At 36.1% G+C, this 72089-nt stretch overlaps 2 protein-coding genes, 1 long non-coding RNA gene and 1 other non-coding gene across 4 annotated transcripts; 2 read left to right on the top strand and 2 right to left on the bottom strand.

Moving 5' to 3' along the window:
* Positions 1 to 26688: 26688 nt before the first annotated feature.
* LOC132604729 (small nucleolar RNA R71) lies at positions 26689 to 26795 on the top strand. The gene has a single exon (XR_009568831.1). It is a non-coding gene; the product is annotated as a small nucleolar RNA R71 (small nucleolar RNA).
* A 6766-nt stretch (positions 26796 to 33561) lies between these two features.
* Positions 33562 to 34115, bottom strand: LOC132601216 (uncharacterized). The gene is made up of 2 exons (XM_060314321.1): positions 34085 to 34115; positions 33562 to 34001 (listed from the first exon to the last, which is right to left on the bottom strand). The coding sequence occupies exons 1-2, from the start codon at positions 34113 to 34115 to the stop codon at positions 33562 to 33564; spliced, it is 471 nt and encodes a 156-aa protein (XP_060170304.1).
* Positions 34116 to 35613: 1498 nt separating this feature from the next.
* Positions 35614 to 38831, bottom strand: LOC132602095 (uncharacterized). Its single transcript, XR_009567591.1, has 3 exons — positions 38617 to 38831; positions 37919 to 37970; positions 35614 to 36569 (listed from the first exon to the last, which is right to left on the bottom strand). It is a non-coding gene; the product is annotated as an uncharacterized LOC132602095 (long non-coding RNA).
* A 4756-nt stretch (positions 38832 to 43587) lies between these two features.
* LOC132603036 (class V chitinase-like) lies at positions 43588 to 49604 on the top strand. The gene is made up of 3 exons (XM_060315897.1): positions 43588 to 44106; positions 45509 to 46147; positions 49452 to 49604. The coding sequence occupies exons 1-3, from the start codon at positions 43650 to 43652 to the stop codon at positions 49478 to 49480; spliced, it is 1125 nt and encodes a 374-aa protein (XP_060171880.1). The 5' UTR covers positions 43588 to 43649; the 3' UTR covers positions 49481 to 49604.
* Positions 49605 to 72089: the final 22485 nt, after the last annotated feature.

Genomic DNA, 72089 nt, shown 5'->3' with positions numbered 1-72089 from the left:
CTTTCGCATCGGGATTTTAAACATTGTATTTGTTTTGGGGCCTTCAATTAATAGCACACTGGGATGACACATAATTACATATTTTATCCTTCAAATCCACGCTAGGCCTACCTTTGGCACAAAAAGGTCCTTTGCATAATAGGACGCATTGATTTCCTTCCCTTATGTTTTGTTTGCTATATGTGTTTCGTTTGCTACGCAATATGTGTTTATTTACCATGCAATATGTGCTTCTTTCAAACGTTGTTTGCTAAATTTCCATATTATTTTAAGCAGCAATCATTCGCACCATACTAACGCAGTTTTCTTCATTCTTTAAAGGTTTATTTTTATTCCCCCAAAGGTTGATTCGCGTTGACTGTGAACTGGAAGACCACCCGTACTTCACGAGATCAAAGGCACGAGCATCCGACGATATGAATGATTTAGGGGCATCCGAACAAACTGGCTTGGGACTCGTCACTCTTCCGAGAGAGGAACCTGAGGCTTCAGGAGGGGGAAATGATGAACTCATTGCCCAACTGTTGCAGCCAATGGCCAATATGCAAACCGAAATTGAGCGACTGCGAAATCTCACCAATCTGTCCATCACCCTGAACGCCGCTCACCCTGAACAAAGAACCAACACGACAATTCCACCATCCTTTTCGCCAGTCGATTCGCCCGCTCCACAGCCTTCTCCCTCAAACCCTCCGCTTTACACAGTCCATCCAAATACCTCCAATCCTCAACAAACTAACCAACAACAATCCGCCTCACAACAATCGAATCCACAACAAGACATTCCACATCAGATCCACCCACAACCAACCATCCCGCAACAAACTGTCCAACAACAAACCATCCCGCAACAAGCCAACATACAACAAACTACCTCGCAACCAAAATGACCAGCAACAATCCAACTTCCAGCAAATTATCTTCCAACAAACCAATTCGCAACCTTTCACTACCCCTTACATTCCTCAACCTGCAGTTACCCAAATTAACCCACATACCCAAAACTACCAAGCAACTCAACATACACCACTGGCGCGTATTGCTAGCCATAATGCACAATATGTGGCAGAAGCTCAGCCTTTCACTACCCCGATACAGGCCTTGCAGCATCCAGAGGTTGACCCTTATGAAGAATTGGAAAGGAAGCTAGAGCAAGAGCGGACGAAGATGTGGCAAAAGAGCTTCGTAGTCTGAGGGAAGTAGTCAGAAGTATCCAAACCAATAGAGGATGTGAGGGACTTGAGTATGAAGATATGTGCATTCACCCTGACATCGAGTTACCTGCTGGATATAAAGTGCCGAAGTTTGACATGTTCGACGGGAATGGAAACCCTCGGGCTCATTTGAGATCATATTGCGATAAGCTTGTCGGAGTAGGTAAAGATCAGGGTATCAAGATGAAACTATTTATAAGAAGTTTAACGGGAGTGGCACTCGATTGGTACACATACCAGGACCCGCAAAGATGGCATAGTTGGGGAGAGATGGCACAGGAGTTCATGGACAGGTTCAGGTTCAACACCGAGACTATCCCGGATCGGTTTTATTTGATGAAGCTGGAGAGAAAATCAACGGAAACTTTCCGCGAATACGCTGTACACTGGAGAGCAGAAGCTGTAAAGGTTCAGCCCCCGATGGCAGAAAGTGAAATGACAATGCTTTTTGTACAATCTCTAAAAGATCCCATGTACTATGAGCGGATGTTAAGCGTCATTGGACAGACGTTTTCTGAAGTCATCAGGATGGGGGACTTCATTGAAGAAGGGATTAAAACAGGGAGAGTTACAAATCTTGCGGCCTTACACGCCACAAGTAAGGCTATTCAGGCGGATCCTTCCAAGAAGAAGAAAGACGGAGTATCCCCAGTCATGGCCATCCAAGAACAGAGACCAACCCAAAAATCAAACCGCCCATATCCTTCACCCCAGCCTTCACACTACAACCAGTACACCCAAACACCTCAGCCTTATTACCAACCCCCACCTACCCCCCTTCCTGTCTACCATACTCAACCAGCATACTATTCACCTCGAACCCCTTCCTACCAAAACCCGTCACACCACCAGCCAACCTACTCACCACAACCCCAGTATCATTCACCAAACCACCCCCAAAACACGCCCATACCACGTCCAAATGTTGAGAGAAAACCAACCAGGACTTACACACCATTAGCCGAACCCTTATCCCAACTGTACGAGAGGCTGAAAATGGCGGGGATACTCCAACCAATTCAAGGAAGAACTCCTGATCCCATCCCGGGATGGTATGACGGGACTAAACATTGTGCATATCATTCGGGAGTTGCAAGGCATGATACCGAAAACTGCTTTGCTCTCAAGGATAGAGTTGAGGCATTAATCAAGGAAGGGGTCATACAACTTAAGGAATCTCCCCCGAACATAAACAACAATCCGCTGCCAAATCACGGCGATGCAAATGTGTACATGATCACTATTGACGAAGACTACAATCTGGAGGGGACTATCGTCCCGGTTAAGGAAAGGGAGAAGGTCGAATCGTCAGCTTGTGTTGCTCCCATAATCACAGTTCAAATGAGGGCCCCATTCGAAGTACTCACTCCAAGGCCCAGGATCACAACTTTCATTGCCCCATCACCTTTTCGCAACACCAAAGCGGTCCCCTGGGATTATCGATCCGGTGAAAAGGACAAAGAGAAAGGAAGAGTAGTCGTGGAAACCGTTGCCACCGGAATGACTAGGTCCGGACGATGCTATGCTCCCGAAGAAATAGCACGAGGGGCACCAAGCAAGGAGAATGGTCCGAAGAAGACTGTTACAGAAGCTGAAGTCGAGGAATTCTGGAGAAAGATGCCGACGAAGAAATATTTTGTGGTAGAACAATTGAAGAAAACGCCAGCTTAGATTTCCTTATTTGCATTATTGATGAGTTCTGAAGCTCATAGAAGTGCTCTAGTGAAGATACTAAACAAAGCCTATGTTCCAGCCGAGACTTCCAGTGAGAAACTGTCAGCTATGGTAGGGGAAATCCTTGAGGCCCACCGGGTCTCTTTTCATAACGACGAGTTGCCACCTGAAGGTTTGGGGCATAACAGAGCATTGAACATTACCATCAGATGCAGGGATAAGTTCATCTCCAAAGTATTGATCGCCGGAGGTTCAGCTGTGAATATATGTCCTGTCGCTACTCTACGAGCCTTAGGGATCGATGTCGGGAAACTCCGCGGCATTCAGGTCAGTGTCAAAGGTTTTGACGGAGCCCAAAGAGATGTTGTTGGAGATATTGATTTGTTTCTGGAGATTGGGCCTGTGGAGTTCATGGTGAAGTTCCAAGTAATGGACATATCTACTAGTTACAACTTGCTGATCGGGAGACCATGGATCCACATGGCTGGCGTAGTCCCTTCCACTTTGCACCAGAGTCTGAAGTTTGTGTGGAATCATTAAGAAGTAGTGATCCATGGAGAGGGTAACGATTCCCTCTACCCGGAAATTGCAATTCCTCCTATTGAAAGTGTGGAAAGACTAGACGGATCTGTTTTTCATATCAAGGAGAATGTGTGCGCTGTTCAAGCGGGGAAAATGAAATTGCCACAGGCACTTATGATGGTGGCGTGGGAGATGCTGAAGAACGGTTTCCGACCCGGTCAAGGCATCGGTTTGAACTCAAATGGGATTGTGGAACCAATTCAACTGCCCGGACACAAATATACTTTCGGTCTCGGATATGAGCCCACCCCTGAAGAGTTTGCTTTAGCCAGTCTCAAAAGAAGAAGTGACGTTTCCTTGCCAAAGCCTGTTCCTTTCCTGAATCAGTCATTTCTCAAGGCTTCCGCTGCCCAAGCATCAGAGGAAATACTTGAAGACAACCTCCTGGAAAGTTTTAAAGACTTATTCATCACCGAAGAAGAAACTGAATGCGGCATGGTTTCGGATGGGTGTTCTGAAGACCCGACTATTCGGGATGCAGAGCCGGGATGCCGTTTGAACAATTGGACTTGTACCCCGCCCCCGTTTCTCCGGGAGTCTTGGTAGACGAATTGTATTCAGTATTTAATGAAACAGACAAGATTCGAAATTGAGGCCTGAATCGTGCCTATGCTTTTGTTATTTTTGCCTCCAAACTTATGAAGCTCAAATGCAATTTTCAAGCCATGCTTTTATTTATATTTTCCGTCTTTGTTTAATTAATTTTCTTTTATTTTTCAGAAATCAAATTAATAAATCTGCCGATACTGTGAATGTGACACATAATGAAACAAGCAAGCCCGTAGGAAATGCCGAGCAAGATTCTGAAGAATATGAAGGAGATATGCAACCTGAGGGATTAACTAAGGATTTTGAGTATTTTGAAAATAAGCCAAAACCAAATTTGGATGAAACGAAAATTATAAATTTGGGTAATTCAAAAATCATGATGGAAGTGAGAATCAGTGTCCACTTGACCCCGTCGCAGAGAGAAGAATTGATCAAACTTTTGAAAGAATATATAGACGTGTTTGCTTGGTCTTATGATGATATGCCCAGATTGAGCACTGACATTGTTTCGCATAAGTTGTCGCTTGATCCATCCTGTCCTCCGATAAAGCAAAAGAAGAGAAACATTAAATCGAATTTGAGTTTAAAAATCAAGGAAGAGATCTCCAAACATTTGATGCGAAGGTCATTCGAACTACGATGTACCCCACTTGGGTAGACAATATCGTTCCCGTGCCAAAGAAGGATGGCAAAGTTAGGGTATGCGTGGATTATCGGGATCTTAAAAAAGCCAGTCCAAAAGATGACTTTCCCCTCCCGAATATCCATATGCTCATTGATAATTGTGCGAAGCATGAGTTGCAGTCCTTCGTTGACTGCTACACGGGATATCACCAAATCCTAATGGACGAGAAAGATGCAGAGAAAACAGCATTCATCACACCTTGGGGGGTGTACTACTATCGGGTGATGCCTTTCGGGCTCAAAAACGCAGAGGCTACCTACATGAGAGCCATGACCACCATTTTTCATGATATTATCCATAAAGATATTGAAGTCTATGTGGATTATATCATCATTAAATCACGAAAGAGTTTCGATCATCTGACGGATTTGAGAAAATTCTTCGACCGGTTGAGACGATATATTCTGAAGTTGAACCCCGCAAAGTGTGCATTCGGTGTCTCTGCAGGGAAGCTATTGGGTTTTATTGTAAGCAGGAGGGGCATAAAATTGGACCCCTCAAAGATAAAAGCCATTCAGGAATTGCCTGCCCCAAAGAGTCGGAAAGACGTGATGAGTTTCCTCGGGCGTCTCAACTACATCAGTCGGTTCATAGCACAATTGACGGTGATATGCGAACCAATAATCAAGTTATTGAGGAAGGATACTCCTACTAAATGGACTGAAGATTGCCAAAGAGCTTTTGACAAAATCAAAGAGTATTTGTCTAGCCCGCCTGTTTTGGTGCCTCCAGAAGCTGGAAGACCTTTGCTATTGTATTTGTCCGTATCGGAGAACGCATTTGGATGTGTATTAGGACAACATGACGAAACAAGAAAGAAAGAGCGAGCAATATATTACTTGAGCAAGAAGTTCACGCCTTACGAGGCACGATATACACTATTGGAACGCACCTGTTGTGCTTTGACTTGGGTTGCACAGAAGTTGAGACATTACTTGTCTGCATATACTACGTACCTCATCTCAAGGATGGACCCACTCAAATATATTTTTCAGAAACCTATGCCTACTGGGAAGCTAGCCAAGTGGCAAATGTTGCTGAGCGAGTTTGACATTGTGTACGTTACCCAAAAGGCTGTCAAGGGGCAGGCGATAGCTGATCATCTTGCAGAAAATCCTGTGGGCGAGGAATACATACCCCTTAAAACCTATTTCCCATATGAAGAAGTGTTGTTTATCGGGAAAGATATCGCAGAAGAGTATCCGGGGTGGAGGCTGTTCTTCGACGGGGCGGCAAACTCTAAAGGAGTCGGCATTGGAGCAGTTTTGATTTCAGAGTCAGGCCAGCTCTATCTCGTTTCAGCCAAAATCAAGTTCCCGTGTACCAATAATATGGCAGAATATGAAGCTTGTATTCTTGGCCTCAGAATGGCCGCTGATATGCATATACAGGAACTTTTGGTTATAGGCGATTCAGACTTACTGGTTCATCAAGTTCGAGGCGAATGGACCACTAAGAATGGGAAGATACTTCCATGCTTGCATTGCGTGAAAGTTTTATGTAAGAGATTCATGAGGGTGGAATTCAAACACATTCCAATGGCACAGAACGAGTTCGCTGATACTTTGGCCACTCTGTCTTCTATGATTCAGCACCCGGACAAGAATCACATAGATCCTATCAAGGTGAATGTGCACGATCGACATGCTTATTGTTTCCATGTGGATAAGGAGCCTGATGGAGAACCTTGGTACTACGACATTAAGAAATATCTTAAGACAGGAGACTATCCGGAAGGCATAACCAGTGTTCAGAAGAAAACACTTCGGAGATTAGCAAACCATTTCTTCCTAAATGGAGAAATCCTGTATAGGAGGACTCCAGATTTAGGGCTATTAAGATATGTTGATGCTAAAGAAGCGGCCCGGTTGATTGAAGAAGTGCATGGCGGTACGTGTGGGCCTCATATGAATGGCTTTACTCTGGCCAAGAAGATCCTTCGCGCAGGCTATTTCTGGATGACTATGGAATCAGATTGTATCCGCTTTGTGCAGAAATATCGCCGATGTCAGATTCATGGTGATTTGATTCAAGTTCCGCCAAATGAATTAAATGTGACGAGTTCTCTGTGGCCTTTCACAGCTTGGGGCATGGATGTCATTGGCCCTATCGAGCCAGCCGCATCGAATGGACACAAGTTCATTCTGGTAGCTATTGATTATTTCACAAAATGGGTGGAAGCATCTTCGCACAAGTCGGTAACAAAGAAAGTGGTAGCAGATTTTGTTCGGAGCAACATTATTTGCCGATTCGGAGTCCCAGAATCAATTATAACAGATAATGGAGCTAATCTTAACAGTGATCTAATGCGGGAGATTTGCGAGACATTCAAGATCACTCATCGCAATTCCACTCCTTATTGTCCTCAGATGAATGGAGCAGTTGAAGCAGCCAACAAAAACATCAAGAGAATACTGAGGAAGATGATCGATACTTACAGGCATTGGCACGAAAACATCAAGAGCAGTTGCCGCTAGCTCTCCTCGATTATCGCACTACTGTGAGAACTTCGACGGGGGAAACACCTTATCTTTTGGTCTATGGGACAGAGGGGGTGTTACCTGCCAAGGTAGAGATACCGTCTTTGAGAATTATTCAAGAAGCTGAGCTAAGTGACGCTACGTGGATGCAGAATCGATACGAGCAGTTGATGCTCATCGATGGGAAGAGAATGAATGCCATTTGTCATGGGCAGCTTTATCATAACAGGATGGCCAAATCTTTCAACAAGAAAGTAAGACCGAGGAAATTCAAAATAGGGAAATTGGTACTGAAACGCATATTCCCATGTCAAGATGAAGCTAAAGGAAAATTCGCACCTAACTGGCAAGGACCTTATATGGTTCATCGAGTACTGACTGGAGGAGCGTTAATCCTAGCAGAAATGGATGGCGAAATTTGGCCGAAAGCTATCAACGCAGATGCCGTCAAGAGATATTATATTTAGAAGCCTTCTCTTATTTGTAACATTCTGCAATACTTTTCCATGTAATGGCACTACTCTCCCGCGGCGGGATGCGTAACAAACCTATATCGGGTTGGGTCTCTAAGATAAGATTTCCACATTTCTGCTTGTAATTATGAACTACGCTTGACCTGATTCCCATGGGGGATACGTAGGCGGACCGCATAGGACTCAGTCACATCATTTTTTAACCCTCAATATCCTTTTGCTTGTAATTTATGAACTACGCCTGACCTGATTCCCATGGGGGATACGTAGGCGGCCCGCATAGGCCTCGACCACATCACTTCAAAATTCCAATGTCGTTTCTGCTTGTAATATGAACTACGCCTGACCTGATTCCCATGGGGGATACGTATGCGGCCCACATAGGCCTTGGTCACATCATTTTATTCCCTCAATTTTATTTCTACTTGTAATTATGAACTACGCTTGACCTGATTCCCATAGGGGATACGTAGGCAGCCTATATAGGCTCGGTCTCGCCATTTTAAAAGCTCAACATCCTTTGCGCCAGAAACTGGAACAATTTTTTTTTTTTAAGAAAAGGGCATCACCGAAAAGTGACAACAAGAGACCTAAAAGGATATTGTTTCAACAGAACCGTCGAGCAGAAGAAAACTTCGGAAAAGGGGCATTCGCTTTGTTTCACAATGTGTCACAGTTCCGAGTTCAGCATAAATTATTTATCACCATACATATATTTTACTATGTCTATTTTTCAAAACAATATGATTATAATCAGACTGTTTACTAGTCGGCCAAGACTCAAAATGAGCGGAAATTACAAGTTCAGACGAAGTTGAAGGCATGAAGCGCCAAGAGCCGGATCCCCGAGCCAACGCGAATCAACCCCCTCCCAAAACTTACAAAATTTTCTTTGGATGAAGGTTTCCAAGTTGCAGAAGCCAAAACATGTACGGCTTTGTAAGGATGGCGCGTCAAACGGTTTGAGCATTCTTCTATTAATTATGCCTTCAAATACCAATAACTTTCGGCAATCACAATAAGCTAATCTTGCAAATCATTTTTCAAATATATATCAACGCACAAATATTTTCTATTGCCTTCGAATACATTGCCTTATTTATTTTTAAAATGCTCCTGCGTATGCTTGCGGCCGCATTGCACTGCATCTGCACTGTGCACCGCCTTTCATACGATGCATGGGTTGCGCACCGCCCTTTGCATCGCTTTCAAACATTTCCTGGGCCATGCACCGCCCTTTTAAATTTTTGCATAAGGCTGTGCACCGCCTTTCATACGATGCATGGGCTGCGCACCGCCCTTTGCATCGCTTTCATACATTGCCTGGGCCATGCACCGCCATTTTAAATTTCTGCATAAGGCTGTGCACCGCCTTTCACATGATGCATGGGCTGCGCACCGCCCTTTGCATCACTTTCATATGTTACATGGGCCATGCACCGCCCTTTGTAATTTCTACATTAAGGCTGAGCACCGCCTTTCATATATTACATGGGCCATGCACCGCCCTTTTAAATTTCTGCATAAGGCTGTGCACCGCCTTTCATATGATGCATGGGCTGCGCACCGCCCTTTGCATCTCTTTCATATATTGCCTGGGCCATGCACCGCCCTTTTAAATTTCTGCATAAGGCTGTGCACCGCCTTTCATATGATGCATGGGCTGCGCACCGCCCTTTGCATCGCTTTCATATATTGCCTGGGACATGCACCGCCCTTTTAAATTTCTGCATAAGGCTGTGCACCGCCTTTCATATGATGCATGGGCAGCGCACCGCCCTTTGCATTGCTTTCATATATTGCCTAGGCCATGCATCGCCCTTTCAAATTTCTGCATAAGGCTGTGCACCGCCTTTCATATGATGCATGGGCTGCGCACCGCCCTTTGCATCGCTTTTATATATTTCCTGGGCCATGCACCGCCCTTTTAAATTTCTGCATAAGGCTGTACACCGCCTTTCATACGATGCATGGGCTGCGCACTGCCCTTTGCATCGCTTTCATACATTGCCTGGGCCATGCACCGCCCTTTTAAATTTCTTCATAAGGCTGTGCACCGCCTTTCATACGATGCATGGGCTGGGCACTGCCCTTTGCATCGCTTTCATACATTGCCTGGGCCATGCACCGCCCTTTTAAATTTCTGCATAAGGCTGTGCACCGCCTTTCATATGATGCATGGGCTGCGCACCGCCCTTTGCATCGCTTTCATATATTGCCTGGGCCATGCACCGCCCTTTGCATCGCTTTCATATATTACCTGGGCCATGCACCGCCCTTTTAAATTTCTGCATAAGGCTGTGCACCGCCTTTCATACGATGCATGGGCTGCGCACTGCCCTTTGCATCGCTTTCATACATTGCCTGGGCCATGCACCGCCCTTTTAAATTTTTGCATAAGGCTGTGCACCGCCTTTCATACGATGCATGGGCTGCGCACCGCCCTTTGCATCGCTTTCATACATTGCCTGGGCCATACACCGCCCTTTTAAATTTCTACATAAGGCTGTGCACCGCCATTCACATGATGCATGGGCTGCGCACCGCCCTTTGCATCGCTTTCATATGTTACATGGGCCATGCACCGCCCTTTGTAATTTCTACATTAAGGCTGAGCACCGCCCTTTGTAATTTCTGCATTAAGGCTGAGCACCGCCTTTCATATATTACATGGGCCATGCACCTCCCTTTTATATTTTTGCTAAGGCTGAGCACCGTTTTTCATATGATGCATGGGCTGCGCACCGCCCTTTGCATCGCTTTCATATACCGTCCTTTAAATTTTCTGCATAAGGCTGTGCACCACTTTTCATGTTGCATGGGCTGCGCACCGCCCTTGGTAGTTTTTGCATAAGGCTGCGCACCGCCCTTTGAAAATTTCTGCATAAGACATCGCATCGCACCTGCCTTGTTTCATTATTATTTTTCAAATGCCCCGGCGTGCGCTCGCGACCGCATTGCACCGCACTTGCATCGCTTTACTTCAATATTTATTTTTTACTGACTATTTTTTATCTAGTTTAAAATTTCGCAGGGGCTTTATCGCAACGTGGAACTATTTTTTCGGCAGCGAACTGGGGCAATACGTCGAGAAGGATGAGCAAAATTCCCGACAAGGGTCAAAGATCTACCTCGAACACTCGACTCCAAATTCAAGTTTCCCGTTCACATTCCAGCACAATCAATTATCAGGGTGCTATCACAATACCCAGTGCCATCATAATTCGACACTGGGACAATATTTTTGTGAAGATTCGCACCAAATCGTGAGTTGCCAGTCGTAGGTATCGTAGCCGTCCCAGAACTACACACGGCCTGATTCTCGTGCCACCCGGGATATGTAGGCGATTCAGAGACCAGAATTCGGCCGTAATTTTCTTTACCCTTGGTCCTCCACAATCCTCTAGTCGGGACAAAATAGGCTACTAAGTCAACGTCTTTGCCCGAAAATTCTTTCATCATTACCAGGCAAAGAGGGACAAGTTGTTGACACCCAATTTTGTCCCGTCTCTCTTCCGAAATACCTATTTACACTTCTAATATTTGTGGAAAAAATAAAAAATATATATATGTTTATGTTTTACTATAATTATTAGCCTTTATTTATACCGACATTTCATTTATCCCGTCATTATCTTTACTGCCGTCACCACTACTATTATTATCATTATTATTATTATTATTATTATTGATTTATTATTATTATTATTATTATTATTATTATTAATTTATTATTATTATTATCATTATTACTAGTATTATTATTACCATTATTATTACTTCTAATCATTATTATTAGCATTACTATCACCGGTATTCGTTACTTTCATTTTATTATCAGTATTATTATAATATTTTACGTGTTAGCATCTTTTACCAACGTCTGCATATGCATCGCATTTCATTTTGCACAATTAGAGACAACATTTGTTTATTGTTAAAATATTATTGCACGACTATTGCAACATCATATAATTTTATTACCCGAGTTCTAATAATTACACATTTTTGGTATTAGGTGATATTCTGTCACTCTCAGTACATCGTTAATCAAAATGGGTCTCTTATTTAAATATTGGAAGACAAACTGTTCCTTACGCTCAGTCCGTATTTCGACTTACCGGATCCCAAATCAAAGTCTGATTAACTCTTAATATTTTTTGGACTAGCCCATATCTTTTATCTCAATTTTTTTAAACCAGTGTATGTTTTTAATTCTAGCCCATTCTTTCAATACTCAGTTCCAAAATTTGAACCAGTCCACAAATGGACTGGGTCTAGCCCATTTCCGCCCAAAATAAGGGAAACAAGGGTTTCCCTCTTTTCATTTTCTCCCCCCCCCCCTTCTCATTCCTCCCTTTTCCTCCGCCGCTTTCTCCCCTCGCCCCTTTCCCGCTCCCTCTCCGCCGCTCCTCTCTCTCCTTCCCTTTCTTCCTTCTTCTCTGCTCCCCACCATGCCCTGTTCCCCACTTAGCTTTGTCTCCCCTTCTCCTCCTTCACTCTGTCTTCAGCGCAAAAACAAAAACAAAAAAAACCTATAAAAAGAAGAGGGGAGAGGGAGCTGAAATCCCGGGGGAAAATCAAGGAGGAAAGCAGATTTCTTTAGCTATTGGTAGTCGATTATTTGTTAAGTAAATATGTCTTATGGTTAGGATCATGCTAAGTGTTTGTTCGATTCAGTGATTATATGAAACGGGTCAGGTGTTTTTATTAAGTATGTGTTTTTTTTTTTAAAATCATTGGAATCTGATCGCATGTTTAGTTAAGTTAATGTGTTAAAATCGACTTGTGGATGGCTTCGTTGAGATTGTGTGATCTTATATGAAGTGTGGAAGAGTCTGCTTTTTCTACTCCTGTGTTTAGCACACTGAACATTAGGGATTGGTTGATTTGTGTACATGAATAGTTTGGGTCACACTGCACCGCTTAGATGTCTTGTTCAGTCTAATTGCAGAGATTGCTTATATAGCATGTGTGATGGTTTGTCTAATCCCTGTATGATTTATAAATGGTTGCTTGGTATCTGGTAGTTTAGAATCATGTTGATTGTCTAGACGTTGAATAAAGGCTGGTTGTTTGTTGAGCCAAACCCCTTTTGTGTTCAAACTTAGCTGCTGAATGAAGAAGTAATTCCAAGTTCTGGTCTTTTATTTGCTTAGTGTGTAATTTAATTGTCGTCCTGTTAAATATGTGTCCATGATAGGAGTTTAGGTCGATTGGTTTGATGTCTCCAAGTCGTAGAGTGTGAGTAGAAAGATTGTTAAATGCAGCACCTGTGAATCTATCTAATATTCTGGGAAACTTATGATGTATGCTTGAGATCCTATTTGGTCAAATTTTATGGATACATGTTGTGTACACCTACTTTAAAATCTTTGAATTATTCTGCTAGCTTAGTTATCATTTGGTTGAAGCAGTCGAATCCAATATGATATAAAGCATGCCCAGTTATGCCATAAAATCTAAGATTCCTTAAACCACCTATCATATTGATCAACTGCAGTAGGTGCCTCTTGATGATTCTGAAAACCTTGTGATCTTGCATCTGTTTTATTTGTTTTGACTTGAGTATATGTAATGATCTTGAGAAAATAGGTAACTGCGACAACTATTTTGTTTAAACTAGATAATGCATTCTTTTTTTTTCATTTCCTATAACTACTGGTGTTTTTGCTGGATTGCTTGCTCGTAGCTGGATTGTAGACACATGTGTATTCAATCACATAGTGCATGATGGGTAATTGCTGAACAAAACTAGAATTAACTTTGCCAAAACCAAGGTTAATCTACATACAAGTAAGAAAGTTCCCTATAAGTCATATTGGTGAATCTTCTATCTCTAAGGATAAAACTATACAAAATTTTCCTATATATCCCAGAATTCAGATACAATCTCCTATCATTGTCAAATATTACAAAGAGTTGTTTAGTGTAGTATTTTTTATCCTGACTTTAGTCTGTTTCAGGAACTCACAAATGGGAAGGTGATGGGGATTGATAAATAGGACCAGGGACCCTATATCTTGTAGAATGGAAGATCTAAAGATATAGTAAATACTAATAAACATGTTATGGTATTAGTGGATGTGTTTCCTAGTAGTTTTAATGCTAATAACAAGACTATGAGTAGCTCACTCGTGAATACTTCTGATAATACTTCCTTACAACATAGGAGATTAATTCATGCTTATTTATAGTGCTTAGAGGAATAAATGAATTGAAATGTATGCAACTGAATGAATATGATTGTTCAGTATGCTCTATTGCTAAACAATTAAGGTTGCCCTTTACTCAAAATACTTCTGTTTCTCCTGTTGTTTTTGATCTTTTGCATGCATATGTTTGGGGTCCATATAGGATACAAACACATGATGGTAAAGGGTACTTTATGATCTTAGTTGGTGATTACTCAAGGTATACTTGGATATATTTCGTTACTGCAGATCTCGTTACTGCTAGTGTTGGGCAGGTATTGCCTTAGTATGTGTAAATGTTCTAATGTTGTTGGCCTCAACATACTGGGCAGTTTCCTCGCAATACTTACTGTTATTGCTGTGTTGATGTTGTTTGCCTTAGTATATTATATAATTTTCCTTGTAAGGTCCACTGCCATTGTTGGGCAGATTAGGTTCCTCAATATATTGTAAATGCTTTTAATGTTATTAAGGTAGCAAGATCGTATACCTATGTATACACGAGGTATACTTCAAATATACATAGAATATACACGATCTATTGATTTGTTTGAGTTTGTGTTCTACATGTTTGACCTTATTCGTTGATTATATACTAATCCTCTTATCCTTTTCTTTGTTTTATGCATGATCCTCGTATACGAGTCCGAGGGACTCGTTTTCCTCCATATTTGGTTGGGCTAAAAGCCCAACACAACTCAGCTCTCGAGTCAACTTTCTGTCCAGCCCTCTGTCCACAGCAAAAAAAAAGAATCACTATTCTGGGCCAGGCCCAATTCCAACAGCAGCAGCAGCAGCCCAGTAATAAAAGATTTGCTGGGCCGAAGCCCAGTAGTGGCCCAGATCTTAAGAGACTGCTGGGCTGAAGCCCAACAGCAAACAGCAGTCTCAAAATAGGCCGAGCCCATTTAAATTATATATCCCTCTACTTATTTTATGCACTTAATTTGTATTGTATGATTAACTCTTTTTTTTGTGTTATCTTCTTAATTTAGATGAACTTTAGATGAATTAGTGGATTAATCTTATTTATGGGTAGTTAACTTAAGAGAGAACTAACAATTAATTTCCCGAATTGTTCTCTTCTCTTCATGCTTTTATTTGAAATAATCAATTCGCAAAAATGATATGACTATATGAATATTTTTTAAAGGAGTTACATTTCATCATAAAACGTTTCAAAACGCCACTAATATGCAATTATAAGTCTAATCTATAGATAATCCTCCAAGTTCGAATCAATCATGCATTTAATTAAACATAGTCAATAAAAAATAATTAAAAGAAAACTCACTCTCCCTTTTACTTTCCATTTAAAGAATAGCCTAGATTTTCCGCATAGTCACGTTCATATCACACTCAAAGTCCAAATTTTTGAAATCCTCTATTAAAACTATTAATCATATGCAAATTGTCTTTTATAAGTTGTTTGTTTTAAAATAGTGTCAGCATTTAAAATCATATCAACATACCTTTAAGTGTTACGTAACACCTCAAACCCTCTTTTCTAAATGGCATTTGAAATCTCCTTTCTATATAAATTGTCATATTTTATATTCGTCTTATCCTAGCTAACATTTCTCTTTTAAAACCTTGGTGATATTTATAAGCATTATTTTAAATAAGCATTATTATATTTTTTTTAAATATTAGTAATAACTTACAAAAAATTATTTTCTCCTAAATATTATATCCGCATTTTAATTTTATTGATTAACCTAAGTTTAGTCGGATAACCGTAAGTTAACGGATTCTAAAGGATGCCTAACCCCTTCCCTTTAGGATAATATAGAACTCTTACCTAGAATCACACTAGTTAAGCAGACTATTAACGGAGGTTTAGTTTAGCTTTACCTTAGTTAATAATTAGGTGTCCTAATTCACCGTAAAAATCAATTAGGTGGCGACTCCTTAAAACAAAGCAAATTTAGGAATCACCAATATGTTGTACTCCGCTCTAACCCGGTTAAAATGGGGTATAACAGTCACAATATCCAACTTTGTCCATTCACATACAATGTCCATTTCATGATCTTAACGCCATTCATAACACATTCATATCACAATACAACAATAATCATGATTCAATTCGAACTACTTCTCAAAAAATGCCACTATTCATCATTCATAACCCATTTTGCTATTCTCTTCTAATGACCAAGCATTTCAACTATCAAATACCTTCAACAACATACAAATATAATGAATCTTACCTTAGAAGTCGTAGAAACAAGCCTTAGTCAATAATGATCCACTTTGCTCAAAACCCTAGTTTTCCTCCATTTGGATTTCTTGACTTTGGAAGATCTTTAATGGGTTCTTACCCTTGATTCACTTGTTTAATGATGTTAATCACTACAAACCCTTGAAAACTTGTATCATAAATGTGGAGAGATGTTTTTAGAGAGAAAGAGATGAAAGGGAAATGAAATGAAATTAACTTGGTCCCTTCCATTTATTGAACCAAAATCAGTCCCGACCAAATGTACGGACCAACATACAGTCCGTATAAATTGTACGGGCCGTATTTCTAGACGTACTTTTAGTCTAGAGACTTGTCCATTCTGGGTTGATTATACGGTCCAGACATACGGACCGTATAAATTATACGGCCAACATGTTTGGCCGTATGATCCCTAGTGCTTCCGAACTTCGATTCGTCAATTCGTTTGGTCTCCAATCCTTATGGAACCTTCTTAACACTTGTTCAACACTTCAATGCCAATCTAAGGGACGTTATCACACTTCTCCAAAACATCGTTAATTGCTCATTAAGTCATTACTCGTATTCCTTGCGGGATCATTCACTTGCGTACCAACGGAGGATTTTCCGAGGTGTAACATTCTCCCCCCCCCCCCCTTAGGAACATTCGTCTCCGAATGTTGATTACTCGGGATTCTACAGAAATTTCGCCAGAGTTTCCCCAATAATATGACACTACCAACCTATCACAACATCCCATAATATCGATGCCACACAGGGCCACAACATAATAGCATAAAAATTTGGGCATACACTACCCAAAGCATAAAAAGGAAAGCACATATACCTTATGATCTTGGCACCTCCTCTTGGGTTTCTTTCAAGGGCTGAAATAAATGGGGGTATTTGGATCTCATACTTTCTTCTGCTTCCCACGTCATTTCCTCTTGTTCACCGCTTCTCCACAGAACCTTAACTGAGGCTACTTCTTTATTTGTAAGCCTCCGTACTTGCCTGTCCAATATGGCAATGGGTATCTTTCCATAAGTCAACTTCTCTGTTACTTGCACATCATTTACTGGGACGATCCAAGTAGGATCTCCAATACATTTCCGGAGCATCGAGACATGAAATACAGGATGGACTGATCCCAATTCGGGAGGTAGATCTAACTCATAGGCCACCTTGCCTATTTTGCGCACAATCTCGTATGGCCCAATATACCGGGGACTAAGCTTCCCCTTTTTGCCAAATCTCATAACGCCCTTCATTGGCGACACTTTTAAGAATACCCAATCTTTCACTTCAAACTCTAAGTCCCTTCGACGATTATCCGCATAGGACTTTTGACAATTTTGAGCCACTAACAACCGATCTTGTATGAGCTTGACTTTTTCTATGGCCTGCTGTACCAAATCTGGCCCTATCAACTGAGCCTCTCCTCCTTCGAACCACCCAATCGGGGATCTACATTTTCGCCCATACAAGGCTTCATACGGTGCCATCTGAATGCTAGAATGATAACTATTATTGTAGGCAAATTCAATGAGTGGTAAATGATCATCCCAATTTCCTCCAAAGTCTATCATACATGCCCGTAACATATCCTCTAGAGTCTGAATAGTACGTTCAGCTTGCCTATTGGTCTGTGGATGAAATGTCGTGCTAAGGCTAACTCGGGTACCTAAACTCTCTTGGAATGACTCCCAAAATCTAGTTGTAAACTGAGTCCCTCTATCGGAGATAATAGATACCGGAACGCCATGGAGTCTCACTATCTCTTTAAGGTACAACCTTGCATAATCTTCTGCTACATAGGTCATTCTGACCGGTAAGAAATGAGCTAACTTGATGAGTCTATCTACAATCATCCATATGGAATCATATTTTCGTCGAGAACGGGGTAAGCCTAAAATGAAGTCCATGTTAATCACTTCCCATTCCACGTTGGGATTTCTATAACCTGCAACAATCCACCTGGCTTTTGGTGCTCGATTTTCACTTTTTGGCAATTAGGACATCGAGCCACAAACTCCACTACATCTTTCTTCATCCTGCTCCACCAATACATAGACTTAAGGTCATGATACATCTTCGTCGCTTCGGGGTGAATAGAATAACGAGAGCAATGAGCCTCTCTAAAAATCTGGTGGCGTAGATCTGCCACATCAGGGACATATAGTCTACCTTGACATCGGAGAACCCCATCTCCTAAAATATCAAATGATGACTCCTCTTTCTGAGGGAGTGTATCTCTGTAATGCATTATCATGGGATCATAATATTGTCATTCCTTCACTTCTGCCACTAGTGACGAGACTGCTGAATTATGAATAGTAGCTCCGCTGCTACCTGAGTCCATTACTCGGACTCCTAGGCTAGCTAACTGTTGAAGCTCACGGGCCATCTCTTTCTTTTCTGGTCGCACATCACTTAGACTTCCCATCGACCTACGACTAAGAGCATCAGCCACAGCATTCGCCTTTCCGGGGTGATACAAAATATCAACATCGTAGTCTTTCAGCAACTCTAACCATCGTCGTTGCCGCAAATTCAACTCTTTCTGCTTGAAAATATACTGAAGACCCTTATGATCCGTATAAATATCCACATGGACGCCGTATAAATAATGTCTCCATATCTTTAATGCATGGATCACTGCGGCCAATTCTAGATCATGGGTAGGATAATTCTGCTCATGTTTCCGCAATTTCCTAGAAGCATACGCAATCACCTTGCCATGTTGCATCAATACACAACCTAGCCCAACACCTGAAGCATCGCAATAAACAATGTATCCTTCCAATCCCTCTCGAAGTGTCAAGACTGGGGCGGTGGTCAATCTATCTTTCAATTCTTGGAAACTACGTTCGCAAGCATCTGTCCATTGAAACTTGGCTGATTTCTGTGTCAACTTTGTGAGTGGTGCTGAAATAGAAGAGAAACCTTCAACGAATCTTCGGTAATAACCTGCTAATCCCAAAAATCTACGAACCTCTGTAGGAGTTGTGGGCCTTGGCCAAGTTTTCACGGCCTCAATCTTTTGACTATCCACTCGAATACCGTCTGCTGCAACAACATGCCCTAAAAACGCCACTGAGTTCAACCAGAACTCACATTTAGAGAACTTTGCGAATAGCTCTCGAGTTCGAAGTACTCCAAGCACCATACGTAGATGATCCGCATGTTCTGCCTCGGATCTAGAATACACCAAGATGTCATCGATAAATACTATCACAAATAAATCCAGGAAGGGCCTGAACACATCATTCATCAAATCCATAAATAATGCTGGCGCATTAGTTATCCCAAATGACATCACCCGAAACTCATAGTGACCGTACCTCATTCTAAAGGCTGTCTTAGGGATATCCTTCTCCCTAACCCTTACTTGATGATACCCGGACCTCAAATCGATCTTTGAAAACCATTTGGCGCCTTGCAATTGATCAAATAAATCATCAATCCTCGGGAGAGGATATTTATTCTTAATCGTCACTTTATTCAACTGCTGATAGTCAATACACATTCTCAAAGAGCCATCTTTCTTTCGGACAAATAACACGGGCGTTCCCCACGGGGATGAACTAGGCCTAATAAAGCCTTTATCAAGCAAGTCTCTCAATTGCTCTTTCAATTCTTTCAATTCTGCGGGTGCCATTCTATATGGAGGAATAGATATAGGTTTTGTGTCTGGCAACACATCAACGACAAAATCAATCTCCCTCTCGGGAGGAAGGCCTAGAAGCTCTTCCGGGAACACATCCGGAAATTCACTCACTACGGGAACAGACTGGAGAGTCGGCGATTCAGCTTCTACATCTTGAACTCGCACTAGGTGATAAATACAACCTTTCGTGATCATCTTCCTTGCCTTTAGATAGGAAATAAACCTACCTTTTAGTGACGCCGTATTCCCTTTCCATTCTAAGACTGGTTCTCCCAGAAATTAGAAGCGAACCATCTTCATTCTACAATCAACATTGGCATAACAAGAATCCAACCAATCCATGCCCATAATGACGTCAAAATCTACCATTTCTATCTCATGAAAATCAATCATAGTACGACGGTCACAAAACATAACTATACAATCCTATACACTCGGCTAGCTATTACCGATTCACCCACGGGTGTGGACACCTCAAAAGGTTTGATCAACTCCGGTTCAACTATAAATCGACCCGCAGTGTAAGGAGTAACATATGATAATGTGGAACCCGGATCAATCAAGTCATAGACATCATGAGATAATACCGATAATGTACCTGTGACCACATCAGGAGAAGACTCAAGATCTTGGCGTCCAGCCAAAGCATAAATACGGTGCTGAGGACCGCTGGAACTGGGAGCTCTGCCTCTACCTCTACCATGGACAACCGGTGCATGTGAACCTGGCCCTGTAGGGTGTACAGATGCCGAAGATCCGGCTATCAACCCTGAAGGCTGGGCCCTACCTCTGCCATGCACTGAGGGGCAATCACGCATAATATGGCCTAGCCGGCCACATGAATAGCAATCATCTGAACCAAATCGGCATCGACCCCAATGCATCTTCCCACACTGGGAACACTGTGGTACGGGTGGCCTTGACTGACCCAAATCACCTCTGAACTGAGGTCCTGAATAACTCGAACTCGGCCCTGAACGAGCAGATCTATCAAGGCTCTGTCCTGAAAACCGTGAAGGTGGACTGGTCATAGAATAGCCTGAATGACTGGGAAATTGCTGTCTGTGTCCGCCTCTGGACTCGTTCCTCGAACCCGAAGGTCTAGCCCTCTTTCTATATCCTCTATCTTGCTCAAGTTCATTACTCCGCTGCTGTAGGTGTTCTTCTAATTCCTGAGCATGTGCTTGAATGCGTGCAATATCCATGCCATCCTGAAGAGACGCAGTCAATCATTTATCCATCAAATAGGGCCCTAGGCCTTTCACAAACCGGTGTACCCGATCGCCCATATCCGCTACCATGGCCGAAGCATACCTAGCCAAGGAATTAAAACGGAGGCTATACTCTAGGGCACTCATACTACCTTTCTTCAAGTTCAAGAATTTATCGGCCCTAGCTCGCCGAACTTCTGGAGGCATATAGTGACGGAGAAAAGCATCAACAAACTCTTGCCATACCAGGGGAGGTGCATTGGCTCCCCGTGAAGCCATCCATACCGTATACCACTGGATCGAGACATCTCTCAATCTATATGACGCTAGCTCCACCGACTCGGTGTCTGAAGCATATATCAATCAGAGCGTCCTTAGCATACCATCAATGAAGTCCTGAGGATCCTCCTCCAGTTCGACCCAAAGAATTCCGGGGGTTTCAAAGCAATGAAGTCGCGAGTCCCTTGCACTAATAGTCCTATCACCTTGCCATGCGCTTGGCCTCTGAGTCTGGGCCGCAATCAACTGGGTCAACAAATTAATGGCCTCTCTCACGTCTTGGCCCGAAGCATTCGGTGGAGGAGCTGGAGCTGGGGCTGAGGCTCCCACGTGCTCCTCAGTAATAGGCACTGCCTGGGAGGATTGAGATTGAGTCGCACTCTGGGACTCATCTTCCTCTACTACCGGTGGCGGTGCTCTTTCAGCCCGCTTTTCTGCCACCGTCTTGCCCTTTTTGGGCTGCTGTAGCCTTTTTCTTTTTAGGCATCTCTGAAATACACAACACACGATTTAGGAACAAGAATTTCTTACATTATATCTCTATCGCAGGATTCTTATGAAGAAAGAAGGTCATATATTCCTAAAATGTCCGCAGCTTCTCGTTTATAAGTGTGGCGCGCAACACACCCATAATCAAGACTCTACTAGACACGGCTCGTAGACACATCCTAGGACTGAACTGCTCTGATACCACTTATTTCACGACCCGACTAGGGGGCCGCGACGAGCACCTGGTGCTATCCCACCCGGGCACCCCTTTAGCTTACACTTATGCTTACATCTAGGTGAGCCATATAATTAAACATGCATTTCCATTCATTCGTCAAGCTAGTCCCATTGGACGACAATTCCATTATATCATAATTGGCATTTATGCCACCTCAACGCACATGGGCCAACATGGCCGACAAAATGATATACACACATAAGCCGACAAGGCTAGACATATCTTAACACATGTACACGTGACTACGAGCCTGTAAGAGTAGTATGACACATCACATGAGCGTGACAGGACCCCGCTATGCCCATTATATACACAAAAGAGTAAGTACCCAAGAGATATGGCTCCGAAGGAATTGGAGCTCTCTATGCAATCTCAGAATAGGCAGCTACTGATCAAGTCTATCTCCCTGTGCACCTACGGGCATGACGCAGTGTCCACAAACAAAAGGACATCAGTACGAAGAATGTACTGAGTATGTAAAGCATGATCAACATCAATATAAAAGCATAATGAACAACATATGAATTGGCACAGGAGGGGAGACAATAATATCATCGTCGTAACGCTTACTTGCTCTTTATAGGAACTTACCATTTCTCGTAATAGTACTCGTACCATACTTGTGCTTGTATTCGTATACATAGTCTTATCACATTCATATTCATATTATATACTTAGTCATTTTATATTCATAACATTTACATAGCATACCCTACCTCATAGGATTGGTGTTTCATATACATACTAGGCCAACCAAGGCTCAAGATCATACATACCTGGCCCTACCAAGGCATCAGGATATCCGTACCATCTGCAGAGGTGTGCGCGCATTTCGTAATCTTATACATACTTTATACATATTCATATACATATATTCTACCCGACATTATAAGCTCGGGGTTTTAATTATAGCCCTCCATAGGCACATATAAGCATACTAGTCCGTAGGAACCTTTAACATCATTATCATTATCATCATCATTACTATCATCATCGTTATCGCTACATCTATGTCTTAGGCTTACTCGTCATATGAGGTGCGTAGTACAATCGTAGTACATCTCAAGGATAGTGAGCTTATGAGCTCGGAGTATCAATCATTTGGAGTCAACATACTCATATAGAGGATTTAGAAAGATTAGCCAAAGAACCATGCCTTATGAAAGAAGGGTTAGCCTTACATACCTTTTCGTCGAGCTATTCACATACAATGTCCATTTCATGGTCTTAACGTCATTCATAACACATTCATATCACAATACAACAATAATCATGATTCAATTTGAACTACTTCTCAAAAATTTCACTATTCATCATTCATAACCCATTTTGCTATTCTCTTCTAATGACCAAGAATTTCAACTATCAAATACCTTCAACAGCATACAAATATAATGAATCTTACCTTAGAAGTCGTAGAAACAAGCCTTAGTCAATAATGATCCACTTTGCTCAAAACCCTAGTTTTTCTCCATTTGGATTTCTTGACTTTGGAAGATCTTTAATGGGTTCTTACCCTTGATTCACTTGTTTAATGATGTTAATCACTACAAACCCTTGAAAACTTGTATCATAAATGTGGAGAGATGTTTTTAGAGAGAAAGAGATGAAAGGGAAATGAAATGAAATTAACTTGGTCCCTTCCATTTATTGAACCAAAATCAGTCCCGACCAAATGTACGGACCAACATACAGTCCATATAAATTGTACGGGCCGTATGTCTAGATGTACTTTTAGTATAGAGACTTGTCCATTCTGGGGTGATTATACGGTCCAGACATACGGACCGTATAAATTATACGGCCAACATGTTTGGCCGTATGATCCCCAGTGCTTTCGAACTTCGATTCGTCAATTCGTTTGGTCTCCAATCCTTATGGAACCTTCTTAACACTTGTTCAACACTTCAATGCCAATCTAAGGGACGTTATCACACTTCTCCAAAACATCATTAAGTGCTCATTAAGTCATTACTCGTATTCCTTGCGGGTTCATTCACTTGCGTACCAACGGAGGATTTTCCGAGGTGTAACACTGGGGCATTACATAAGCCGAAAGGCATGCGGCTAAACGCAAAAGTACCATAAGGATAGGTGAAAGTGGTCTTTTCCTGGTCCTCTAATGCAATATTGATTTGATTGTACCCCGAGTACCCATCAAAAAAGCAGTAATACGCTCTTCCAGCTAGACGATCAAGCATTTAATCAATAAAAGGCATAGGGAAGTGGTCTTTACACGTTGCGGTGTTCAGCTTTCGGTAGTCCATACACACTTTCCATCCGGTAATTGTCCGTGTAGGAATCAGACCATTCTTGGAGTTAGGAACAACGGTAATGCCTCCCTTATTTGGAACACATTGTACCAGACTAACCCATGGATTGTTTGCAATTGGGTAAACAACACCCGCATCCAACCATTTTATTATCTCTCTCTTGACCATTTCTTGCATAGGAGGGTTTATCCTCCTTTGATGCTCAACAATGGATGAACTATCCTCTTCAAGCTCAATTCTATGTTCGCAAATACCCGAGGGAATTCCCCTAATATCTGCAATAGTCCACCCGATGGATCTACGATACACCCGCAATACTTCAAGCACCTTTTGAGTTTGATCCTCATTCAGCAAAGATGAAAGAATAATCGGTAAAGTATTATCTGGACAAAGAAAAGCATACTTCAAATGAGAAGGAAGTAGCTTGAGTTCAAGTTTTGAAGGCTCAATAATTGAAGGCTTAGCTGGAGAAGTGGTTCTTTTATCAAGATCGAGAGATAATTTCTTCGGCTCATAAGAATACGAACCCCGGCCAATGAGAGAATTAAATGTTTCGATATACCCTATCATGTCATCCGCCTCAAAGTTCATCAAAATAGCTGAAAGTGCCTCATCGAAGTGCTCCTCTTCTAGCTGATGCTCCACCGCTTCGTCTATCTCATCGAATGAATCGATGAGATAAATGCTTTCATAAACACTAGGCAATTTAACCCTTTGCTAGCTTGGAAGGTTACTTCTTCATCATTGACCCGAAAGTTTATTCCATTCCTTTCCGAGTCCATTAAGGATCTTCCGATAGCAAGAAATGGCCTCCCCAAAATAATTGGGACTTCTTTGTCAACTGCACAATCAAGGATGACAAAATCTGCCGGTAATAAGAATTTTCCTACTCTAACAAGGATATCATCAAGAACCCCCACCGGTCTTTTGATTGTTCTGTCGGCCATTTAGAGACGCATGCTTGTTGGTTTAGGTGTTCCCAACCCGGATTACTTATATATGCCTAGTGGCATCAAATTAATAATGGCTCCATTGTCACATAAAGCACGAGCAAAATTATGATGACCGATGGTGCAAGGGATCGTGAAAGCCCCAGGATCTCCCTTCTTCTCAACATTTGATGACGAAATAATAGAACTCACGCGATGAGTGATTCCCACCGTATCATGCTTGACTGGTCTTTTCTTTGTCAACAAATCTTTCAAGTATTTGGAAAATCCCAGCATCTCCTGGAATACGTCTAGGAATGGAACATTCATTGACAACCCCTTCAATTGGTCGTAGAATCATTGGCACTTGTCATACTTCGTTATTTTCATCAATCTTTGTGGGAACGGGGGAGGAGACTTATAAGTTTGAGTCAAGGGTTTGATTTCCCCCGTGGCCTTACTCTTTTGAAAGTCTCTCCGGTGGCTTTTTCAACACTTGGATCCTCGTCACCCTTTTGATCACTAGGGTGTGCTTCCTTCTTTTTTTTCCACAACAATAGGTATTTCAACTGGTGCCCCTATTTCTTCCTCGACCTCTTCTTCAATAATCTCATCAATAGTTGGCTCGACACTGATAGGTTCAACCAGTTTCTGTTTTACCGCGTCAAGGACCTTTCCGCTTCTAGTGGATATAGCTTTGCATGAGGCAATGTGATCTCCTCCACTACTTCTTGGGTTCGGAACTGTGTCGCTAGGAAGGCCTCCTCTTTGCGGTGGGTGTTGCTCACGAGAGAGAGAGGTCTCATTTGTGACTCAAGTTTATGAATCGAAGCGGTGTAAGAGCCTACCACTTCGGTCAAATTTTCCATCTTCTTATCACTCTTTTGCTGGTTGTCCAATATATTTTCAAGCATAGATTCCATCCGAGAGGTTCCTTGATCATTGGATGGACTTTCTCGCCAATTCTGAGAGTTTGACGTACGACCTTTTGGTGGAACATAGGCATTTGAATTCCGATTACCATAATTGTTATTGTTGTAATCCCTTCTATACGAACCTCCATATTCATTTCTACCATATTGATTGCTTTGCTGTTAGGGTCTCCATGGATTTTGATAACCCCCTTGAGGGTGATCGATATAATTTGCATCCTCACGTTGTGGCTGCCCCTCCAGATAAGCTTCCTCCGAGACTTGGTACATTCCTGGAGTATGAGGTGGCATTTCTTCGACAACATTCACTCTCTTAGCCTCTTTCTCCGTAAGCCTCTTTGATAATAAATCCATGGTAGTTTGCAATTGTGCGAAAGCAAGATCTCGCTCATGATTTTCTTTGGCCACCGCGGAAATAGAGGGACTACCATAAGATAGGATTTCACTATCACTAGAATGCCAAGCTTGGTTGTGGGTATTAAGCTTGTCGAGCAAGCTGGTGATGTTGACAAATGATTTGTCCATGAAGCATCCCCCATCTGCAGTGTTGACAGCAATTTGATTCATGGTATCTTACCTCTTGTAGAATTTCTCAGCGAGGATAGCATCCGGAAATCCATGAGTCGGAGATTGAGTTAGATAATATTTAAAACGCTCCCATGCTTCATATAATTATTACCCCGGAAGTTGTTTGAACTCAAAGATTTTGTCCCTACGCTCAGCCTTTTTGCTTGGTGGAAACCACTTTTTCAAGAATATATTGGCTAACTTGTTCCAGGTATGAAGAGTATTGCTGGGGAGCTTTTCATACCATTCTCTTGCTTGACCAGCCAAGGAATATTTGAAAATCCGTAACCGTAGTGCATCAATAGGAGCAACACCTTGAGATTGTTGAGAACATACATGCACAAAATTCTTCAGGTGTCGAAGTGGACAGTCCTCCGAAGAATTTCGGAAATAGCCTTCAAGTTTCAATAGCTGATAGATAGAACTATCAATTTTGAAATTAGCATTTCCCGTTCTAGGAGGAACTATAGCAGAAGCATAGTCAGCTTCGTCGATGAATTCCGCAAATACATTCTCATCCTCCTCTTCTTCTGGTGCAGTATGGTTCACTGAGATCCCCCCTTGGTTTCCTTGATTGCGATTAATGTCTTCCTGCCATGTTCACCTGGTTCACTAAAACAACAAACAAGGCGTGATGGAATAAAAAAAGTTTTAAAGAAGAGTACACAACAATAAGTAATTTCTAAACCGAATTCCCCGGCAACGGCGCCAAAATTTGATACGCTCAAATTACACCTAGTAATGGCGTAAAGCGGATGCTGTCAAATATAGTAACCCAACAAGGTTGGGGTCGAATCCCACAGGGAATATGGAGAGAAAAAAGTACTAATCGTATGCGATACCAGTCTTTAAATGCTTTAGTCCTATTCCGGATAGTTAGAATTGATTGTTGAATAATGTAATTGAATACCTTGACTTAAAATGTAATTAATGTGAGAGAAAGACTAAGGTTGTGTTCCCCAATTTGATTAGATATTATGTTTCAGGGTTCAATATGATATACTTCTAATGGTTGTTCTATGAATATGCACTTGGTCTCTTAAGGACTTCTTAATATTTCCCAACAGTTAAGCAATATTTCCTCTTTATGATTCTTCCGAATATAAAAGAGTTACAATCGAAGAGAGACCAATAATGCCAATTTAGACTTATTCTTATTCCTAAGTTAGTCTATTAAATGAGGGTTAACGCCTCGAGTCATTGTTATTCGATCTTACCAATATTGACTCTTTTTCCCAAGAAAAGTCAATATAATGGCTTCGGCTAATGCTTGCAATCATTACCCTACGTTACAACTCGAAGATAGAATAAATAACAACAACCATTATGCATATATCAATAATAGAAACCCATTCACATAATACCCATCATGGGTTCCACAACCTTAGCTTTAAAATTAGCTACTCATAATTCTGAAAAACAAAGAAAGCTTACAAGTAAACATAATGAACTTACAATACACAATACAAGATGGAATGAGAGTGAAGTTGTTGCCTCAAATGCTTCAACAACCAAGAGAAAATGACTCCACAAGAATTTATGCCTAAAACTGCAGGATAAAAATAAACCAAAACCCTAGAAAATCTATTTATAGCATGTACAAAACGGGAACAATTTCCAGACAAAAATGCCCCTGTGCATAGAGTGCGAATCGCACATGACGTCGCATGATCAACCTGCAATTCGCAGGTTGCACCATGTCATCGCAGGTTACGCGCCTTCAGTTGTGTGTTGAGCGGTATCCGCGACACCATACGCGATTCACATGTTACGCATGCGACTCACAGGTGTTGTCGCATGTGGTGTCACATATAATGTCTTGTTTGATCCTCTCTGTCAACAGGTGCTGCATCACCTGCGACTCGCAGGTGGCACCTGCGATTCGTAGGTGGTGCCATTGTTTAGTTCTGCTGGGTTTTTGCTTCATTTTACTTCGTTTTGCTTCAAGTTGCTTCCGGCACCTGTTATTCTACAAATTGACACAAAAACACGAGAAACGACATTAAAAGAACTTGGGGATTTACAAAAGACTAAGTAATTGATGTCGAATGAGTCGTAATTTCACGACTCATCACATGGCTATACTAGTGCTACACTAATGTTTACTCAAATTTAGTAGTAAAAAATAGAGATCGTATTCCCAAAATGTTCAACTGAAAAACCACAGAAGAATAACCACATTTTAAAGATCTCATGACTTGCATATTCAACGATGACGACTTAGAGGTAATTTTTACTCATTAGTTAAATGCATAAATACAAGGATTATACAGTTATTTGTATATACTATCTGACAAATATATAAGTATATTTCAATTATATGTATTTAAACATGGATGTTCAAGTTCTGTTAAATACATGGAGTTTGAATAATTGATTAATTACGTATTTGAACAAATGTTTAAATCTTTTTTGACTGTATTTGTGTACTTTGAACCAACCAGTGAAGTGTCATTCAAATTCACTGTCATTCAATTCAGTTATCCATATGTAATTGAACATATATATGTATTTGCGCGCGCGCACACACACACACACACACACACACACACACACACACACACACATATATATATATATATATATATATGTATGCATGTATGTATGTATATATATGTATGTATATATATGTATGTATGTATTTTTTCATTAAATCAAATACATGTATTGATTGATTCATATCTATTTGGTATTTTGTGTATGACATATTTAAATTTGATCCTTTTCCAGGACCGTCTTACTTATAAGAATATTGTTCCAACCATCACTGAGATTAAGTAACTTGGATTGCGTTCATATCTCTCCAGTAAATCTGCATCAACACTTCAACAACAGGTTGAGGATGACTATGATGAATTTAGTTCCACACCACCTCATTTGGCTGTGGCTAAATAGCCTCAAAATAAAGATGTATCATAATCCCCACCTCACAAGAAGTCGAGACATATTCCAATGGTACCATAGCCAGTGAAGAAGACAACATCTCCAGTTATACGTCCATCGCAAGTGAAGAAGACAACATCTCCAATTACACGTTCTGTTAATTATCAGAGTGGTGGATGATTGACCAAACATCCTGGTTTGGCATCAAATAGGTATGCTTCAATGAGGCAAAAAGAACAATCAGCTCGAATACCCATTCCCCCTTCTCGTGTTCCTGTTGACGTCCCATCTACCAGCAAATCTGATGATATCTCTAGTCTGAGGGAGGAACATAATGAGTTTAAGAAGAATGTAAGTCTTATTTCTTTTCTTTATCTTATTTATTTATGTATTATATTACTGTTTAATAAGTAATGCAATTTTATAATTTTCTTTTTTGAAATTTTAGGTTTTCGCCGAATTCATGGATCTTCACAAAGTCATTCACAAAAACTTTGCAAAGGTTTTTGAATATATGAAAGTGAATCAAACTTCAGAAAATGTATTAAAAAGTTATACATATGCAATTGTTTGAAATTTTGAATACAACGCATACATGAAAGTTCGCAAAAATATTGTTTCTCTTGGATGCTGATAGCGTGGCTCCAGTTCGTGTGCATTTTATTGACATACATCAGCTAGCCGATGACTACATTCACCGGGATGTTGGATTACAAATGGAAACAGATGCAGGTCATGCAGCATCAACAAAGGTATTGCTTGTGAATTCACTGTACTGAACTATATTTGTATTTTCTGATTTCTATATTTACTTGTGTTTTTAGACTTTTTTTTTGTGTGTGTGTTTTTAATGTATTTTTTGCTCTCAAATATTTTGGTTGTAGATCAGAGTTAATATTTGATGTATTTGACAATATTTCAGTTTATTGGTTCAAATATTTATTGAAGTTTTGAATTCAGGATCTATGTATTTGATTGTATTTTTTCAAAATACATTTGTTTGCTAGGTCATGTGTTTATTCATATCTTGAATATTTTTTTTCATGTATTTGGATATACTTTGAAAATACTTATATCTATTGGTTCATGTATTTCATTCATATTTTGGTTTGTGGATTAATGCATTTATGTGTAAATTTATTTTAACATTCTTTATATTTGTATTGTAATATTTTTATGTAACTAATTTAATGTATTTGACTTTTTTATTTGTTTAATTTCTCTATATTTTCAAAGGAGTTGGTATGCAACAGTTTGATGTGCCTAATATTGAAGTGGATCATGACAACGGGAGTGGCGAAACATTAAAGGCATCTACTGAAGAGATGCAAGAAGGTGGTGATAATTCTGGAGAACACAAGGAATCAATGGTACAATAAATCAAATACATCTGATTTTTTCAAAATATTTATTTGTATTTAATGTATTTTCATTTCATGAATAGGAATACATAGTTAAATTTCCTAAAGACGCCATATCTAACAAATCGCCAGTCGTATCAGCGAACTTCGCCGACATAATAGAGGTCCTAGCTGATATTTCTCACACAGGCTTCTCTTTGGGCCCCTCTCATGAAAAGAGTGTCGTACAACATGAAGATCATTCTGTTTTTGAGACACCGCACAAATTTGGTGAAAACGTGCTACCTCTCTCTCAATTTCTCTTGCTCGACGAGCTGCTTTCAAGCCAAATTCTCGAAAGGCAAATATTTTTACATCCATCAGTGGCCCACAATAGGCGTCCTAGTAAATATCAAGTTTCCCCTTTCATGGCGGATTACGACTATGCTTCAGGAAATTATTTACAACCAAGACTTAATATATTTAATTTTGTGTATTCAAAGGTATATTTTTTTTATCATATATATTTGTATATTTTAGGTGGTTCATAAGTCATGAGTGTCCGCATTTTTTTAAACAAAGCATCTATTCGTGGAAGATACCATCACCGGCCCAGTCGACGTAGAGATTTTTGATAAATACTTGGCGTGCATTCGTAAGGGACTGCTTGTCATGCATGAAAACAAGTATGCTCTTTACCTGTTAAATATTTGTAGTCATAGTTGTATATTTTAATGAACTAACTGTACATATTTTGCATAATCTTTTTGTGGAAAGAACAACGAAGATCATTATAGAAAGAAGATGGCAACTTTTAAAAATAATGCAGATTATACATATAATTTTGGCATCACATTAATTGAAAACAAAAACTGCTTCTACCAGTTATCAATGAAGGGCCAACTATGGAATGACGAGGTTCAATAAAGATATAGATACATAAAATCCACTGTTCCAATATTTTAGATTATGTTTTGATGTTCTTACTTTTTGTGTGTTTCAATTTTTAGCACATTGACGTGATTTTCTACTACTTGCGAAAGAAAGGCAAGTATGACACAAGGAGCGCTTTCAAATACACCATAGTTGAATGTATCTTCATGCAAAAGGTTGATCAAACATATCTTGCATATAACAATTCGGAAACTGGACCCAAAGTAGCCAACGAAGAAGACGAAATATGTCAATATGTTAAGGGTCACAGGTTGCATGCAAATGTCCCGTGGTATTCAGTTGACAATATTCTTATGCATGTCAGCATCAAAGAGGATAATCATTGGATTTTGGTTGTACTCTTATTCAATGACAGGTATTTTATGTATTAGTATTCTCTAATTTAAGTTTTTATAGATTCAACTGACTAATGTATTATGTATTTATGTATTTTCTTGTCATTGTGACAGACGACTTTATGTGTACAACTCATACTGAAACGACGCAAACCATAATGCAGTTGTTAAAAGGGAAATACAAAACTTTGCTACCCTCCTGCCACATTATCTACACATCAGTGGATTCTACACTAAACAAATTGGCATCAACTGGATGAATCACCTAGCATATATGGACATGACACATAATGAGAACATTCAAGTGGAGTACGTAGAAAATCTGCCACAACAAGACCCTACCAGCATGTATGTATTTTTATTGTATTGCAATTTTTCATATATGTTATTCATTCTAATAATTCTATCATTTATTTTGCAGAGATTGTGGTGTACATGTGGCAGCATTTTCTGAATATCTAAGCTCTGGTGAAGGTATTCCAGCACAAATCGATGCAAAGATGCTCCGCACTAGATACTCTTTTGGGACTATGTTGCATGGGAGATCGATGAGAATGCTATGAGCGATATCGAGGTGCCACCAAAACTAGTTAAGCTTATGACAAAGTTGACAAAATTGATGTTACTTAGGAGTGATGTAGTAATTTTTAATCTTAATTCAGACTATAGCTTTTTTTATAGCAAATATTTTAGATGTATTTAATTTAAGAAAATAGGTTATGACTGTGTCTTATCAATCTCCTCAAGTTTTAATTGGAACATTTAGCTTAGTCTAATTATCAATGTTGTGTGTTTTGTTTTTGAAAATTAGATGTATGTGTATCTTTGGCTATATTTTGGACGTGACACAGTCAACTACATTCAAATATATCAATATATATATTTGGATGTACGTGTTGTTATCTCCTTAACAAGTGGTTTTGTATGTATTTAAATGTGTCATATTAAAAAACATTCAAATATATCAAATACTTTTGCAATTTAATTAGATGACACAGTCATATACATTCAAATTCATGTATTTGATGTATGTTGGATTAAGTACGAAACAAATTTATGTATTGGGCCATAGTGAAATATACTCAAAGTACATTCAGATGGATTTTTTAGTTATCTATTAAACATTGTTTTTGAAGTTTTGAAATACAATGAAGATTATCTATTAAACATTGTTTTTCAAGTTTTGAAATACACCGAAGATTGAAAGAATAAGATTGACTATTATTTTGAAAGAACTGATCATCCTTTTTATATTCATCTGTGAACAAATTAAGACATAACTTCACAATATAATTTCAAATGAAGATATCACACAAGTAGTATTTAAAGAGATTTCCCTTTATTCAAATATTGCAAACCAACAACGTATTTAATCTAACAAAAGTAAACGACTACAAATAAAAACAATTACTTCCTTCTGGAAGCATTGCTACAAGAACGTCTATTGTGTCCAGTCTGTCCACATGTACTGCAAGCATGTCTTTTTTTCCCAAGAAGCAATTCAACTAACAGCTTATCATGCTTATTCTTCGGCCTACCAAGAGGTCTCTTGTATATTGGTGGCAAAGCTACATCTTCTGATATGTATGTGAGAAGCTTCCATTCACGCTCGTCAGGGAGAGGATCCATGGCTACATCATATGTCTTCATCACGGTGTATGGTTTGAACAATTCTAAACAGTAATCATCAGTCGTTAGATTTTTCTTCTTAATGATGACCCATGCATGTGGGCATGTAATTTCGTCTATTTGAATCATCCGACAACTGCAAGTTTTGTTGTCCAAGTTAACTATGAAACGCCTTCCTGTAGCATGGACTATGTACAAGTATTCAGTTGATGGTTCGACTTACAAAAGATCATTAAATACTTTTGTTAAGCATTGAGCAGTCAAATACAAATAAATACATATATTACTTATAGTCAAATACCTACAAGTTCATCTTTAGAAGATAAATCCATTATAGTCATAAACATACCGCTAATTCTATAAATAATTGACTAACTGTATTTGGTAAATTCAATCATATGTATCAAATACATGTAAGTATTTGACACATACATACAGATTGCATATGCTAAATACAGTCACACACATACAAATTGTAAATGATAAATACAGTCAAATATATCAAATGCATGTAATTATTTGACACAAACCTACAGACTGCATATGCTAAATACAGTCAGATACATCAAATACAGCTAATATAATTGCATCTCAATCGAAAATATTTAAACAAATTGAACTAAAACATACTGTCATATGTAAACATAGATACACATTTATTCACAACATCTCCTGGAACTTTTTACTGAGTGTTGTGAATGTGTATGTACCGTTTCTCCGGTTATTATAATTCCATCTTCCAAACATCTTCCTCACTTCTTCTAGAAAAATCAAATATAGGCAGCTCTCTTGCCGCTACAAGGTGACGATTAATAAACTCTGCTATGTTTAAAGTCATTGTACATCCTCGGTTAAGAGTTGCATACACTCTAGCCCACTTTTCTCTTCCAGCTAATTCCAAATACTCTGCCACCCAAAAATATGCCTTCTCAACCTTCCCCATAAGCTCATCAAATTCTTCCGGCGTGTATGATTTTGTCATTGCATAAAACTTGGGACTCAACACATCATGACTCTTCTTATATCTCTTACATACGTTACCTCAAAGATGCCATATGGATGCATAATGTGGCACAGTTGGATAAATTCTAAAAACAACTTTGTTTATGCTTTCATGCCTATCAGATACAATACACATGTTCCCTATTACTTCATAAGCTTTCCTTAATTGCTCAAAGAACCATGTCCAAGACCTATTATTTTCTGAATCTATCACACCATATGCTAAAGGAAGTATATTAGTTGCATATGTCGTGGCATTAAGAAAATGGTTTTTATATATTCATTTTTAGTATAATCAAAGTTGTGCGTGGGCCTATTCATGTCATTGCATACCAACTATATATGTGTATTTGACTTGCCCGCATCATCTAACGTGTTGCCTGAAATGAATGTTCCATTGAATGTTGTTTTGAGGTGACTCCCTTCTACTACCACAATTGGTCTACAACACTCAAAGCCTTTGATGAATGCATACAATGCTATAAACAGATACAGAAACTCTTTATCGTCGGATTTTTGCATTCTTATTTGTGAACCCAGATATGTTTTATCCATGATGTATAGGTATCCGGGTAATTTTTTTTAAGAATCCGATGGTTCACCTATTAAATCCTTGATGGATTTTTCTTTAGCCCGCCAAGCGACCATGTATGACACATCCATTCCAAGATCAGTTTTGACATCTTCTGCTATATCATTAGGTGTGTATTTCCTCTTATGGTTGACTATTTTTGGCCTTAAAATTCCACCTATCAACCAACTTGTCGCATGGCATTGTGAATACAACTTATTTTTTAGCAGACATGTATCACGAAACTCCCTAAATCTGAACATTTCCGATTTACCAACACTTGACACCCTGAATTTTCAATCGTATTCTTCAGATACGTATACTAGTGTATAACTTCAAATACAAACATGAATACAAATAAATTGAGTTAAAATACATCAGATCAACACATTAAATTAAAATATATTCGTTCAGACCTTTTAAACTTACCTTATAGCATTAGACCTCTCGGTACAGAAATTGAATCTGTTGGAAATTGCATAGTTCGCCATAACAGCCTTTAATGTATCTTTGTCCTTGTAGACTTGATCAACAACAACCTCTTTTTGGTTTTTATCTGATATAACCATATTGGTGTCATTTTCGAATACAACAACGGCATTGCCACAACTTGATGAAGTCAAGTCTACAGTCCCGACTTGTTTCCATAGCATTCGTTTGATTTGTGTAACCAAGTTGCAAAACCTCTCCTTGAATACAACTTTCACCAGATACACAATTATCATTGCTTTTATCAGTTGTATTTATGCACAATGGATACATCGCTAACCGTTGTTCTCTTTCTTCAATTCCACATACACCCTCACTGTCACGACCCAACTAGGGGCCGTGACGAGTACCTGGTACTTGTACCGAGCACCCCTTATCTATCCTTTTACCTTTACCTCTCAGCGGGCCGTAGGAACTATTCCATATATATTTTTTTTTCGTTACTGGACATTAACATTAGTAGCATCGTCATAAACATAGACTGGTAAACTTTTCTATCACGTTATACAACGACGCGAACAATCCAAAATACAAAACATCTAACTGTACCTATCTGTCTAAGAGCCTCTAAACATAGTACACATATACATAGAAAGGGTCGAGTACTGCCGTGCCCGAATATATACACAAAATAGTACCAAGAAACTGAGGCTCCGGGACAACTGGAGCGCTGACAAGTATTGCTGGTAGGGCTCCTAGGAACCAAATCCGCCTGTCTGCTGACCTGCGCGGCATGAAACGCAGCGTCCACAAGAAGGGACGTCAGTACGAATAGTGTACCGAGTATGTAAGGCATGAATAATAACATACGTAAAATATAAAACAGGGATAATGACATAAAAGAGTTATAGTACATGTCCTGAGGTAGAAACATAACCTGTACATATAAGTGCCCTTTGGCAGATACCATGCATGCTTAACTTTTCTTTGAAAAGCATTTCTTGTTCATATATATAAAAATAGAGCATGTCATATTGCCGAGGCGTCGACAGCCGATCCATTTAACCATAAATATACACATCCCGCGTCCGGGATGATATCATGTCATATAATACCAACCGATCAGGTGGATATGCGTATATAACTCTCTGCCCTCATTTCCATCTTCCCCGTATACATATGCATACATCATGTACATATATCAGCGTCTATAACGCTCTGGCTCTTTTATCATATACATATACGTGTATCATGTACATATATCAGCGTCTATAGCGCTCTGGCTCTTTTATCATATACATATACGTGTCTCATGTACATATACTTATAACATGCATACAACACGCTCGGGAGTCCAAGAAAACCATGTCCACGTCGGAGTGAAGTAAGGTCGGTAGCCTCCGATTACATTATGAAACAATCATGATCGTTATGTCTCACCTTGAAGGAACTAATATTATGAGGCGAGACTATCAATGAAGAATAGCATTAAGAGAAAACATGGGACAAGATCGTAAAACTCATAAAACATTACTTCATGTATTTTAGAGTCTTTAGAAAATAGAGTCATGACAAAAGAATAGGGTTGGACTCAAGAACTAGTCCATTATTCTTGTATTCCTATTGAATCCTTCACTTAAGAATTTTTGACATACAATCATTCTCGTCATACTTGTCATAGACATATTCTCTTCCTTACTTCATCATTATCATTATCATCATAGAAATGTTCTCATTAGAATATCTACATTACTTATCGTTAGATAAGCGGTATAAGGATCAAAAGTTTCCTTTGGATTCTACTTCAAAATAGGTCAAGCGGAACAATAAGGAAAATTCGGGAACCATGGGCCCACTTCGGGTCAAATGAGGCGGCGTACCAAATTTACGTTCATTACATTTTATGACGTCACTTGGGAGGGTTTTAGGGTAGTCGGGTCCTCTTTATACAAGTTGTAGATGCTTAGGAAGTTTTTTTTTCTAACATTTCGCACAACTTTTAGTTCAATTCTACTGAACGAAAAAGGGGAAACTTTGGGTGCGGATTCCGGAGAATTGAGTTGTCCCCGAGGCTCGTATCCAACTTATTACGTCTAAGAAAAGCCATAGAAGGAAGGGTGATGCCTTACATACCTCTTTCCGCTTCTTTTGCTATTCCAAATTCAAGTTGCAAATCCGCCGAAATCTACAAATTGGTCACATTTACCAAACCTTGATTAGAGCATTTAGAATTGGATTCTTAAAGTAACACTTGGCTACCGAAATTTCGGCAGCATTTCCCCTATAAATACACCATCTCCAAAACTTCGACTTAGCCAATTTTTTTAATCAACAACAATCCGAGAATTCAAACCCGGCCAAACTATCAACATAATTTCAACAACCACACTAACAATTTCCATATTCAATCCAAGATACATTATAACAACTTAATCAATTTACTACTTCTTTCAAAACCTTCCAACTCCAATGAAAACAATAACAACCTTATAATATATATTCCAACAACACCATACTAATATCATTATCTTCCATACATGTAAGAACATAATATTCAATTTACATAATCTTCCAAGACAAGCCTCCAACTACTAATACTTCACTAAGCTCATTAGGCTTTTGTTTGCAATATAAAATCCACAACACAACAACCAACATACTAAATAAAACTTGCTTACCATGCATTCATGATTCACCAAATATACACGGCTATACATGTGATATACAACTCACGGCCACACAACTATATTCTTGCTATTCATGAATTTCACTCACTTTTGCACACTACAACATGCAAAAATATCCATAGCATGTAAAGAATAAGTTCTTACCTTCTTCCTTGATCTTTCACTTAGCTAAGACTTGCAACTTGCTAGAATATGGATTTTTCTTGCTCCAAAGACCACTCCACCTTGCTAGGAATCCTTTAATTGGTAGAAAATAATTTTTGAAGAAATTTTTGTCAATTTTCTTGGCAATTTTTGCACTTGGCCGAAATGGCCTTGGAGATTTCTCCTTCTTTCCTTTTTCTCAAGTGTTCTTGAAGTTTCTAAATGTTTCAAGGCAACTTAAATGATCTCTTATAATAATTTTCCACATGGAAAATTCCCATGGGCTTGGGCCATTACACCATGGCCGGCCAACATCACTTTTGGGCCTAAATGTTTTCTTTTTTTTTGGGCCAACCCGGTTGATCCCCGAGTTGGGCCTAGCCCAATGATCTTTCGACCTTAAAACGTCCATATCTCCTTGTACCGATGTCACCTGGGAACCCACGACCTATGGTTGGAAAGCTAATTCAATTATCTACAACTTCTATTTCTTGTTAGTTTTCCAAATTCCAAACTTATAATACTGTTTTTTCCCCTTGAAGTCAGGTCACCCGAAAACGTTTTCTTAAAAATATTCGTTTGGAGGGCTTCCACTTTGATTTGGCCCAAGGGTCCTTCATGAGTTGTGTTTAACTTTACATATGTGATTCATATAACTTGTCACATGTTCCAAAAAAAAATCTTGACGTGTGGGCCCCACCTCAGCTTACAAATAATACGACGTTAAAAAATACGGGATATAACACTCACACCCATATCATTGTGTATTTCCATCGGCATATCATTACCTTCAACTGTATATTTGATGTATATGTTTTTTATTTGTGTGTCTACATTCAACTGAGTTGCAACTGCTTGTAACAAATCTATATACGTCGAATACTCTTTGAAAACCACAGCATCGATTTTAAAATTTACATAACAGTTTTCGTCTTAGCAATGATGATACAATGGATATTATTATACTCAAACTGAATGAATTCGTTGAGATTGATTACAACTTGAAATACAGTATCAAATAATAGACAAAATTAATTCAATGGTAAACAATTAGCAATGGGGAAAGTGAACTAATAAAACTATAAGCAAATTCAGAGAATCAAATATATACATACTTTCAAATACATTAATACTTATAATAAACAGCATATGAAACATTTTCTTAAATACATAAATACATACAGAGATATATATCCCGGAATCAAACACATATACATATAAAAACAATGACTGTTTCAAATACACTAGTACAAACAGAGAGTATATATATGAAATTGAATATATCTGTATTCAATACATAGTTCATCACTTGTTCAAATACACAAACACATGCACCACTGGTTCAAATACACGAATAACATACAACACAAAATACTACATTCAAACATATTTTCAAACATACTTGAAATTGAATCGCAGCTTATCACTGAAGAGGAATTCGGAAAAATAATAATTAATTGCTATAGTTCTAGAATTAAGGGGAAAAAACTACGCAAATAATACAACAGTGAAATACAATGGGATTTTAAGTGTTTTTATTTAAAAAAAACATGAATTTTTGAATTACCTTTGGAATGATCGTATTCTCTGTGTTTTGTGTTTCCTCTGTTGTTAATTCGTTTGAAATTTGAATTTACTTTGCATTTGAAAAAGAAGTGGGGAGAGAAGGAGAATCGTGGTTGAAGAAGGAACTGAAAGCTAAAATTATGAAAGATATTATTAGGAATTATATCTCCCTAATTTAAGATCACAGTTAATGCCTATTATTAAGGGATTTGTTTTAAAGATACAGATTATGCATCTATTTGAGTACATGCAAATACACAAAATACATACAGGTATTACTTAAAAGGAGGCTACGAAATGTATTTTAAAAAAAATGATAGCTATTAATGGTAAGAACCAACAATAAGGTAGTTATTCCTCCAATTCTTTTATCCCTCCCTCTATATAATGATTATACCCTTTTTATTTCAAGTAATATAATATTATAGTGAAAAAAAAAACTTAAAGATCTTTGAGGAAAAGAAAAAAGAATCAAAACTAATAAAAATTACTCAGATGTTTGGTAAAACTTTTTAAAAAATATTATTAGCAGTTTGTGTTTGGTCAATTAATTTTAAAAAAACACTTTTGATTGGCAATTAGTATTTGGTCAAGCTTTTAGAAAGTGCTTTTAAAAGCCTCATTTATTTGCACTTAATGGAGGTCTGAATCTTAATCATTCATATTCAGCCCATTAAGTGCATTTGTTTTTAAGGTCTAAATCTTAGTCATTCAGATTCAGCTCATTAAGTTTATTTATTTTGTTTCCTTATGAAGCCTCTTAATAGGTCTGAATGAATCAGATCTATAACAGAGTCTTAACACAATTCAGACTCATTTAAATAATACTCTTATTTCATAAAATCTTCCACCACTTATTTCAGATACCAATTTTAACCTCTTGAACTGGTAATTTTTCATAATTTAGTCTTGTATTTTTTATATTCGTAAAATCTTGGGTGCATTGATGTTTACCAAGAACTCTTGAAAGCGCAAAAAATAACTAATTAACTATAATAGCAAAACAGTTTTCTAGGTTTTTGGAGTCTCTTAAAAACTTTGCTTGAAATCTCATGTATATCTACCTAATTCATGCTCTAATCTGCACCAGAAAAATTAAACATGAGTGAATCCACCTTCCCCATAAAATCCCTCCCTCCACTTCTCAATCTTTGAAAGATTGCAGTGACTCTATAAGACAATAACAATGAACTAAAAAAAATTGAATACTACATAACCCTCTAATGAAATTTGAAACTTCATACATAATACAAGCTTCAAGAAACAACGGAGAACATTCAGAAATTGTGTCAAGCATCTAAAAGTTTACTCCTTTTGTCTTATTTTAATAAAGTTTCTTACTAAAAAATATCTTGTGGGATTCAACTATAATAGCTCTCTATCACTTTCAGTTGATAGAGAAAGGTTTTTAGATAGTTCAAATTATTTATCAAATATAAATATTTAAAATACTTTTTTATCAAAAAATAAATTTATTTTGCTGAAATAAATTTTTTATAAAATTTCATTGATATATTGGTTAATTCCATATGCACATTCAGATATTGAAAACAAATAAACTTAATCATTCAGTATTCAGATCTAGAGAGAATATCTTAATATTCTAATGTGCATTCAGATTCAGACATTTAGATCTTAATGCACATCTTAATATTCAGACGTTTTAATCTTAATGTAAACAAATGAGGCCTAAGTGTATTTTTCTCAAAAACACTTTTAAAAAAAGTGCTTTTGGGAAGAAGCTATTTTTTTAGCTTCTAAAAAACAATTTCTATTACTTCCAAAAGAACTTATTTTCTTCTAAAAGCTTGGTTAAACATCTTGCTTTTTAAAATAACCACTTTTGGAGAAAAATAAGCTTGGCCAAACAAGCTAAGCATAGGTTTGCGTTCTGATATCCGTAATTTACTGATTCGACTAATTTAAATTCGCAATCTAATGATCTAAATTTGTACACTCAATTAATTTATATTTGTATTCTGATATCCGAAATTTAATGATTCTGACTATCATTTTAATATCCTAAATTCACTAATCTGGTGCGTAATCCAAATTTAAATTCCGATATCTAAAGTTTACTGATCCATCCATTCTATCGCGTCCTTCCGTAGTATCATCGTCACATGGGGCTGCTGTGAAATTTAGTCAAATAATGAAATTGGAATTGGCAACGTCTGTCATCGTAAGCTATTACTCCACGTTAGTTTAGACTCCAAATACATCTTTTCTTCTATCCTATACAGCACCACCTCATAGAGCCGTGGTCGAAAAATATACTGATATTTAGTAGGCGTTTGCCATTAAAACCAAATATTTTTTGCCTTTTTAGAATTTTGAAGTAGGAATTCAAGATCGAGTTGTGTTTGGTTATAGATTTTTATAAAAAAATATTTGGCCGCTTGAATATAGTGAAAGTAACAAATGTGAAAAAAAGTGTAAATAAGATTTAGATGTTTTTTAAATTCTAAATACAATTTTAAGTTGTATTTAAAAATTTTATGATCAAACGTTAATTTTTAAATAAAGTGTAAAAAAAATAAAAAATAAAAAGTGATTTTTTTTTATGGCCAAACGGATCCTTATATTCTCTAGTCTATAACAGCAATTGTCAAGTCTCTCACCAAGATCCATTGCTTTCACAAGAAACCATGCAAGACCGGCAACAAAATTTTCAAATTTACATCATCACGTGATAAAATAGTCAAACATAAGGCTAAGTCACCACAAATGATCCATTTTCCAAGAACCCATGAAAGAAAAATCAAACGAAAGGTAAAAAGAAAGAAGAATAAACTAAATAGTTGTTTAACTAAAAATTACTGGCGGATATATAATATATTTATAATATGTATATAACATGTATCATCCGTATATAAGCTATATATACTGCCTAGAAAAAGTAGATATTAAATCTAACCGGCAATTTGTGCAAAGAGCATAATATCATTTTAATGAGGAAAGGTTAAATTTAAATTTGTTTATGAACTTGTCGAAATAGAATAACTCTTATCATTCGTTAAATTTTAATCTAATATTACTCTCAAAAAGTTTTTTTTGCCCTTGACCCCCTAACAAGCACTCGGTCGTAGGATAATTACCATATTCAAAAGTTGAGGGATAAATTTAAACTTTTTTTCGAAAAATTTAAATATATAGAGTCCATCATTCCTTACCGTAGCCCGTTAATGATAAAAGTAAATACAAAATAATTTACTAATAACATTTTTTGAATCTACCAGAAATATATCGGATCACAAAATTAAATAATTTGGATAATATATCAGCTATTTGACTAATTCCCATTTTAGAAATAACAAGATTCACTTACTTTTTACTAGATGTTAATGAAATAAAAGTCGTCGGCAGACAGTAATAATAATCTTATAACTCAAATCTTCAAACTTATATAATATCTAAACTCAAAGCCACATATTAAATTAGCTATCGTCCAATTAACCTTCAATTCAATGGCTAATTCCATCAAACTTTTCTCAATTATCTTCTCATTTTTCTTCCTCCAGCAACTAGTTTTCTCTAATGGCCAAAATGTTATCAAGGGAGGATACTGGTTCAGGGACAGTGGATTAGCTTTAAACAACATTGATTCAACTCTTTTCACTCATTTATTTTGTGCATTTGCTGATCTTAATCCTCAATCAAATCAGTTAATCATTAAGCCGGAAGATGAAGAATCATTCAGGCAATTTACAAGTACAGTTCAAAGGAAAAATCCTTCAGTAAAGACTTTATTGTCTATAGCTGGAGGAAGTGCCAATAAAACAGCATATGGAGTTATGGCTAGAACACCAAATTCAAGAAAAAGTTTTATTGATTCATCAATAAGATTAGCTAGGCAATTGGGATTTCATGGCCTTGATCTTGATTGGGAATACCCAGAATCAGCTACAGACATGGCAAACTTTGGTAATACTCTCTCGATTTCTATTTATTTATCTTATTTTCCTTTTTAGTCGATTTTTAAAAAATCTCTTTTTTCTTTTTGGCAATTCTTTCATTTCAACTTTTCACATTATACGTATATTTAAGATCACAAGATTAAAGAATATTTTGATACATTATACACATCTTTAATTTAAGACGACAATCACAAGATGAAAAAATTGAGAGTTGCTAAATTGTCACACCAATTTAACTCAAATTTGGCCACACTTATGTAAAAACCACCATAATCTCTATTATACAATTTTAAATTAAGATAAACTTTGAACAAAAAAAGAAATGACATTAAGTAAGCATAAATTATTAAATTTGACCTAAATAGTTCTATAAATTTACCCCATTTGAGTCATTGTGGCCAAAAGACCTTATTGTAAAAAAGTTATTTTCTTAAATTTCGCGTCAAGTCAAAACCGGACAAATAAATTAAGACGGACAAAGTATTGAATTGTGTGATCATTTAGAGCCTGTTTGGATGGGCTTAAAAAAAGCGGCTTATAAGCTGGAAACAGCTTATAAGCCAACAACAAAAAATATTATAATAGCCCAACTTATTTTTTTTTGTCTTATAAGCTGTTTTAGACAAATAAAGTCAAACGACCCAATTAATTTTTTGGGCTTATTTTAAACACAAAATGGTTTTAATCTGGTTAGTCAAACACTCAAAAAAGCTGAAAGCAGCTTATAAACAACTTATAAGTCAATCCAAACGGGCTCTTAAGTACTTGTGCTCTTTTTTTTCTTTAATTTGATTTATAACTTAGTATCACATATTCACTAGCTCGATTAATCTAGATTCGCGTTGTATAAAGTCCATTTAAAAAAAATTTGAAGTTCTCAATTCTAATGACTACAACTTGAGACCTCTGATTCAGATGTTGGATCCCATCTATATATCCCACATCACTTAACCTTTTTTCAAAATATAAGAGAATAAATTTTTATTTTCTTAATTATGCAATTATGCTCCTTCTGTGTGAGTTTGATTCCTTTTCATTGCTAAATAATTTGAACTTATCATTTATAATGGTTAAAATCAGATTTATTAGGAGTTAATTTGATGGCTTCATGAATTCTAGCTCCTTACTTTCGCAATTATAGGACAAAATTTAATACTACTATTAAATTTTAAAATTTTAATTTTTCTCTCTCCCCACACACATTATTTTTCTTTGATTTGTAACAAAAATATTGGGTTCAGTTAAACATGTTGAGTATAAGCTCCCTCTGCCACTAATAATTAGACTTGACTTGAATCCAATATGTATGTCCCTTATGGTTTCATATAATGAATTGTATGACCAACCAATTCAAACTTTAAAGTGTTATTTAGCGTAGACTTTTATTTACTTAATTACATTTTCAACAGGTATCCTTTTGAATGAGTGGCGCACTACCATCAATACAGAGGCGAAAAATTCAGGTAGGCCGATGCTGCTTCTCACCGCGGCGGTTTCCTACTTGCCACGAGTCGACGATCTGGACTACCCAGTTCAATCAGTGGCAAGAAACTTTGACTGGATCAACCTAATGGCATATGACTTCTATGCACCAAATCGGTCACCATCACAAACCAATTCACATGCACAATTATTTGACCCCGTAAACCATGTTAGTGGAAGTGATGGAATTACTGCATGGATTCAAGCTGGCGTTCCAACCCGAAAATTGGTTCTTGGAATTCCATTTTATGGCTATGCGTGGCAATTGGTTAACGCGAATATTCATGACCTTAAGGCGCCTACTTCAGGAAAATCAAGTGTTAGTCCGAACAATGATGGGACGATGACTTATAGCCAAATTCGAAATTATATAAGGCAAAGTAGCGCCACGACTGTGTATAATGCAACCATTGTTGGAGATTATTGTTACTCTGAAAATACTTGGATTAGTTATGATGATACTCGAACGGTTAGACAGAAGGTTACTTATGTTAAAGGTAGAGGATTGCTTGGTTACTTTGCATGGCACATTGCACAAGATCAAAATTGGATACTTTCTCGTACAGGTAAGTAACTTTTCTTTTTTCTATCATCATTTTTATAGCTGAAGAAATATTTAAGCATTTTTGAGTAGTAAAAGAGGTTGAGCGAACTTTTTCCCCCTTCTTTTCTTTAGTCTTTTTGGGAGTTGGCTCTCCTCCAGAGGAAGATCCCTCCAGTTCCTCCAATGTAGTCTTCTATAACTAGGACGTGGCCCATTATTTATTTAATGGACCAAATTTAATTTACTAACCAAAGGACATTAATTATGGTTACCAATAATTCTCTCTCCTCTCTTCTCTTTCCACTCCAAACAAACACCGTCTTTATCCTCTCCGAAAGGCAGAACCTTTCCCTTTTTCTACCACTATTTTCACACCCAGATTGAAAAAAACATATTTCAAAAATTCAAGGATTGACAGTGAATTTAGCTACTTTGAAGCTTGATTTTGATTGAAATGGTGATTGACGAAGTAGTGTTGTCTTCTTCGGATAAATAACTTTTTGATTTGGGGTTTCTTCAAAACCACAAGGGCCCATGAAAATTGTGAAGAAGGAAAAATGCAGAATTTTTGGTTTATGATGGAATCCATTTTTCTTGGGTTTTCCTTTTCTTGGATTCATTTCAGCATTTCTCTATTGAGATTCTCCCTAACACATGGTAAACTTTAGAGAAAGAATATTACTTGATGAAATTTGGTTTACAAAAATTAAATGTTAATGTTTGCATCGTTGTATTATTTGCTCTATTTTCTGTTGAGATTTGAGAGAATTATTGGTAACCATAGTTAACGCCCTTTGGTTAGTAAATTAGACCTGATCCATTGAATAAATAATGGGGCACGTGTTAGTTATACAAGAACTACATTGGATGAACCGGAGGGATCCTCCACTAGAGAGGAGCCAAGTCCATTTTTTTGGGGTACTTTCTGGAGCACGTTATTAGTAGTTTTTCTTCTTTTTTATCGTTCATAAAAACTTAAGTACTTTTGAATTTAACTTATATAAAAGCATGAGTTTGGAGGTGGTATGTCATTCACCTCCCACTTTATGTGAAAAAAAATAAAAAAAAAGTGAATCTCATATTAAAAAATTAAATAATATTCATGTAATTTTTAAAATATTTTCATTAAATCAATAATGATGGATTAATTATCACATGCGTATCAATCCATTAGTGGGAGCAAATGAAATTATTGTACAGTAAAAAACGTGGACTCATATTATTGCGCTTCTTCAAAAGTTTAAGTAGCCAAATTATACAATTTTCTTTCTTTTCTTATATTAGCCTGAGATTTAATCTAGATATTTAACTGTTGTATTTACTATTCTACCATATCATTTATTTGTTATGTTTACTAAAATAAATATACTTAAAATATTTATATTTTAAAATAAGATAGAATTTAATTACTTTTTCATTTTTATTCTTACTCTTTAATAAATGTGAAAAGAGATTAATGTCGTAAAAGAAAAAATAAAATTAAATGAAGATCAAATAATAAATAAGGTAAATTAGTCAAATTATAATTCTAATTGACGTTTCCTTAAAAAAACATGCAAAAGATAACACGACAAGTAAAATGAGCTAAACCAAGAATATTCACCAAAACTGAAAAAATAGCAGTTCTTCATTTAAATAGAAAATCAATTTTCTACGTTGTTTCATATTAAACACGTAAAATTAATTTATCAATTTGAACTAATGTAAATTTGATTTAAATCCAAATCAATTTTTTTTAAAAAAAATAAGTATTGTTTAGATCCAATCTACATACATTAACAATAGAATATTTTACACTTGTAAATTAATCGAATTAAAATTCAAGTTATCAACTGATACTTAAATATTGCTATTGTTTTGTCTCAAAGAGGGGAAAATAGTTTCCTTTAAAAAAGTCTTCTCTTTTTAAAAGTATTAATAAATTTTTTCAAACTTTTTATTCGTAGCAAACATTAATATAATAAAGTTTTGAATACGGAATACAAACTACAGTGTTATATTAATCGTGTTTTGAACATACAACTTATTAGTAATATAAGTAAAAAGATTCAAGCGAATTTTTATTGAAAAAGATGACAAAATAATGAATAAAATAATTGCAATTTGAGAAATTATATAACCAATTAACATTAACAAGAACAAATTTTGAAATAAAAGAAAAATATATGGGTCAAAAAATTAATTTGATGTGTAACTATATAACGTAAACTTTAGTAGAATTTAAATTAAATTCTAAAGAAAATACATTTATGATGTGAGACTACACGATAATATTTTCACTAAATTGATATAAATGGTAAAAGTACTTATTAACAATATATCATTGTAATTATGAAAGAAGAACAAAAGCAAATATTGTATCATGCTAACAACTTTTCTGCTATCCGTCGAGATAAATTACGCATTTGAATTATGCGCTGAACTTTCTAATTTTTATTTGTGAATGGTAAATAAGAAATGATTGATCTTCATGAGAATAATGTATAATGACTCACGGTTGTTGTATAAAATACAATTCAATCTAAGAAGCAAATATATATCTTTGCCAACCTAATAAATTTATAGCATTAAGCGATAGTAAAAAGTAGATAGAATGTTAGATTCTTTGTGCTTTACAACTTAACAAATGAATGTTCTCATAATTACAAAATAATAAGTTATGTTACATTATTAAATTATACTACTAAAGTTTTAGTTAGGACCAGTAGAATGTAAAAATTTCAACGGAACAAAAATTTTGAGATGAAATAAAACCAAATAATTTCCTGTACATACTTCTTCGAACGAAAATATAATCATACTAATATTATGTTTGTCGTTAGCCCATATTAGGCCTATTAGGCCCGTGCTTCAACATCTAGTAATAGAAAGATTGTGCAGACTTTTCCTCCTCCTTTTATTTTTTCATAAATAGAGTTGTTTCAGTGTTATTGACAGAACAATACGTTTACTCGAATTAATCGATTGGACTCCATATGATAAAATTTTCGTATGTAATAAATTATCGAGAGCGATAATCTAATTAGTCTTCAGAAACGTTCACTAGGGTTTATAATGATTCATTTTAAAACTTAATTAATACTTTATGATATTCACCAGAGAGTACATGAAAAGTATTAAGGAGAGTTACTATTTAGTTTCCTCATTTTAAATGCTGAAGCAACCTACTAGAAAAAATTAATAAAAATTCGTTTGTTTTATTCGGATAAACCAAATAGAGTAACAATATAATTATTTTGGAGTTATTAGATAGTTGACTTTCACAATTAATTCATTTGCTTTATGTTCTTAATTTATTTTTAATTTTCTACCACTTTCTCTTGCAGCTTCACAAACATGGGGAGCCTCATCTTAAGCTATGAAATGATGGAATACGTAATTTTCTTTATCGAGTATACTACTAATAAATAATATGGTGACATATGTGGACCACGATATAAAATAAATAAATTCGTATTCTCAATTTCATTTACGTACCACTAATATTGTTTATCTCTTCTAAAATACTTGCCACTTTTTATTTTTCGATATTATTTTCTTGTTTTCATATGAAATTCTTTTTGCAGCATGCCACAATAGTTTTTCTAGTTTCCGACTATTTAAAATCTAATAAATGAATTAGTCTAGGTTGATTTTAACTTCAATAATTGGTCAAATTAATCCTTGCCAGGTAAAAGGTATCAAACAAATTGGGATAGATGGCATGCTTTATTTGTGAGTAAATACTCAAAATACCCCTCAATGTTTGACTAAAATCCCAACTACACACCTAACCTTTGCGTTGAATTTTTTTTTTTTAATTTTATGAGATCTTAGATGATCTTTTCTTTTAGTGGTATTAATTTGCTATATAGTACTTTTTCGTGGGAGGTATTATTTTTTATGTTTTATGAATTTATAATGGGTATTATTTTGACAAAAAAAAATGGAGATGGGTATTAAATAGGGTGAAGAAGGAGATGAAGTAGCCTAAAAATGGAGGGAATTTAAATTTATCTATGTGGCAGTCCAGTTGGCATTTTAAAACACGTCAGATGCTTTTTTAAAGGCTATAACACGCCACTGAGCTGTGTAGTCACGCTCTTTCCACATCAGCAAAAAAGGGGCATTTTAATACTGAAAAAAATTATCCAGGGGAGTAATAAGACCAACGCAAAGGTTAGGTGTGTAATTGGGATTTTGGTCAAACGTTGGGGGTATTTTGAGCATTTACTCCTTTATTTGTCATTTAATTTTGTGATGCATGGAGGGATTGGAACTACAAGCCTGCAAAAGGAGTTTAATTTGGTTCGGATTACTTGAGCTGATTTGACTAATATATTTTAAAATTTTCGGCTCAGTATTGACAACGATAAAATACTTTAGAATCACCTTAATATATGATCCAAACGAAAAAAGGCTAGCTATTACTAAGACTGTGACCCCATTAAAACTCACTTATGGAAATTGATGAGATTTGATACTATTTTGTATTCACTTATATATTTTGAATAGATTTAATTTGTTCATTCATATTTGCATGGATATCAAAATCATTAACACATCACTATTAGTCTATTACCATTACTTTGTCCACGATCAATGAACAATCACTCCGGTAAATATGTACCACATCCGTTGTTTCAACTCATAGTTAAGTGATTTACGTAATACGAAGAAAATATATATTAATTAGGCAAACTTGCATGAATAACTACGTTAAATGTGGAACGTACCAACCATAGCTACCTTTTCTAATTTAGAGGGTGTAGTAAACATACACGCATAAGCTGTGTATTTTCACGTGTATTTTGAGCATTTGCATGTATTTGGGTGAGGTTCTCCCTTGCCCGCCCAGGTTCGAAACCCCCCAACAACATTATTTTTCTTACATATTTTTCCTAGCTTCTTCTCTTATTTTGAGTTCTTCTCGTATTTTGATTGTATTTTCGTCATATTTATTTTGTGTATTTGAGTGTGTATGTCAAATATACATATACATTCAAATTCGTGTAAGCGAATGTATGTGTATTTGAGCCATTGGGTTGTTGTTGTTGTATTTGGCTCAAATACACTCAAATACAAGAAGAGAAAGCTAGGAAAAATATGTAAGAAAATAAATGTCGTTGGGGAAGTTTGAACTTGGGCAGGCAGGGGGAGAGCCTCGCCTAATACCACTTCAGCCACTCCAACTTATGCATTTACATATAGCTATGAATAGTAATTTACAAAATTAATGTAGCTACTAATTATAATTAAATAAAAGGATAATTATTCTTAATAATTAGGTCTTAAAAGAAGCTACGACAAGTAAAAATTCCTATTAATTAATTATAATTAAGTGATAGTTATATATGCTAAAACTTATTAATTTGGTGTAACACATATATTTTTATATGCTAAAACTTATTAATTTGGTGTAACACATATATTTTTGCCTAAGCACAACAACTAACTTCCTCCTCACCACTTCGTCACAAGCCACCACAATGCAATCAACAATTACTGTACAACCGCCACCAACCACCACCATCAATTATCATTATTGCACAATCATTACCGCCCGTCATTGCCACCAAAAGCCCCTCATAACCATCATGTGGACCATCGTCTCGATGTCGTAGCTGCTAGCATAAATAAACAGTTATAACTGTAAATTAAGATTTTTTGTGAAGGGCACTTTTGACCCTTTCCATAAAATAATTAAATTACACATATCAAATGCTGAGGGAAAAAAAACGATTTTAGTTATCCGATGTCTAAATTTAAACGCAATAACTCTATAACTAGGTATATAGTCAGATTAGAAAATTTAATCTTTAAAATAGTAAACAGGTCATAATAGATAATAAGTAGTTATTAGGGAAGTTTCTACCTTCTATCTGTCTAGGGTAAGCCTGTTAACCGGTCCATTTGAACCGGTTAAAATCGGTTTATCGGTCACCTGTCCACCGGGTATCTCTATCGGTTCTAGTTTTCAGAATATGAAACTGATTAACCGGTTAACCGGAACCGACCGTTTAAAGCCGGTTAACGGTCAATTTTTTTTTTTTATAATGCTGCTGTAGACTAGACCGTTGGGCAACGGTCCATTTTGCAAAAAATGGCCATTGCCAACGGCTCCAAACGACAATTTTGGCCTCCCAACCCCCCAAACTTTTTTTTAATACACTTTAATCCATTCCCCACCCCTATATAAGCCCCTCTCCATTTTTAATTTTAATCCACATCAATTCACTCTTCTCTTTCTCTCAGTTTCTCTCAATTATAGCTACTTTTTAACAATTAGTCATTTTAAATTTCTCTTAATTAAATATTATAAACTTTTATTCTGGTTTCAATTATTAATTTTACAATTATAAAAAAAAATTGTTGGTGGAGTTAGTGATTTTGCAACAATTCGAAGTAGCTCCAAAGCTTTGGTGGATTTGCAATTCTAACCGCCTTCACTTTGGTGAAAATTAGTCAGATAATTTGGTACCTTCGTTCCAACTCTATTTTTATTTTCTGCTATTTAATTTACCCAATTTAATTTGTTGCAATTAATTTGCGTGTTGAATTAGTTCTATTTAATAATGTTGAAACGAGTGAGATGTGGTGGCGGTAGTAGTGGTATCAGTGGCGGAGCCAGAACATTTGATTAGGGGGTTCAAGAAAAAGGGACTGGATAAAAAAGGGTTAAAAAAAGTGTTGTTACAGAGAATCGAACCCACAACCATGGGCTCAATAATAGGCACCTTAGCCACTGGGTTGAATTCTCCAATATGTTAAGGAGATGCAACATTAATATTTATACATGAATCAAAAAATTGACCCCATATATATAGTGCAATTTTCCAACGAAGGGGGTTCGATTGACACCCCTTGCACCCCTATAATTCCGCCCCTGAGTGGTATTACTAGGGATGGGTTTAATGAGGAAATATTTGTGAATGAAACACCTAATTTAGGTATTGATATTGGTGAAAATAATCCATTTTTAGATAATGAGGTAATGCAACACTATACCGGCACTTTTAATGAAATTGATGATGATGAAACACAAGCCCCCGAAAATCTCATAGAAGATACAGGTCCAGCACAATCACATACACAAGACAATTCGCCAAGAACTTGTAGGCCAACCGCTAGAATTTGAAAATTTATGACTAAAGATAAGGAAAGACAAACATCTACATGTAATATATGTAAACAAGAATTTATTTTTAGGCAACAAACTGATAAGGATGGTGGAACGGGTTCACTAACGGGTCATATAAGATCTAAACATAGAGATGTTTGGGGAGAGAAAACGAGTTCAAATGTGGGGGGTATTCAACAAACAATAAACCTACGAACCGGTAGAAATTTTAGCTATGACGAGAAAAAAGATTGTATAGAAATAGTTAAAATGGTTGCTTTTGATGCTCTACCATTTGCCTTTTTTTTTTTTTTTTCGGTAATTAATCAGTTTTATTAATCACCAAGGAAAGGCTTTACAATCCATAGCTGAATCACTCATTCAGCTATCTCAAATGACTTCGACACATAGACTAAATCCTACAGGGCGGTCTCAAAATTGTAGCTGATCTAGCAAAGTTCGCAGCCCTATAGGTGCTCTCACAGTACAAGTATAGGCTATCTCTTTAGCAATCCTATTCCATTCTCTACTCTTTCCCTCAAATACTCGTCTATTTCTTTCAATCCACATTGCATAGCAAAATTCTGTGTACACGAGCTTGAATAGCCTGGGTTGCTTTGATCTGCCTTTGCTGGCCATGATGATATGTTGCAACCATTTGCCTTTCCTTAGGGTTTGAGATTTATTATTTATATTCAACGTTGTTATAATCTGTTGTTTGAGGGTATTCCTAAAAGTACTTATAGAGCGGATAATATAGATTTATATAAAAATATAAATTTTATTTAAGCCATGTATTTCATTTTTTAAATTGTAACTGTTACCACCGATTTGGGTCTTAATCTTAACAAGTTAGATTTTTTTTGCTATTACATGTCATTGGATTGATAATAATTGGGTGATGCAAAAAAGAATTATATCTTTTTTTTTATGATGAAGGGAAAGGTCATCATAACGGAAATTTTTAGCGGATTCAATGTCAACTATTATGAAATTTTTTAACATTTATAGAAAAAACACTTTGTATTGCTTTAGATAATGCTTCTAATAATACAAAGACGATTAGTCTTTTAAAAAGAGAATTAAATCCTCCACTAAAAAAATATTCTTCATGAGATGTAGCTGTCACATTTTAAACTTGATTGTTAGAGATGGTCTTGACTATTTTGAAGATTCTATTCAAAAAGTTCAAAATGCAGTTGCTTTTCTACAACAAGTTCACAACCATTTTAACACGGATAGTGATGATTGGATAAATATTAACAATTGGGAAGATGATAAGGAATGTATTGAACTTTTACAAAATATTTATAGTGCAACTCTTGCTTTTTCTAGACAAGTCTATCCCACGGCAACTGAAATTTTAGCCTACTTAGCGGAAATAGCTAGAGTTTTATATGGGTATAAAGATAAATCCGGTTAAAAGCAGCTATTTTTTCTATGACAACAAAATTTAAGAAGTATTTTTTTCTATCCCAATTTTATTTATATTGGGTTCTCTTTTAAATCCTTATTTTAAAATGTCTTAAATTAGAGCATTGGTTGATCAAATTTATAATTATTTAGAAATTGATGAGGGAGTTGAACCATCTTTGCATGACGCTAAGCTCACGATTGATGCCGAATTTAGAAAAGTTTTTAGTGATTATTCTATTTTGGAAGAAAGTGCTACATCCGTTGCTCCACGCCCTACTACTTCTCAAAGTAGCAAAAAGTGTTTGTCAGATTTGTTGAATTTAAAAGTTTTACATTCACATCCAACTCCTCATAATGCAAACTTTAATGAATATCACCTTTATTTGATGCAGCCAAATGTGGATATCAACCAACCAAATGATTTGGACGTCTTAGCATGGTGGAAGAAATACAAGATGAGTCATCCGGTACTTTCAAAAATGGCTCGAGATATCCTTACGGTTCAAATATCAACGGTGTCTTCGAAAAGTGCATTTAGCCAAAAAAGGCAACAAATTGGAGACCATAGACGCTCATTATCCGGATTTAGCTTGCAAGTACTAGTTTGCATTCACGAAGTACTAGTTTGCATTCATGATTGGATTAGGAGCGACGCAACCAGAAACTTAGAAGCGGTGGAAGGCGAAGAGGAAGAGATTGAAAATTTGATAGCAAGTGAAATAGACCAAATGGAAGACTTTGAAGATATCTCAATAACCGAATATAATATTGCGGATATTAGCCAAATGATTGGCACTTTTTGATTTTATTCTTGTACTACTTTTTTGCAACTCATGTATTATTTGCAAGTTTAAAAAAACTACAAAAAAAAACTACAACTTGCAAATAAATGTTATCCATGAATGAATAAAATATATGACTCATTGAACTTTCTTTTATTTACTTGTGTTCATATTTTTACTTATATTAAGTTAGGAATATACCTAAAATATACTAAGAATATACTTATAATATACATCTACTTAAATTAAAAAATAAAAAGTTATATATTTGGAAAGTAACTTAAGTTATAATACATATAACTTTTATATATATATATATATATATATATATATATATATATATATATATATATATATATATATATATATATATAAGTTATAAATAGAAAGTTATAACTTAAGCATATAACTTAATATATATACACATATATATTGTTAATTAGTAAATATATAAACTTTAGTTATAAACTTATATAAATATATACCTACAATATACTAAGAAATACTATATATATATATAAACAAGAACAAAAAAGTTTTTTTTTTTTGTTTAAAATTGACCGGTTCCCATTTTTTGACCGGATACCGACCGATTTTCTAACCGGTTGCCGATCCGGGCCGGTTGAAACAGGTTAACGGGCTTAGTCTAGGGCAGGGAATAAATTTAAGGGAAAAGATTTAATTTGGTGTTACCAAATCTTCTCTCCTTCCCCTACGTTACCAAAAGTGGTCTTGAGAAGGGAAAAGTCTTTTAACATTGGGATGTTTTTTATTTTCAGCTTATTTGAGTTGATAATAGTAAATATCACGTGGGATAATCAATTTTTTTATTTTCAGCTTCAAAGCACCATCTCTTTCCCCTGGAAAACGCTAACTTTCCCTTACAAGAAAGAACAAGAAATTAGGAAAACAGGGTTTTGTTTGCGTGTGGGTAGGGGGTTGTGCTTTTATGGAATTTTGAGAGAGCAAGTCTCCTGTTTCTTTTGCAAACAGGGAAACAAAAAGAAAATAGGGAAAAAAAGGTCTGGTGCAATGCTTCCATAGAATAATAGAAGATAACAATTCTGCCTCGCTTAGCAAAAAGGTACACCATGTCTAAACATAAACACCCAAGAAAATCCGAAACCGAAAAGCTCATGATTGAAGCAAATCATGTGTCCTATATGCAGGGGCAGATCTACGTGTTATCGAGGGTGTTCACCCGAACACCCTCGACAAAAAATTACAGTGTATATATAGGGTAAATTTTCTGTATTTATGTGCATATATTAACTTTTGAACACCCTTGGCAAAAAATTACAATGTATATTTAACTTTTTTTTTCCGAACACCCTGAATGAAAATCCTGGATCCGCCACTGCCTGTATTATATGATAGCAGTAGTGCTTCATTTCATTTTGCAGGAGAAAAGACAGTGAAAATTGAGTAGTATACTTCAGCAGAAGGCGAAAAATTGAAGCCCTTCTGAAAGTAGACCAGGACCCAACCAAAATAATATTGTTAGATTCTCAAATCAAGAATCACTTTCCTTTTGGAGGTTACTCTACCTTCGAATAAAGAGAATGAAAGATTCAGGCTCTATTTGGACAATACTTGGTTAAAGTTGAAAATGAGTACGTCAAGTGGACGTTGAAGAAGAGTTTTTGGAAGTTGAATCTATTTTTTCGGGACAGGAATTTCAATTGGGAAAACAGTTAGAAGTTCTATTGAGTCCGTGACTTTTATAGGATAAAAAAAAAAAAGTTGAACCAAACTAACACAAAAAAAAAATATAAGTAGGTTTCACACATTAATTTAGTGCGTGAAAGGACCAAACTGCAAAAATAAGAATTTGTCCTTTCACGCACGAAATTTGTGCATGAATGACCCCAAAGTCAATTCTTGAAAGGAGTCACTGCATAAGGTTCCATCATGCCTATCACCAAATTCCAGATTGTAATGTTTGTCTTTGTTGATAGGCCATGATATACTCATTTAGAGTCCGGAGCCTAAAGGGTATAAAAATACACGGTATAAACTAAAAAGAGATAGCAAAAAATTTATAGACCAAAACACGTTGTACCCAAAAAAAAAAAAAAATCCACTGTCAGAGAATCACAGAAAACATTAAAAAATTAAAAGTATAACGTGGACTGATCCACGTTATACAAAATTATTTGTATAACGTGGATCAGTCCACGTTATACTTTTAATGCGCTAAAGATATTTTTGTAACATTTTTTTTTGTTGGGGTATTTTAGTTCAAAATGATTTTTTTGGGGGCATTTTGATTTCAGACTCCTATTTTGTAAAACGTTGGGGAGAAAAATATATATTAATGGTATAACGTGGACTGATTCACGTTATACAAAATTTGTAACGTGGATCAGTCCACGTTATACCATTAATATATATTTTTCTCCCCAAAGTTTTACAAAATAGGAGTCCGGAACTAAAATGCCCCCCAAAAAAATCATTTTGAACCAAAATACCCCAACAAAAAAAAATGTTACAAAAATACCTTTAGCGCATTAAAAGTATAACGTGGACTGATCCACATTATACAAATAATTTTGTATAACGTGGATCAGTCCACGTTATACTTTTAAGTTTTTATTTTTTTTTATTTTTTCTGTGATTTTCTGACAGTGGAATTTGTTTTTGGGGTATAACGTGTTTTGGTCTGTAAAATTTTCTATACCCTTTTGATTTATACCGTGCATTTTTATACCCTTTAGGCTCCGAACTTTGAATGAGTATATCATGGCCTATCAACAAAGAGAAACATTACAATCCTGAATTTGGTGATAGGCATGATGAAACCTTATGCAGTGACTCCTTTCAAGAATTGACTTTGGGGTCATTCACGCACAAATTTCGTGCGTGAAAGGCCAAACTCTTATTTTTGTAGTTTGATCCTTTCACGCACTAAATTAATGCGTGAAACCTACTTATATATATATATATATATATATATATATATATATATATATATATATATATATATTTTTTTTTTTTTTTTTTTTTTTTTTTTTGTATTAGTTTGGTTCAATTTTTTTTTTGTCCTACAAAAGTCGCGGATTCGAAGTTCTATCTATAAACTACTTCACTTGTAATACTGCTCAGACAAGTTTTTCAACTTCAAATTCTCTGTTTCAAGTTGAAGTTAACATATTGGACAAAATTGTATAACAAACATCTATATCTTCCATATATTATTTTAAAAGCATGAATATAAAGTGTTGATTGACCAAAATATTCTTCAAATATTAAACGACTTTTATACCCCTAATAAGCTCAAATCCTATTTCTATGAAACATAATCCTATTTCTTATGAAACATACTTCTTAGACCTAACCTAAATTTCTCAACATAAATTAGTAATATTATCCTATTCTCAACATAAATTAGTAACTTAACTCGCGGTGTTAATTAAAGGGAAAAGTATTCAAAACACACTCAAACTATAGCCAAAATTGCCATAACACACCTCAATTTTGCGGGGGTCCTATGACCCTCCCGGACTTATTTTATGTGTATTATTTACGCTTTCAACCGGTGACCTGGACTAGCAAGTGAAGCTACTCTCCTTCAGCGCGTAAGAGATGATAAAAATGATATGGACCAGTGTATATTTGCCACATGGCCGTCCAAATAACGATTTTAATTCCCTAAATCCAATATCAAAACCCCTCAAACGGCTACATCTTCTCTTCTTCCACATTGATTTCTTCCCCAAATTTTGTGATAAATTTCTTCTCTTTATGTTTCAATTCTTACCCAAGATTGGATTCTTACAATTTCTTTCACCAAATTTCTGATTAAAAATTCGGGTTAGCTATGGAAGAAACAAGATTGGATTTGAATAAGCTTTGTATGGACAATGAAGATCCAATGTTGAATGCGGAGGTGCGATGCAGTCATGGTGTGTTGCTCCCATTGAAGACTTCCTGGTCCGACAACAATCCCGGAAGAAGATATTGGTCTTGCCCCTACTATGGTTCGAAGAAGAGTAAATTTTTCTGATGGAGGGATCTTTCCAAAGTTGATGAAAGATCGAAATACATTATTCCAAAGTTGGTGAACAAAATGAAGGAGATGCATGGAGAATTAGCTTCAAAAGAGAAGAAAATTAAGGAGATGGAAGAAGGATGTGGAAGTTCCGAAATTGCCGAGATGTTGAAAGAGATTGAAATGGAAGAACAATCTGTCTCAAGTCATATAAAAATGAAGGAGATAGAAGAACAATCAAGTGTGATTAATCTGGGAAAAATTGAAAATGCAAAAGAGATAAAATCGAAAAAGAAGGGGATCAACAACTTTAGCTCTAATTTGATTTTCACATTTTGTATCTTGTTTTGTTTTGCTAGTTGGATCAGTTGGTTAATGCGAGGAAATGCTGGTGCTTGTCGTGACCAATTGCCTTAGTGTTTCTTGTATTTTTGAAGTTCTGGGTTTAGTTTTGTGCTTGATTTTAGGTAGGCAGTGCTTGGTAAAATGTCTTTTATGTTGTGGTTAATGTTAGTTAGGAACTACTTTTCCATTTTCTCGTCTTCTGGTTAATGTATGTTAGGAAATGCTTTCCAGCTTTTTTTTTGTTTTGTGTTTAATGTAAGTTCGAAATTGATGAATGAAATCCCTTTAATTTAGAAAGCAAAGGTGTTACATGTGCTCCAACATAAACCTTGCTTAAATTGAAAACACGGAGACCAGTCTAATCTATTTCTATGATCTCCTATTTTTTTTCAACAAGGAAGTGTATCCAGTCCCTAGCAGCGTCACAAGCCTTGAAACACAATACATCCCCTATCTTGAATCCGTTAGCATCTATAAATTCTTTCCATCCTTGATAGAGCCGCGTATGAGCACCAACTTTGTATTTCATTAAGTATGCACCTCTTTCAGAAATTACAACAGCTTCACGGTCATTGTCTGGGAGAAATTCAAGAATGCTACTTGGAAGGATCTGCGGAAAAACATGTGATTACTAAAACTAAAATAACAATTGAAAATAACAAATAAATTAGATGAACACTTACGAAATCATCCTTGTCGACGTATGATTTGGTCAATTTTTTCTCAAAATAAGCTACCATTTTCGAATTAAGGCTCATCTTAGAGGCTGTGTAGAATGCTATTTTTTGATAGTATTAGAGTGTGGGTGAAAGCCTATATTTATAATGTGTTTTGCAATAAATTGCCCACTACTTAACCCCAACCATCTTAGCTGTTGTTGACCACCTTTAAATCCGGTCAAAAGCTTGACCACATTTAGTGAGCAACGTTCAAAATGCTTGACCAGATTTGGTAAGCAACATTAATGTAGTTCAAATGCATGACCAGATTTCAGTTGGTCCATAAACTGCACTTTCAAAAAGACCAGATCTGTTGGAACATTAAAAATGCATAAACTACACTTTCAAAAAGACCAGATCTGTTGGAACATTAAAAATGCATAAACTGCACTTTCAAAAAGACCAGATCTGTTGGAACATAGGTTCCACATTCTGGACATTAAAAATGTGCACCAACAATGTCAAATAGAAATAGACATTCTGGACATTAACTGCTGAATCAACTGCTGAAAGAGACAGGACTTAATAATAGAAACAGACCTTGCTATATATAAACAATTGCACCAATATAAGTTTGTACAAAAGTAGTGCAGTAGCATAATGTCACAAAACAAACATCTAAACCACAGCTACTTTAGTTTGTTTATGAACTGCAAAAACTGCCAACTACATTAATTTGTTCTGCCAACTACCAACATATTAACACTACTTCCATGGATCCTTTGTCTGCGAGTTCTAGGTTGTTGTCACTTTTTTCCTTTTCTTTACCCTCATCTCTTCAAGCTGGCTTGATGTCATTGATGCTTTGCCCTTCCACCTCACTCCATTCCTTGCTTTGCGACCAAGGTCCCTAGTAACATCAGCTGACCTTATATGCTTTGTTAGAGCAGCATCAATTATCCTACTACTTGGCAAGCCATGCTGTAGACAAAGCAAAATAATTGTTTATAGTTAGTAAACTCAGTTGCAACAAATATACCCATTCTAACAAATATTTCAGCTCTTACATTGTATGTTGTAAATCCATTTTCTACCACAAATACACCCATTCCAACAGTCCTAGGCCTTTTGTAAGGGGTAGTTTGAGAGGTTTTTCTTGGTCTTCCCCTCCTCACATTAGACTGAGAAGCAGCAGGTTGATCAGGTGCATTGGATGCAACAGGTGCAGCACTAGAAGCTTGAGAGGTTTTTCTTGGTCTCCCCCTACTCACATTAGACTGGCAAGCAACAGGTTGGACAGATGCATTGGCTGCAACAGGTGCAACATAACTTGTTGCATTTTCAAACCATTTAGCAGTAATGGTTGTCCTCCGTGTTCCCATACCTCTTGTTGGTGCTCTAGAAGTACTTCTGGGCCTTGCACTTGCTGTTGTTGGTGCTTGAGAAGTACTTCTGGGCCTTGCACTTGCTGTTGTTGGTGCTTCAGAAGTACTTCTGGGCCCTGCACTTGCTGGTGCTTCAGGTGCTTGAGAAGTATTTCTTGGCCTTCCCCTAGCTTTTGCTGGAGCTTCAGGTGCTTGAGAAGTCTTTCTTGGCCTTCCCTTAGCTCTTGCAGGTGCAGCACTTGATTCAGCAAAGCTTGCCTGAGATGGTGCAGCAATATCTGGTCTATTACCATAGCTTGTTCTACCAGAATCCTACCAAAAACAGTAGTGTCAAATCAAAACCATTACCACAAAGAGTATAAAAAACAGAGGTTACTTTAAAAGGTCATACCTTCAAAGGACAGCCTCTTTTATTATGGTTTTTACCATGACAAATGTTGCAAGTCATGTCAACTCCTTTTCTTGACAACTTACCATATCTTTTTGACTCAGTTGCTTCTCTTCTCCTTACCTTCTTTGGTCTGCCTGGCATAGGCTTTACAACTGGTGGTGCAACATAGGGGTTATTGGACACAGGCCACATTTTCATGTTAGTGACTGGTTGAAGAAAATGACAATAAGTCCTCAAGTAGGCCTCCTTACTGTAGCAGCTATCAACAAACTCAATGGGTTCATACTTCTTATATAATATGGCAACAAGGGCATGTTGACATGGTATTCCCTTGAGCATCCAGGCCCTACAACTGCAAGTTATATTTCTGAAATCAACAGTATGTTGATATGGCCCATCACTAATTTCAAACCCTCTCTCACCATTGAAATCAATATTACATTCCATTGACTTCTTTCTGTTGATTTCTAGTACCCTCAGTGCCATTGGAGATATATTGGTTAACCATGTTCTTGGAAATTGACTCAACTGACTTATTCTAGTCATTACCTTCACTCTAATCTCTTCAAGCATAGTGATAATGGTTTTATGCCTTGGTCCTAAAATCCAGGCATTGAAGCTCTCAGACATATTATTGTCCACACTATCACACTTAATGTCAGTTCTAAAGTACAGTTTACACCAAGTTTCAAGTGGATAGTACAGTAAATCTGCAACAATATCCTTACCATCCTTGGCAGTACCAAGCTGTTTCATTTTATCCAGATTTATCTTCATCTCTCCTTCAAAGGTGATTTTTGAAGAATTGGTTCCTTGTTTGAAGACCTCTCCATCCTTTTGCCCAGTTGGCTAGGATGTGTCTTGCACACATCCTGTGCTCCACCAGTGGTAACAATTCTTGCATAGCTGATTGAAGCCCCTACAATTTTGACAAACAGTTATATATGAATGGACAGAAACTAAATGAAGAAAAAAAAAGTGATTGTCATACCTTTTGCATGTTTGATATCACTGTGTAGTTGCTGCCATCTCCCATTCCCAAATCAGCTATCAACAATTTTAAAAACCATGTCCAAGTGTTCTTATTCTCATATTCCACTATAGCCCAAGCAATAGGCAACATTTGATTATTAGCATCTTTAGCAACAGCAGCCAATAGCTGTCCTTTGGTTATTCCCTTTAAGAAACAACCATCCAAACCAATACATTTCCTATAGCCACCTAAAAAGCATTTTTTCAAAGCATCAAAGCAAATATAAAAACTTTCAAACACCAACCTACCACTTTCACCAGAGTCATCAACCTTAACAACACAAGTACTCCCAGGATTTGTCCTTAACATTTCATCCCTATAGTCAAATATTCTTCCAAACTCTAACACATGATCACCCATGATTTCTTGGAGTACTTTAGCTCTAGCTCTCCTGGCAGTGGTTTTTCCAACATGTATGTTAAGTTCTTCCCTAATCAATTGTTGAAACTTGAAAATCCTAATGTTTGGCTGTTCTGTAATTCTATTCTTGTAATGCTTAGACAAGAACTTAGCATTGCACATGTAATTTCTAGTAGTCTTGACACACCTATGTTTAGGATTGTAGGTTTTGATCATGAAATCATTAGTCTTCTTGTCAAGACCTGCATATAGCAGCCATGGGCAGCCATCCCTACACCTCACCCTAACCTTTTTGGGCTCATTGACAAATTTCTTTAACTGCACACCCCTTTGAAGTGCATATTTTGTAACAGCATCCCTAAACTCATTTACATCCTCAAAAACCATCCCCAACTCCCACATCACTTTATCAACAGTTTTGTCAAAAATTATCCTTCTCCTAGCTCTCCTAGACCCTGACTCATCATCTGTATCTGATTCAACACTATATGCATCAGAACTGACATACACTGGCTCATCCCCAGCAACCTTACCTTTCAAGCTTATGTCAGGAGTAGCAGTTTCATCAAAGCCCAGATCTGGACTAACTTCACCAACAAGAATTTCTCCAGGGTCATTTGGTATCCTTTATCTTCTTTTCCTCCTCTGATATGACCTCCTTTCAGCCCTCAAATTTATGCACTCTTCATGAACATCATCACTTTCATGTTCAGCATCATGCTCATTAAATAGTTCAGCTTGGTCAGACTCTGAACTATCAACAGTGGACTGGTCAGATTCAAGAATAGGAAATTCACTACTTAATGGGTTTTCAGAAGCAGCAGTTTTAGCAGCTACTGGTTCAGCAGGTGCTGCAGTTTCAGTAGCTGTTGGTTCTTTATTAAAAGCAAACGCATCCCCTTCTTGGATACCCCCATCCCTTTCTTCATTAAAAGCACCCAAAGATTCCTCATTGGGGCTAGTGTATTCCAGCAAAGCAATGGGACCATCTACATTATCTAAATTATCAACCATGTGACAGACATAGATTTCAATAGTATCCCCATTTTCAAAACTTTGTGAAATTTCCATAATGTCCCTATCAGTTTGGATTTCTACAACACTGTCACTATTAGGTCTCCTAACACAAAATGAACAATTTGTAGTATACCCTAGTTCTTTAATATAATCCCTTAGTTCAAAAAAGGACATCCTATCCACATCAATATCCAAAAACTCTGTTATTTGTCCACCCTCATACTTTGGTTGCCCACTACTGACATCTAAAACCCCACCATGATACCATCTCAATGTTACCAATACAAACCCACTCATACCTGAAATTACAATTCAATAATAATACAAACAATCAATACCACACATATACAATAACAATATATGGTCAACAACAATCGCAACCCCACACACACAGCAAATAACAACAATTAAGTTCAGACTTCTGACAATACAAGGCCAAACAGACCCCAAAATCACATTTTGGGGTGAAAATAAATTGGACGCACTTACAACGGTAATACTACACTGCATAAGCTTACACATCTCTTAACCACAAATAACCCCAATTTAAACTAAGAAAAACCCATAATTTTTTAACAAACCCTAGAAATCCATACAACAGTGTCACAAATCCTATATAATATAGAAAAAAATAAACTTTACGCGTACAATACTGACAAAGAACACGACTAACCTGGTATTTTTTCAGTTCACTGAAAGCTTGCCACTACCTTCAAGATAAATCGACGATTTCGGGTCAAAATCCACCGCGATGTTACCACCTAAACTTAGTTTAACTATGATTCACACTGATTTGCAGAATAAAATGGCATTTCAGTGATTAAAATGGTAGAAATCGAGTGGAAAGAGTCTGTGAGAATTCTTGATTTCAAATTTTGGAGAGCAAAATAATGAAAATTACCCGTCTGGTTTTAACTTTATGAGCGCGTGCATACACTCGATGTCGTTTGAGTGACTTTGTCCGGTTGAAAGCGTAAATAATACACAAAAAATAAGTCCCGGGGGGGGGGGGGGGGGGGGTCATAGGACCCCCGCAAAGTTGAGGTGTGTTATGGCAATTTTGGCCATAGTTTGAGTGTGTTTTGAATACTTTTCCCTAGAATTAAACTAATGGAGTTTGAAACCAAATTGATTACTCCATTAACTTGATTCACATAAGAATTGATATCCCCATAAAACCCTTGAAAATACTCAAATATAGAGACGAAAATATATTTTACATCTTATTTTTCCATTTTAACATATTCTTCATCTCCAAAAATATGAAACTGTTTTCTTTACGTCATCAAATATGGATTCTCTAATTTGAATCTCGATCAAAGTTCGCTCCTTTACTGTCTTCTTTTACATGTTTTAGATTTTTAAGAAATAAGGAAATGCAATACACCTACTAATATCTTCTTCTTTTTTTCTCGATGCAGGCATGGTTGAAGCTACGGTATCAGAACAGTGTTCATTCGAACCCCTTCATATATATAATGTCAAAATTATGTTTTACATGTATAAAGTTAATGCGGCTAATGCACGTTTTTCTAGTATTTTTATGTCGATTTGTATTTGTGACATCCCAAAGCATAGAGATATTAGTTTTTTGAAATATTTTTCGTAAAATAAACTTTTTTTAATTGTCCCAATTTCTTAATACAGAAACGTTAAGCGAGAGCTTGGAGATCAGAATAATGACTACTCCATATTATAATTATGGTAAATACGTATTCCAGATTGTTAATGGTGTTATTCTAGCATACATACGTGTTGGATGTTGATATGTACGCCAGCATTTTTTTTTTCTGTGACGAAATTTAGTTAACGGTGCTGTTTGGAGGGCAATGTTATTGAGATTTACTTTTTGAATATAAGACAAGAATTGAATATCTAATCAATGGAAAAGTTGAAGGGGAAGAAGACATCAGGTGAGAGGAAAATGGATACTCTTCGAGCTTTTTCTATTTTGGTATTCAATTTTTGTGTTAAAAGTTTGGATGAGTGCATGCATAAGACCGAGCTTGCAATGATTTATGAATCAAATTAACTTTCCTACAATCAAGTAGTGCTTAATATGCAAATTTCCTTTAGGCTATTACTTAATTATTTGTTTTATGCTTTTGATTCGAAAAACTTTCAAGTCATTGATGTAACTTTTGAGATAATAATAGCAATATTTTTGAAACTCACACAATAAATGTAATTACAAATAATATTAACTAATATCTTTTTACTATGATTCAGATTGATTGAGAATATCGTGCAAATGCCCGTTCGTAGAAACTAGTTATTTTAAAAGCATAAATATAAATGTTGGTTGACCAAAATATCCTTCAAATATTGAACGACTTTTATACCCTTAAAAAGTAAATTATTCTTTAAAAAGGTAACTCTATATTGGATAAAATTGTAATAGGAGTAATAACGACTCTATCTAATATAAGGACTTTGACATCGTTTAAAATAGAAGTTTTAATCGGTAATGGATTTTAATTTGCTTTGCACTAATTTATTAGGTTTTACTTGTTTGTCCTTGTTAATTTATTTGGTTATGATTTATTTAGGTTTGGTTTTAGAATAAATATTCATTGTGTATTCCAAGTTAAACTCTTAACTTAGACAATTATGCAGGTTAGTAGTATTTCTGAAAAATTAAAACTTGTATTATTATAAAAGAAAGAATATAAATGTTGGTTAACCAAAATATCCTTTAAATATTGAACGACTTTTATATCCTTAACTGACTTTAACTTCTAATAAAAAAGGACAGAGTTGTCTTTTCAAAAAGGCCATAACGCAGTCAATTACCGATGTAAACACAAAATCTAAATTGTCCAATCCTATTTAGCTAGAGTTTATAGAGAATCCGCGACTAAAGTAGTACAAAAAAAGAAAAGTTGAACCAAACTAGTACAAAAAAAAAAGTACATTAATAGGTTTTACGCACGAATTTCGTGCGTGAAAGGACCAAACTGCAAAAATGCACTTTGGGCATTTCACGAACTAAATTCGTGCGTGAAAGGAGTAACTTGCAAATATATTTTGCCAGCTTTCAAAAATATACGTGGTACCTTTCTCACACGAAATTCGTGCGTGAAAGACCAAATACCATTTTTGCCTTTCACGCACGAATTTAGTGCGTGAATGGGAGCAACATAAACCCGTCTCCTCCTTCCCCACCACAGAACCCGACAGTCGCCCCACCCCGCCATTAAAGCCGAATTTCGGTGGTCCCCAACCCCAAAAAAGCTATTTTCTTGTTGTTTTTCAATCCAAAACTCAATATTCTTGGTATATTGAAGTATAGTACCAAGTTTCTAAGGTTAGATTTTGGAATAGAGCGGCGCAGAGGTCATTTTGAAAACTCAAAAAAACCTTCAATCTAGGTATTTCACTACAAACTTTTTATTACATTGCTAAATATATTATTACCCTAGTGATTGTGGAAGTGGATTTGGCGTTTTACGCAATTTTTTGTGCGTTTTTGGGCAGTGCCCACGCACTATTGGGACTTCCCTTTATTTTTTTTTTATTTTTTTTAATTTGTTTATGTATTGTTAATTAGTTAATTATTTAGTAATTATTTATTTAGTATTTATTAATTGTTTGATTAGCGACTTAAGTATTTATTAATTGTTATACTAACTATTTTAATTGTTAGACTAGCTAATTATTTATTGAGTTTTTGTTAAGCCAATTGTTTATTTGCTAATAAATTCTTAATTGTTTCATTAGTTAATTAATTGTTTATTTGTTAAATATATGATAATAATTTATTAATTTTTTGATTAGTTTCTTAATTATTTATTTATTAAATATATGATAATAACTTGTCAATTATTTGATTAGTTAGTTAATTGTTTATTTATTTATTATTTACACTAATTGTACGCTAACTAATTGTTAATTATTTGACTTATTAATTTTTAATATTTATATTTTAGGATTGAAAACCCTTAGTTTAGGGTTCATAACCCATAGCTTAGGATTGAAAACCCTAAATATTGTTAATTAGTTAATTATTTAGTAATTGTTTATTTAGTATTTATTAATTGTTTGATTAGCGACTTAAGTATTTATTAATTGTTATACTAGCTATTTTAATTGTTAGACTAGCTAATTATTTATTGAGTTTTTGTTAAGCCAATTGTTTATTTTCTAATAAATTCTTAATTGTTTCATTAGTTAATTAATTGTTTATTTGTTAAATATATGATAATAAATTATTAATTTTTTGATTAGTTTCTTAATTTTTTATTTATTAAATATATGATAATAACTTGTCAATTATTTGATTAGTTAGTTAATTGTTTATTTATTTATTATTTACACTAATTGTACGCTACCTAATTGGTAATTATTTGACTTATTAATTTTTAATCTTTATATTTTAGGATTGAAAACCCTTAGTTTAGGATTCATAACCCGTAGCTTAGGATTGAAACCCCTAAATATTTTTAATTAGTTAATTATTTAGTAATTATTTATTTAGTATTTATTAATTGTTTGATTAGCGACTTAAGTATTTATTAATTGTTATACTAGCTATTTTAATTGTTAGACTAGCTAATTATTTATTGAGTTTTTGTTAAGCCAATTGTTTATTTGCTAATAAATTCTTAATTGCTTCATTAGCTAATTAATTGTTTATTTGTTAAATATATGATAATAATTTATTAATTTTTTGATTAGTTTTTTAATTGTTTATTTATTAAATATATGATAATAACTTGTCAATTATTTGATTAGTTAGTTAATTTTTTATTTATTTATTATTTACACTAATTGGTAATGAAGCTTATTGGCCAAACGAGCCGTTTTCGATGGTTGCTAACAAGGATTACATCAGGAAATTGGGCATTAACTCACGGAGTCGTAGACCCAATCAAATGGATGTTAGTGAAAGAACTTATTCTCGCAAGTGCTCTACCTGTAAGCAATATGGCCATGACAAACGTTCATGTGAGCAACAAGGCCGTGGTAGTACAAGCACGTCTCAAAGTAATAGTGTCTCTAGAACTTGAAAATTGTATTATTATTGTAATTTATTATTGTATTACTTTGAATTAGTATTGTAATTAGATGGAATGAATTATTTTTTAATTAGTATAAACCTCTCGTATTGGATGAATTATTATTAAATCAAATATTTATATTTGTACATTCAAATATAATAAAACACTTAAATCAAAACCCTATAAATAGATAAGTTTCAAAACTTACTTCGGAGCACTTTAGAACCCCTAAACCGGCGATCCAAACGTTTAGGTGGACTTGATATAATGAGCCGACATTATTGTACGCAAAAAAAAAGATATTAAGTTTTATATAAAATATTGATATTTTGGGGTTTTGAAACATGACTAATCTTTGCCCAAAGTATGGAAAAAAAATGTGAGTTGAAAGGTAACATTAAGAGAAAAAAAAAGGTATGCTACTTCACGCACGAATTTCGTGCGTGAAAGGTGCCAGGTATATTTTTGAAAGCTGGCAACTATATATTTGCAAGTTACTCCTTTCACGCACGAATTTAGTGCGTGAAATGCCCAAAGTGCATTTTTGCAGTTTGGTCCTTTCACGCATGAAATTCGTGCGTGAAACCTATTAATGTGCTTTTTTTTTGTACTAGTTTGATTCAACTTTTTTTTTTGTACTACTTAAGTCGCGAATTCGTTTATAGAAGTTGAGTTGGTCACTACAGCTGCATAGCTGTGGCAGCAAGTACATATTATATGGCCAAACAAAATTCTGTAGTCTTTTGGGATCGGGGTAGTGTTTGGTTGTAGTTTTGCCTAGCCTTGTAGTTGAAGGAATGTTCTATTATATTCTTATTTACATATTGCCTTATGTATTTGGTTCTTTCATTATATGTGTATGCATACATATTATGTTTACCTATAGCTCATAATTATGTTAATGATGCTCGTCTTTATAACTTTTTTTTTATGTTACCTATAGCTTATAAAATTTTATGTTAAAACATAAATTAGTTGAAATTTTTTTCTTCGTATAAAACATTTCATCATGAAAACTACCATGAAGTTAGAAAAAATTATGGCGTCGAGAGGACTTATTTTTTGTTTTTTGAAAAAAAAACCACTATATCTTATGTTCGTGATCAACCTAATTTTTCTCAAATAAATAATTAAATATTCTTAAAACTTAAAGATATTCTTATAATTCAGATCTGTTTATAAGTAACGATTTCTAACATTTTTATATTTGTAAATAACAATAAAGTAGTATATGATTACTTAATCCCTAATATTGGATTATTTCAGAACATGTTTACCATGCAGGGAAAACGAAGAAAAATATATATACCAAGAACATCATTTTCAAAGAAATACTAAGTGGACATAATCTTATATTATAGTAAATTTGTACCTTATAAAATAAATATATGTAATTATAAAAACATTGCCTAATATTTTGGCTACGATTGAAGTTGATTGGGAATAACGTGCAAAGCACGTTCGTAGAGAGTAGTTCATTTAAAAATACCATTTCAATATTCGCAATTAATATTTGGTGGAAGTCATGACCAAGTGCCTGCTAAAAATACTTGTTATCATACTAGTTTGTCTGAATGCCTACTAAGTACTAAAATACTTGCATCATATGATTTATCACATGCTAGTTCTATTGATTTAACAACCGTAAGCATGTCCATTTTAAGGAAAGGCAAATAATAGCACCCATAATGGCTCAGTTGATCGAGCATGAGACTTTCATAATGGAGGTCTCAAGTTTGAAATTCCTGTCCGCGATAGCAGGAATTTGTCTTTTAGGTTGAGCTCGTCACATAGGACTTGCCTAGTGCGGGTTATCTCTCCCGTGTGATTTGCGAGCTATTGCACAGGAGCGGGATTTATCTTGTGCGCACCCAAAGGGTAGCTGTTGTGGGTTCCCAGAGGCGGATCTAAGATTTGAAGGTGCCGGGTGCCATAATTTTCTTCAATGTACATCTTGTTAGGAACGTGTTCGGCCAGGTCCATCTCTTTTTAGTTTATTCGGATCAACTTAATAGGACTTTTTAATTTGCAAATATGAAAATTACACGTCAAAAATCAAGAAACGAACACAGTTAACATCTTAAACAAAGAATCACACCCATTAACAACAAGGTAAAATCAACATTTTCACCAAGGGACTTACATCTTTATGTATATTAAAAAATAAACTTGCACAAGTAAAATAACATCTTCAATAAAGGAATTATACCAATCAAAATAAGAAAAATAATAGAAAAGCTCTTCAATAGGTAATTACACCCCATAAGTAAATGTAGAATTAGATAAACTACAAGTTCTTAAAAATAAATCATAAATTTCATGTTTTTTCTAAGCAGTGCTTGTGAAATTTTCATCACAATTTAAGTAATAAAGTGATTTAAATTGAATTTAACAATTATACAATAGCACAATTTTTTATAATACACTCCCTCCGTCCATTTTTAATTGTCCAATATACTCAAAATATATGTCCACTTTTCCTTGTA

The sequence above is a fragment of the Lycium barbarum genome, chromosome 7 (genome assembly GCF_019175385.1).
Source record: "Lycium barbarum isolate Lr01 chromosome 7, ASM1917538v2, whole genome shotgun sequence".
Classification (NCBI taxonomy): domain Eukaryota; kingdom Viridiplantae; phylum Streptophyta; class Magnoliopsida; order Solanales; family Solanaceae; genus Lycium; species Lycium barbarum.
This window is presented reverse-complemented; position numbering and strand designations above follow the sequence as displayed.

Coding starts and splice junctions, on each gene's coding strand:
- LOC132601216 (XM_060314321.1), bottom strand. CDS start 34,115: ATGGATTTATCTTCTAAAGATGAACTTGTAG. Junction 34,002..34,084: donor TTCTAAAGATGAACTTGTAG/GTATTTGACTAT, acceptor ATCTTTTGTAAG/TCGAACCATCAACTGAATAC.
- LOC132603036 (XM_060315897.1), top strand. CDS start 43,650: ATGGCTAATTCCATCAAACTTTTCTCAATTATCTTCTCATTTTTCTTC. Junction 44,107..45,508: donor TACAGACATGGCAAACTTTG/GTAATACTCTCT, acceptor CATTTTCAACAG/GTATCCTTTTGAATGAGTGG. Junction 46,148..49,451: donor TTGGATACTTTCTCGTACAG/GTAAGTAACTTT, acceptor TTTCTCTTGCAG/CTTCACAAACATGGGGAGCC.